Source organism: Homarus americanus, unplaced genomic scaffold (genome assembly GCF_018991925.1).
Source record: "Homarus americanus isolate GMGI-L3 unplaced genomic scaffold, GMGI_Hamer_2.0 scaffold25860, whole genome shotgun sequence".
In the NCBI taxonomy this organism is placed as follows: Eukaryota; Metazoa; Arthropoda; class Malacostraca; order Decapoda; family Nephropidae; genus Homarus; species Homarus americanus.
In genome coordinates, this window is record NW_024724693.1 from 1386515 (window position 1) to 1458603 (window position 72089).

The following is a 72089-nucleotide window of genomic DNA, read 5'->3' on the forward strand; positions in this document are numbered from 1 at the left end:
GCCAGAGTATTAAAGGAATGTAAGGAAGAGCTTAGTATGCCCTTAGCAAAGTTGTTTAACATGTCATTAAAAACGGGTGTAGTACCAGAATCCTGGAGGATAGCGAATGTAATACCGATTTTCAAGAAGGGAGATAGATCACTTTCCTCTAACTACCGTCCAATCAGTCTAACATCAATTGTAGGCAAATTACTAGAATCAATTATTTCAAACTCTATTCGAAATCACCTGGAGAAGCACAAGTTGATCAATGATTCCCAGCATGGCTTCACAAGCGGGCGTTCATGTCTAACTAATCTATTAACATTCTTTTCAGCTGTTTTCGAATCAGGGGACGAGGGGTACAATTATGATGTGGTATATCTCGACTTTAGCAAAGCCTTCGACAGAGTTCCCCATGAAAGGCTAATTAGAAAGGTAGAAGCGCATGGCATCAAAGGTGATATCCTTAAATGGATTAGGGCGTGGTTACAGGACAGGAAACAGCAGTGAGCATAAACGGCACTAAATTGCATTGGAGCAACGTCACTAGTGGAGTTCCCCAGGGCTCAGTACTTGGACCATTATTATTTATTATATACATAAACGACATAGATATCGGCATAGACAGCAACATAAGTAAATTTGCTGATGACACTAAAATAGGACGTGTAATTAAATCTGACGAGGCTCCGCAAAACTACAGGAAGATCTAAACAATTTTGTCGAATGGTCGGAAAAATGGCAGATGAAATTCAACGTCGACAAATGTAAAGTACTCAGTATAGGAGATGTAAACAGGGAAACCAGATACCAGATGAACAACGATGCCATGTGGAAATCCGACTGCGAGAGAGATTTAGGAGTAATGATAAGTAGGAATCTTAAACCAAGTAAACAATGTGTTTTTGCTCGTAACAAGGCTAATAAAGTACTTGGGTTCATACAAAGGAGTGTTAGTTACAAGACTAGCGAGGTCATCTTAAAATTATATCTAGCGCTTGTGAGACCTCACCTGGATTACGCAGTTCAGTTCTGGTCACCGTATTACAGAATGGATATAGAATCCTTGGAAAGAATCCAGAGAAGAATGACAAGACTAATCCCGGGCAATAGGAACCTTGAGTACAGAGACAGGTTAAAGCATCTTAATTTGCACTCCCTCGAGAGACGTAGAGCGAGGGGCGACCTGATAGAGGTGTATAAATGGAAGTCAGGTAAACACTGGTTTGGAAATAGAGTAGTGGATGAATGGAACAAGTTACCAAATATCATCATTAACTCGAATATGCTGAATAGCCTCAAACATAGGTTGGATGCTAATATGAGCAATAGGCGGTTGGGTGTAAATGGGACTGCCCAGTATGGGCCAATAGGCCCGCTGCAGTTTCCTCCATTTTTATGTTCTTATGTTCATTATTGTTTCTCCAGCTATAAATCAAACACACATAATGACCCACATGTTTAGGTTAGGTTAGGTTAGGTTAGGTTAGGTTTGGATAGGTTAGGTTAATTTAGGTGGGTTGGGTTAGGTCAGGTTAAGTCAGGTCAGGTTAGGTTAGGTCAGATCAGGTTAGGTCAGGTTAGGTCAGGTTGTCGAGTGTCCAGGGAATTTTGGCTACACCTGTACACGTCCGTAAGAGGACAGGTGTACAGGTGTGATCATGTGTGTGTGGGCGGGAGTGTCTGGTGTGGATGAGGGGGGTGAGGGGTAGTGTGGATATGTGAGTGGATAATAGATGTGTTGAGAGGGATATATGTGTGTGCGTGTGTGTGTGTGTGTGTGTGTGTGTCACAGTGCCAAGTGAGGTGTGGCACTTTACCTGAACCCATTTTGGCATCCCTGTGTTATATAACGATACACGATAACCCCCCCCACCCCAGTTATGATACCACTGAAGGCTTACTGGCTATCATCCAAGACTGACTTAGCTGCTGGCATGATATCAAGGGCTGTGTTGAGCTGTGGTTATCTTTAGTGAGTAGTGTCCGTCTGCACCTCCTCCTTGATAGCGAGATATCTCTCTCTCTCTCTCTCTCTCTCTCTCTCTCTCTCTCTCCATATATCCTTGGACTCCTCTCCTCGTGTCTGTTATCACGAAGCCAGATCCATTTTGTGGGTTTTGGAAACGTCTTGTTAGTAAGGCTGTTAAAGACTCGGGGTAACTGGTGCTAACGAGCTGTTTTTATCGTGTTAATGAAGTGGTGTGTGTGTGTGTGTGTGTGTGTGTGTGTGTGTGTGTGTGGGAGGGAGTAGTACTCACCACACACCAGGCCACAGACACAGCGACGCTCCCACTATGTACAACACCTAACGCTGTTTCATCGATCACATCAATACATTATAATGGTAGCAGTGCTCTCTCCTTCTCTCTCTCTGTTCATCTCCCGGGGGCCTTACCGCCCCGACGGCTGGTGCTGAAGTGGTGGTGTTGGTCAAGGGTCGTCCAGAGTGTTGTTGAGTAAGGTGGGTGGGTGTGGTGAGGGTGTGTGGTGAGGGTGGTGAATAATAGGGGGGTAGCTGCGTAAGGGAGTGTGTGTGAGAGGCAAGAGCAGCTCTACGTCCCCGGCCCACTCATAGTCACGTGGAGCGTGGCAGAGAGTGGTTGTTCTGCCCGGGCCGCAGATGTACCACCACACACACTCACATTTACCTCTGCACACCACGCGCATGTGCACACGTTGTCCCCTCCACCAACATCAGTACTAATCCAGCCTGCACTTGCCACATCACGCCCGCCCCCAGGGAGGACGCTGACGGAGTAGTAACCAGAGGTGTTAGGAGGAGCAGCAACACCGCCGGGTGTGAGGTGAGAGCAGAGCACGCCGCGACGCCAAGCTGGTCGCCTCAACACGCGGCATCACACACGTGCTCCTTGCCCCGGGAACACTACAGTGAAAGAGCCCGGGAAATGTTGGCTGTTTGAGGTGGTGAGCTCCTCGCTGGGAGGTGTGTGGTGCCGGTGTGGAGTGACCATCTCTCCTGCCACAGATATGTAGTGTGAGGAGTTACACAAGTACTGTGGACCATGTGTTGCGTGAGACACACACACACCCCCTCCTGCTGATGTGTGTTTTACTCTATGGTGAAATTTAAGTGACATTGAACTGAAGTGTAGAGTTAATATCCTTATCTTGTGAACTATGGAAGTGTAGGTGAGTGAGGGAGGTCGCGCCGTGTGTGTGTGACAGGACAGTGAGGATGAAGGTGGCGGTGCAGGTGGCGGTGTTGGTGGTGGTGGGTGTCGCCCTCATCGCTGGAAGCCTCGTCTTCCAACGATATTTCTCCAGCGTCTTCGACAAGATGCTCTCCAACAAGCTCCTCCTTGTGCCGGGCTCCAAGACGCTGGAGTCCTTTAAGAGTCCTCCCGTACCTATCTTCATGCAGTTCTGGCTGTTCAACGTGACCAACAGTGAGGAGGTGTTGGGGGGTGCCGTCCCTGTCCTCCAACAAGTGGGACCTTACACATTCGAGGAGAAGCAACTCAAGTACAACCTTACCTTCCACGACCATGAAGGGTCAGTTACTTACCTGCAAAACAAAAGTTTTTACTTCCGGGAAGACTTGTCGGAGGGTCACAAGGAGAGCGACAAGATCACCACCATTAACGCCATCATGATGAGCATCGGTTCCAAGTTCGAGGGTCTGCCCTCCGCCCTCAAGGGTATAATAGAAATAGTGTTTGTAAGGTTCAGTGTGACGCCCTTCATCACCAAGCCGGTTGGGGAGCTGTTATTCTACGGGTACGACGAGCCCATGTTGAAGCAGCTCGCGCCCATGACCAAAGACCCCGTCCACGCCACAGGAAAGTTTGGTTTCTTTTACCCGAAGAATAATTCCAACGACGGGACGTACACCGTCTACACGGGCGTGAAGGACATGGCGGAGTACCAACACATCGTCAGGTGGAAAGGAGAAGAACATATCGACTTCTGGAAGAGGGACATGTGGGGTGGCAACTCGTGCAACATGATCAACGGCACCACAGGTAACCAGTTCCCGCCACTCGTGAGTAAACACGAACCTCTGAGGCTGTACACGGCCGAGCTGTGTCGTTCCATTTACGCTGTGTTCCAGAAGGAGGTGACACACGGCCACCTCACCCTCTACCGCTACGTGTTGCCCGCCCAACTACTGGCCAACAGCCCCGAAAACAAGTGCTTCTGTACCGACGACTTCACTTGCCGCCCCTCCATGATCAACGTGGCCCCCTGCAGGAAGGGAGCTCCTGTGGTGATGTCGACACCACACTTCTACCAGGGGGAGATCGAGGATGCTCAACAGGTGGTCGGTCTGGACCCACGAGAGGAGGAGCATGAGACTTACCTGGATATAGAACCCACAACAGGTGTCACCTTCCGCGCCGCTAAGAGGATCCAGGTGAACATCCCTCTCCGTCAGTACAGCAACTTGCCCTCCTTTAGGAGTGTACCTGACGTGATCCTGCCGGTGCTGTGGGTAAATGAGAGCGTGGAGGTACCTCTGGCTCGCACTGCCGCCCTCCACCGCACCCTCACCCTACCCTTCACTCTGGTCAACGTGGCCACCTGGGTGCTGGTCACCCTCGGGGTCATACTCATCCTTGTGGCTGTGGTCAAGGTCGTCCTCACACACAGAAAATCACACCCAAAGAAAAGAACAGTTAATGAAAAAGATAAAGATGGCGCAGTGACTGAAAAGTTGAATGATAAGAATTACAGTTGAGTCTTGAGTGTTAACAGTACACCATATGAAGGCCAGTAAGTGTAATGACGCATAGAGGTTGTGTGTCAGCGCCATCTAGCGTGTGAAAAATAATGCCAAGGTGATGGTGTTGAGGGCCTCGACTCCCAGGTCATTTTAACAGTGTAAATGTATTTAAAGTTGAAGGTTGTGACCTGGGTGTCGTGGGCCAGGTCAAGGCAGGGAACATTAACACACAGAAGGAACAGTTAACTAAGCTCTGGTGACATACAGTGACGTAATGACTCGGTAACAACCACTACCAGCGGACTGTGTGATGACACCTGGCCCTGGACTAATGAGTTAACCCACCTGGCCCACAGAGAAAGAGTGTCATAGACGGTGCTTGTGTTAGTGAAGAAGAAAAAAAATATTTCAGCAAACTGTCGCATCTCCGGAGACCTGTATGTGTGTGTAGGTGTGTGTGTGTGTGTGTGTAGGTGTGTGTGTAGGTGTGTGTGTAGTGGTGGTGAGAAGTGTTAAGTCACCATTGTAGACACATGACTCCTGTTATACTAAAAGACAATAAAATGGTCAAATATGAAGGATATCTTTTCTTAACCACTTATTATTATGAAGTTGTTGTGTGTTAAACCTGATCGTGTCGTCTGTACATAAAACATGAATCAACCAAACTTGATCTGAAGCCAAGATAATCTAACCTGCCTTAATCTAACCTAGCCTAACCAAACCCTTTGATGACAAGGTTAAATAAACACCATGAAAGGGTTAAACCATTCTCCTCAAAGGGTTAAACCATCGTCCTCAAAGGGTTAAACCATCCTCCTCAAAGGATTAAAACATCGTCCTCAAAAGGTTAAACCATAGTCCTCAAAGGATTAAAACATCGTCCTCAAAAGGTTAAACCATCGTCCTCAAAGGGTTAAACCATCATCCTCAAAGGGTTAAACCATCGTCCTCAAAGGGTTAAACCATCATCCTCAAAGGGTTAAACCATCGTCCTCAAAGGGTTAAACCATCGTCCTCAAAGGGTTAAACCATCATCCTCAAAGGGTTAAAACATCGTCCTCAAAGGGTTAAACCATCGTCTCGTTAACCATCATCCCTAAGGGTTAAACCATCGTCCTCAAAGGGTTAAACCATCGTCCTCAAAGGTTAAACCATCGTCCTCAAGGGTTAAACCATCATCCTCAAGGGTTAAACCATCGTCCCAAGGGTTAAACCATCGTCCTCAAGGGTTAAACCATCGTCCTCAAAGGTTAAACCATCATCCTCTAAGGGTTAAACCATCGTCCTCAAGGGTTAAACCATCATCCTCAAAGGGTAAACCACCATCCCAAGGGTTTAAACCATCATCCCTCAAGGGTTAAACCATCGTCCTCAAAGGGTTAAACCATCATCCTCAAAGGGTTAACCATCATGTCTAAGGTTAAACCATCGTCCTCAAGGGTTAAGCCATTGTCCACAAAGGGTTAAATCATCGTCCTCAATTTCAGGAATTCTGGTATGTGTGTATTGGATGAGATAACTTAACACACCCACACACCCCACCACCACCACCCCACACCCCCACACCCCCACACCACCACACCACACCCCCCACACCCACACACCCCTCATTGTAACCCCCCACCCCCACACCCCCACCCCCACACCACCCCCACACCCCCACCCCCCACACCCCCCACACCCCCACACACCCCCACACCACCACCACCCCCACACCCCCACCACACCCCCCACACTCTACACACCACCCCACACCCCCCCACCCCCACCACCCCCATTAGCCCCCCACACCCCCCACAATAACAACATCAGAGGTTATTTTACTAATAATAAGTGAAATAATGATGACGTGTCCCGTTTGTTTTCTCTTGGGGGACGACCTTCACGCTGTGTCTCCTCCTTCCTCTCTTCCTCTTCCTCCTCCTTCCTCCTCCTTCCTCTCTTCCTCTTCCTCCTACTCTTCCTCCTTCTCCTCCTCTATCTTACTTGAATTTACAACTTGAGGAATATTTTTTTCCCAGGAGTGACTGAGTAGATATTAATTAGTCGTAAGTTACCTTTTGTTTTTCGTAGGATGAACGTGATATACTGACTCTCTCTCTCTCTCTCTCTCTCTCTCTCTCTCTCTCTCTCTCTCCCTCTCTCTCTCTCATCAGGCACAGGTGTCAGCGCATCATGTGGGAGTGGCAGGTAAAACATCACCTGTAGGAAGTTAATGACGCTTGTTTAACACACCTGTGAGGGAGAGATTACCTTTACCTTCACTCACTGCCCTTCCTTCCTTCTTTCTTTCCTTGCTTCTTTCATTCCATTGCCCATTCACTCTCTCCCATCCTTCATTCATTCACTCCTCCTTCATTCATTCATTCATCCATTCATTCCTTCGCTCACTCACTGTTTCCCTCCTTCCTTTCTTTCTTATTTCCTTCCTTCCTTCCTTCACTCACCCCTTCCTCACTTCTATCCTTCTTTCTCCTATCCTTCTCCTTCTTTCCTTCCTTACTTCCTTCTCTCACTCCAGGTAAATAGAAAGAACGGTACAGATAATGAAACAACGGTACAGATAATGAAACAACGGTACAGATAACGAAACAACGGTACAGATAATGAAACAACGGTACAGATAATGAAACAACGGTACAGATAACGGTACAGGTAAACAGAAAAATAATACCAAAAAAGTAGTGCCTATCATTATAAAACGTGTGTCTCTAGGCTACAGGTAGTTAAGAACGAGAGATAATGATTAATCAGCTCAGGTAATCTCTCACATCACCTGTCCGAGAGAGAGATAAAGGTGACCCGGGTCTCTCATCGAGGTATAAGGTACACGTAACATAAGTAAGTGATCACATAAGGTTATCAAGACTATATATAAACGATTGAATTCCTTTGGGTGTTTAATAATGCCGAGGAATGTATTAAGAACATCAATATCAGCGTAAATAAGGACTCCAGAAGGTCTTGTTGATGTTATGATGTAGTACTGAGCTTCAAGAAATTTCAGATGTTGTTGGTTGTTAATGTGTTATTAGTCTTTTATAATCAGTGAGTAGATTTGATTATAGGTTAATTATAGATTTTGATTATCTGGTTGTTGTCGGGCAGGTACAGTAGTCGGGTAGGTTAGGCTAGTTAAGTGAGGCTGTTTTGTCAGGTGCTGAGCGTTGACCTAAGGGAGCAATGTGCACTACTGTAGTTTATATCTCTCTTGAATAAACGAAAAATAAATACCTAATCTAACCCAACCTAACCTACAGACTGGGACAGAAAAGGAAATAATTAAGTTTAGAATCTTTGCTCTCAGGGTTATGAGGTGAGGTGTGTTGGTCGTCACGGGGCAATTAACTGTGGCAGGTGAGGTGTGTTGGTCGTCACGAGGTAATTAACTGTGGCAGGTGAGGTGTGTTATGTTCTGTACCTTGATTAACACACTTCAGGTATGTTAATCAAGGCTCTGGTGTACAACAGGTGACCCCGCCGCCCCCCAGGGATGATAACAGTAAGAATCGTTAACACTGGACTACACTCAGGTAGTTATCAGAGTTGAGCAATACAGTATGTAAAACTGTATTCCTCACATATTGGGAACATATTGTTCATAATTTACACAAATTACTCCCTAATTAGTGATGGCAATATTAGTCATAAGACGTCAGGTGTTGTTTCATTATATAACACCTGTGCTGATGATAACAGTTCTCTTAATTAACTTCTTGTGAAAGGAGAGGTTCAGGTAAGGGGACAGAAGCCTCCCTTATATGACGTTTCTTTTGTCTTCCCATTTAAAAGGAATTAATTGGATCACCTGAAGATTAGCCCCCCACATTATTTCACCTGAAGATTGATCACCCTTCTATGTATGTATGTTTGTGTCTGTGTATCTGTAGGTGTGTGCGTGTGTGTCGGCATCCTCGCCACGCAAGCGAGCGGACCCGGGTTCGATCCCCAGGCAGGGTGAAACTATAAGCAAGTTTCCTTACGCCATTTGCCTCTGTCTACCCAGCAGTAATTGGGGACCTGGATGTTAATCGATTTGTGGATCATGTTCCGGGGTAATGGTTAGCCAGTGCAGTTGGCGAGTTGTCCGGTCTTCTCGGACTATTCCTTGTCACTGGGTCATGCAGCTCGTTAACTTAGGGTGTGGTTGTTGTGTTCGCAAAAGCTTCTACACCTTAAACACTGGGTCATGCAGCTTGTTAACTTAGGGTGTGGTTGTTGTGTTGGCAACAGCTTCTACACCTTAAACACTGGGTCATGCAGCTCGTTAACTTAGGGTGTGGTTGTTGTGTTGGCGACAGCTTCTACACCTTAAACACTGGGTCATGCAGCTCGTTAACTCAGGGTGTGGTTGTTGTGTTGGTGATAGCTTCTATACTTTAAACACTGGGTCATACAACTCGTTAACTTAGGGTGTGGTTGTTGTGTTGGTGATAGCTTCTATACTTTAAACACTGGGTCATACAACTCGTTAACTTAGGGTGTGGTTGTTGTGTTGGTGACAGCTTTTACACCTTACACACTGGGTCATCCAGCTCGTTAACTTAGGGTGTGGTTGTTATGTTGGCGACAGCTTTTACACCTTAAACACTGGGTCATGCATCTCGTTAACTTAGGGTGTGGATTTATTTGTAATTTGGCGACAGCTTCTTCACCACTTAAACACCGGGTCGTACGGCTCGCTGGCAGGAATTGGTGGTTGTTGTGTTGGCGACAGCTTCTACACCTTAAACACTGGGTCATGCAGCGCGTTAACTCAGGGTGTGGTTGTTGTGTTGGCGACAGCTTCTACACCTTAACACTGGGTCATGCAGCTCGTTAACTCAGGGTGTGTTAGGTTAGGTTCGGGTGTTTAATCTTTAAATTATTCCACTTCCACTTAACTTAACCTAATCTTCAGGTGAGTCACAGCCTGTTACCGTAACTTAGGTCACACACACACACACATCGTCGTCAAAGGTGAAGGTGTTGTTAGTGTACAGTAACGTCCTGTTGTCGTGTGCTTTATGATTTAAGCTTGTGTTAAGCTCCTTGAAACTTGTGCCAGCTTAGTGTGTGTGTGTGTGTGTCAGCTCATCCACGTGTCTACCAAGAAATTTCTTCTCACTAAGGTATGATGGATGATATGGATGTCCCTCTAAAAGCCGATCAAAGACTAAAGTGAGGCAACAGTATAGGTGAGACTATGTCACTCATCCACACATTCACTCATCCACATCCACACATCCACTCATCCATCGTGTTACTTGACTAAGACGATTATCAGAAACATGCGTGTCAGACCATTCAACAAGTTCACGCACACGCACACACGGGCTTAGTAGGGAGCGAGTGTAGTAGACGGTGGTGGTGGTAGTGATGGTAAATATAGCGCAAGAACACCACACACACTACCACCACTACCACCACACTACCACACACTACCACCACACACTACCACCACACTACCACCACACTACCACACACTACCACCACACACATTACCACCCACCACCACACACCACACACCACCCACCACCCACCACACACCCTACCATCTGTACCATCTCCGTTAATACTTATACCACACATTATTAAACACATACACCTGTCTTGTTATTGAGTCTGTGAACTGTACTGTAGGTTGTGTTCACTTCTACTTGTTCAATGTGAAATATATCTTTTACTCTCTGTTCATACTTGTACTTATTTCTGTATTATTAACTGTATCCTTGTCACTATGTATATACTGTTCCTCTTTTCTTGTATCAATAACTGTAATCTACACTCCTGTACTCGTTACTGTAAGCATATAACTATTTCTTAGTTAATGAGAGGTTAGGTAACACGCCCGCCTGTCACCAGCTTGACTCAGATGTATGGTGTGTGTGTGTGTATTGTGTGTGTATGGTGTGTGTGTGTATGGTGTGTGTGTGTGTATTGTGTGTGTATGGTGTGTGTGTGTATGGTGTGTGTGTGTGTATTGTGTGTGTATGGTGTGTATTGTGTGTATGGTGTGTGTGTGTATGGTGTGTGACTTTTATGAGGAGGCTGTGGGAGGATATATGGGTCCATTTGATGAGTGACGATGCTGGGGTACACACACACACACATATGGATACACCCTGTAAATAGACACACACACACACACACACACACACACACACACACACACACACACACACCTCCTCTCTCGGGGCATCAGTGAAGCGCTGTACTGTAGTGTAGTGTCAGGCCGCCGGGACGCACGGGGTGACCCTTGTGACGTCCAACTACCCTCCCCACGTCATCCACACCAAAACGAACATTCTATCTCTGTTTACTGTCAGCGGATACAGTGAAATACAGTACTACTACGACATATAACAACCTGTCGTTGTATACACATCGTCTTTGGGTACAGACTACATATTGTACTAGGCTATTGTACTGTTTATGTCCGTCAACTGTACTGTGAAGGTATACTCTACCTTACCTGCGTTATAACAAGGTCTCTGTGTTAATTAAGGTAAAAAATATATAACCAACATCTTTATATGACATATTTTTAAAGATAATTTTAATATAACTTCAGGATGATAAACTTTCTCCAGAATTTATGTTTTATGATAAATGTTACGAAATATTTACCTGTTTTATCATCTCTTGATATTGTATACTTAATTGTCTTTGTTTTCTTTTGTTTTTTGTAAGTCATTGGGATAATGTTTAACGCCAGGAGCTACAGTAGAGACTTAGGAATATGTGGAACCATCTCTTCTGTCCTCCCTCACCTGACGTCATCATACATCTGGTAGACGTCACACATGAACAAGTTTTTCATTTAAATCAAGTTATTAAAAAACGTAGTGACGCATTTAACATATTTTCTTTCTTTCTTTCTATATTTTTGTCTTTCCTTCCTTCCTTCCTTCCTTCCTTCCTTCCTTCCTTCCTTCCGTCCTTCCTTCCTTTCCTTTCCTTCTTTCTTTATCCCTCAGGTCAACTTTACCATCATAACAAACGAAAGATTTACATTACGGTCAGAACACTGGCACCTGAAGCATGTCACTGGCACCTGAAGCATGTCACTGGCACCTGAAGCATGTCACTGGCACCTGAAACATGTCACTGGCACCTGAAACATGTCATCATAATTCCAGTTAAATACTAGCACCTGAAGCATGTCACTGGCACCTGAAGCATGTCACTGGCACCTGAAGCATGTCACTGGCACCTGAAGCATGTCACTAGCACCTGAAGCATGTCACTAGCACCTGAAGCATGTCACTGGCACCTGAAGCGTGTCACTGGACCCTCGTTATTTATATACAAGCATCATGACCTCTCTGGCACCAGGTTATGACACTTGGCACCCGTCAAGAACGTCAACAAACTGGCAGGGAGCCTCGGTGTAAACATTGTGATTTGGTGGTCTGGTTGATCGCCCCACCTCTTAACCACTCACCTCCCCTGACCCCTCCCCCTACACCCCTCCCCCCTCACCCTACACCTCCCCTCCCCCTCCCTCTTCCTCCTCTCACACCCCCTCCCCCTGTAACTACCAAGAAAACTGCTAGTCATTAATCTACTCAATAAATACGTGAGATATTATACAGTACAGGAATTAAGCCCTTTGGTGTGGCGTCAAGGCCTTTGGTGTAATGAAGAAGTGTGATTTAACCACCTTGAGTACTATGTTTTAACCCTTGGTACTGGTTGCCCTTGGTACTGTTTTAACCCTTGGTACTATTTTTATCCCTTGAGTACTGTGATTTTGCCCTTAGGTACTGTGATTTAACCCCTTAGTACTGTGGTTAACCCCTTAGTACTATGATTTACCCTGAGGTACTGGATTTAACCTTGAGTACTGTGATTTTCCCTTGGTACTATGTTTTACCCTTGAGTTCTGTGATTTAACCAGGACTCAAGGGTTAAACTCGTCGTTCTCGTGATGTTGTCTAGAATGTCTAACACAACCTACATCCAACCAACATCCAGCAACACAACAACATCAACCAACATCCAACCAGCATCCAACCAACACCCAACCAACACCCAACCATATCCAACAACATCAGCAACGCAACCAACATCCAGCAACATCAACCAACGCAACCAACACCCAGCAACACCCAGCAACATCCAGCCAACACCCAACCAACATCAACCAACACCCAGCAACACCCAACATCCAGCAACATCCAACCAACACCCAACAACATCAGCCAACACCCAGCCAACACCCAACCAACATCCAACCAGCATCCAGCCAACACCAACCAACACCCAACCAACACCCAACCAACACCCAACCAACACCCAGCAACATCAACCAACACCCAACCAACGCAGCCAACACCCAACTAACGCAGCCAACGCAACCAACGCAACCAACACCCAGCACCCACCAACGCAGCCAACGCAGCAGCATAGCCAACGCAGCCAACGCAGCCAACGCAACCAACACCCAAGCCAACACAGCCAACGCAACCAACGCAACCAACACCCAACCAACATAACCAACACCCAGCCAACACCCAACCAACATCCAACCAACACCCAACCAACACCCAGCAACACCCAGCATCCAACCAACATCCAACCAACACCCAACCAACACCCAACCAACATCCAACCAACACCACCAACACCCAACCAACACTATGCCTCGCTGTGTGGTGACGTCAGGCGCAGAATGAAGGTCCGGCAAAAACCACACGTCAACCCATGTTCAATGACGTCACTCCCTGCATTGTTTCAACACAGTACGGTCAACAAGGCTCTTGGCGGTCACGAGTACGGTCTAAGACTCTGAACAGGACTCTTGACGGTCATGGTACGTCTAAGACTCTTGACGGTCATGAGTACGTCCCTGGACTCTTGACGGTCATGAGTACGTCCTAAGACTCTTGACGGTCATAGGTACGTCCAAACTTTAGACAAGAACTCTTGACGGTCATGAGTACGTCCTAAGACTCTTGACGGTCATGAGCGTAAGACTCTTGACGGTCATGAGTACGCCCTAAGACTCTGAACAGGACTCTTGACGGTCAGGTACGCCCTAAGACTCTGAATAGGACTCTTGAAGATCCTATAGAGTTGGTATTGGTGAACAGTCCTCGCAGCTGATGAGTAATGATGTATCTGTTTGTCTTGCGATAAAACACTCGAAAAACATCAGTAATTTAACATCAAAATTATATTAAAACTTTTCACTAACTACAAACATTTATTTAACACCATTTAGGAGACAATTATAGAGGTTTATATAATATTTTCAAGTTATTATTTATATGAACTGGATTTAGTCTCACCCCTTTAACACAATAGTTACAACCTCCGTTCATTCCCAACACTAAATCAAGGTTATGTAATAGAGAATATTTATGTCATGTTTACAAAGTTTAACATTCAGGCTCTCAGAATAACGTAGGGTTAGGTTAGGTTAGGTTAGGTTAGGTTAAGTTAGGTTTGGTTAGGTTAGGTGGGTTGGGTTAGGTTAGGTTGAGTTGGGTTAGGTTAGGTTTAGTTGGAGTTAGGTGGGTTTGGTTTAGATTGGTTGGGATGGGTTTGGTTAAAGATCCTAGACAATTATTTACTTTGGTATAAATAATATAAACAGTAATGAAGTATAAGGTGAAGTGGTGAAAGAAGGAGGAGGAAGGGGGGTGGGTGGGGTAGGAGGGGGGTAGAAGGAGGGGAGGAGGGTAGAAGGAGGGGGTGGGGGAGGGGGTAGGAAAGGGAGGGGGTAGAAGGAGGAGGGGGGTAGAAGGAGGGGTAGAAGGAGGAGGGGGGGGTAGAAGGAGGGTGAAGGAGGAGGGGGGTAGAAGGAGGGGGGTGAAGGAGGGAGGAGGGGGGGGTGAAGGAGGGGGTGAGAAGGAGGAGGGTAGAGGAGGGGGTAGAAGGAGGAGGGGTAGAAGGAGGAGGGGGTAGAAGGAGGGGGGGAGAAGGAGATGAAGTGAGAGGTGAGGAAACATGCTGAGGCAAACGTAACATAGGTGATTTTATTTGTAAACATCAACAGAGGATTACACAGACTGGATTACACATTCTCTTCTTTCTTCTCTTCTTTCTTCTCTTCTTTCTTCTCTTCTTTCTTCTTTATTTTCACTTTCTTCTCTTCTTTCTTCTTTATTTTCACTTTCTTCTTCACTTCCTTCTTCTCTTCTTTCTCTTCCCTCTGATCCAATTTTTGCCTTTTCTCCATTGTTCCTTCCTTCGTTGCCTTCTGTATTCCTTCTTTCCTTGTACTCTCTAGTGTTCCTTCCTTTATTAAGTTTCCTTTATTCTTATTCTCTATTTCTTTCTTCTTCTTTGTTCCCTTCTCCTCTTCTTCCTTTCTCTCTTCCTTTATTTGCTTCTTCATCTTCTTTATCGTCTTCTTCATCTTCTTTGTCATCCTCTTCTTCTCCTTCTTCTTCATATTCTTCTTCTTCTTCTTCTTCTTTATCATCTTTTTCTTCAGCGTCTTCTTCTTCATCTTCTTTGTCATCCTCTTCTTCTCCTTCTTCTTATTCTTCTTCTTCTTCTTCAGCATCTTCTTTTTCAGCTTCGTCATCTTCTTCTTCTCCTTCTTTCTCTCACTTTCCTTCATTTTTCCTCCTCCTCTTCCTTCGTGTTTCTTATTATCATCTTTATCTGTTTTGTTTTTTATTTGTCCTTTTCTTTTGTTTTGGTTATCGTCTTGTTTTTCTTTGCTGTTTTCATTAATTATGTCGTTTTTGTGTTTTGTTTCCCCGTGTTTCTCTTTTTTATCCTTTGTTTCTCTAATTCCATTTTCTTTGGCATTTTCCCTCATCTTTCTTTCTCTTACTTTCTTATTATTATTCTTTGTACCTTTGCTATCTTTTTTGTTTATCATATTTCCATCTCTTTCATTCCCCTTATTCTCTTTCTTAAATTCTTTCTCTTTTGATGTTCCTTCTCTTTTCTCTTCTCGTTCTTTCTTCTTATCACTATCTTTATCAACTTTTCTCACCCCTCTACCTACCTGTGTAGTAATTAACGACCTCCGCGTCTCGCCGTAGTCGTCAAAGAACTCGACAGGTATGGGTGCTGAGGCGTCATCAGGGCAGGTGTCATAGTACAGGTATTCTCCCTCCTCGTAGATGTAGCAGGGAGTGTCGGTGAAGTCGGTGTCTGAGTAGAAGTCCTCGGGTAGCTGGGCTGTGTTCACGTCTTCGGGACACTCATCGTACAGAATGTATTCCTCCCCGTCGTCAACTACACAGGAACGGCCGTCGAACTTGGAGGTATCATTATCTTTTTCTTCTTCTCCTTTTCCTTCTTCTTCATCGTCTCCTCCTTCTCCTTCGTCATCAGGATAGAGTTCATCATATTCGTCAAGAGATAGTATGTACTCAGCATCAGTTGGACAGTCAGTCTTGTACTCCCAGTAATCGTCCTCTACAGTATAACAAGGGTCGCTGCCTCCGTCGCCCGCTGAGGTACCGCTGTTGTTGTCGTCGGTGGTAGATGAGTCGTCACTGTTGTTGTCATTTTCGAACTCCTCCAGGGTGGTGTATATGGGGTTACTCACGTCATCAGGACAGTCTTCGTAGTAGTAGTAGTAGTCGTCCAGTTCATCCACACAAGGTCTAGGTCTCCGTGTACCGCCTACTTCTGTACTGTTGTTGTTTATGTCACCACTGTCGACGGCCCCACTGGAGGTAAACAACGATTGGAAGTGGACGTTTGGCTTGTCCAGATTAGGATCGAACTCTATAGTCATCTTCCTCCCTCCTGCAACATAAACAAGCAAACATTAATAATAAAAAATATCATTGCAAGGATGCCAGGATGCAACACTAAATAAGCATCTTGAGAGTTAATATATTCTGGTGTGTGTGTGTGTGTGTGTGTGTGAAGCAATCAGTCTGTAACGCCCCCCCCCCCCCGCCCGGGTGTGTTGTCGTTCCTCAGTACACCTGTAAAACATTACCATATATATAGACTTTCATTTCAGACACTAAACTGGCTATAAACGAGGTCTGTTATCGTTCATCCTTCTTTAGTGTCTTACAGGAAGAGAACTTTAAGAATTACCGGGAAATTACTCTGGAAAATATTACCACACACACACACACACACACACAACAACATCCTGGTTAGTAATATATGACTGTATTTTCTGCCTTTTTCTTAGACTTGGAGAAGAAATGTCAAAGTATCTACTGAACAAGCTGACGTGATAATATGAGAAATGTACAGCTCAAAATATTTATCTGACATTTATCTTTAACTCTGTAAAATTATTATGAAAATATGTGCTTAAAGAAAAACATATAATTTATTCAACACAAACTATATGAAGGGACAACCAGTCACAAAAAATATCGGGACCCCAGGAATCGATGGAACAGAAAATGAGCGATAATCTCTACGAGTTCATGTACTGGTTGTGTTGTGTTGTGTTGTGCTGTGTTGTGCTGTGCTGTGTTGTGTTGTGTTGTGTTGTGTTGTGTTGTGTTGTGTTGTGTTCATATTCTATCGGACACGTGCAGTCTAGATACTTTTTTGGATTGCCTATACATGTCTACCAAACTTCGAGACACTCAGAACCAAAACTAAAGGTGTAACACTCAGGTGAATCGTGTTGGAATGAATAAAAAACAAGAAGTAGACAGCCATAATGTTTACATCTGGATGACAAGATACAAATGAGGGCAGCTGGGGGTGAAGACTGATGATGGATCGTTGAGTTGAAACAGCTGTTACACCCAGTGACGCCAACCAGTGTATAGAGACGATTTACCCTACACCCTCTACCTGACACTGACGCGGGTGTGTACACGAGGGAGTCCACAGGTAAGACAGACCTGTTGTGGAGGTAGAGTCATATACCTGGCTGGGAGTTACTTGACCCAGCCACAACCTTAACACAACACTAAAAGTTAATCTGTGTTGAAGAGTCATAACACCATCACGGGCTGAGTGACCTACCCAGCTGAGAGGTCCTTAGCTAACTTCATACGACCTCAGCACAAATACAAGTTGTGTAATATGATTTATTGGTATCAGCAGCAGCGCCATCAAGGTTGTGTTGTGATTCATTTCATAAACGTATAACAAATTAACCATCAATAGTCCCAGCCACTGGAATTTCTCTCCCCCACGTACACACTGTTTACCCGCCAGCCTAACTCAGACAAACCAACAGCTGACGACTTCACTTAACACACTAGATCATTACCCAGTCTGTATGGCAGCCACAAACACCCAGTTATGTTTATCAACAAGTTGGATATGGCAAGAGTACCTAAGAGATGTTGTTAAGGTGTGTTATGGCCCCGCGTGTTTAACCTTGAACGGCTGGTGATAACAGGAAAGTTGGGTTGGCCCGATAGAGCTTCGGTAGTTACAAAATCGAACTTCGATCAGAAACAGTTGAAAGGTTATGTACTCCCCACCATGACAGCCTCCCACACGGGGTCACTCATGTACCCCCCACCATGACAGCCTCCCACACGGGGTCACTCATGTACCCCCCACCATGACAGCCTCCCACACGGGGTCACTCAAACCTCAACAATGAACCCTAAGCCGAGGTGTACGTCTTACCTTGGGTAGTGAGACAATGTGTATGTTGGATGGTCGACAGGTCCTCTAGGTCACTCCCAGCTCCAGCCATCATCACCCTCACCTCCCACAACCTCTGTCAACACCACCAATATATTCATACATTATATACACACACAAGAAACATACATTGTGTACCCAAGTCTTCCCCCTACCTGTAAAGAATTCATATGTATAAGTTGACCTGTTTCGAAATTTATCACATGTTTAAACGTTAGTGTCAGTGAAGCTTATTTTTCAACCCTTCTTTCATTACTCACTTCTTTCATTTCTTATAAATGACATAATAAATCCCTGGTTAAGTTAGGTTAGGTTGGGTTAGGTTGGGTTGGATTGGATTAGGTTGGGTTGGGTTGGGTTAGGTTAGGTTGGGTTAGGTTAGGTTTGGTTAGGTTAGGTTAGGTTGGGTTGGGTTGGGTTAGGTTAACAGCACAACACTCACCTGTGGAGGGAGGAAGGTGTCGCGGCTGAGGATGATGGCCGCCTCCAGGTGACCAAACAGTGTCTTCTTGCACGCCCACAGCGCCGCCCACTCCTGGTAGTCCGTGTCCACCACCTGCACGCCCACCCACCCCCACGCCTCTGTAATATAAACACACCTGTACCACACCTGACACACCGACACCACACCTGACACACCGACACCACACCTGACACACCGACACCACACCTGACACACCGACACCACACCTGACACACCGACACCACACCTGACACACCTACACTACACCTGACACACCTACACCTGTACCACACCTGACACACCTACACCTGTCTCATTTACAACACTTAACAGTGAGATAAAAAATAAGGATAGTATTTTAAGTCTTTATTATATAAAAAAAATGACTCACCAGTACAGACCCTCAATCACCAGTTCTAAGCATCAATCACCAATTCGAAGCCTCAATCACCAGTTCTAAGCCTCAATCACCAGTTCGAAGTCTAATTCACCAGTTCTAAGCCCCAATCACCAATTCGAAGCCTCATTCAACAGTTCGAAGCCTAATTCACCAGTTCGAAGCCTCACTCACCAGTTCGAAGCCTCATTCACCAGTTCTAAGCATCAATCACCAATTCGAAGCCTCAATCACCAGTTCGAAGTCTAATTCACCAGTTCTAAGCCCCAATCACCAATTCGAAGCCTCAATCACCAATTCGAAGCCTCAATCACCAGTTCGAAGCCTCATTCACCAGTTCGAAGCCTCACTCACCAGTAGGGAGGGCCATGGCCATATGAGCCCCGCCGTGGTCGATGCTGTGGGTCGGGGCTGTGAAGGTGACAGTGTTGTGAATCCCGGCCGCGTTTAGACCCCATATCTGCTTCCTGGATAGATGGATAGATAAGTGGATAGATTAGTGGATAGATGGATAGATTAGTGGATAGATGGATAGATTAGTGGATTGATGGATAGATTAGTGGATAGAAGTGGATAAATGGGTATATTAGTGGATTGATGGATAGATTAGTGGATTAATGGTTAGATTAGTGGATTGATGGATAGGAAAAGGGGTATATAGAAAGATGAATAGATGGGTAGAGAGAGAAGGATAGTTGGAGACGAGGGTAGAGATGGATCGAGTGAGAGATATAAGATAGATGGATTGATGGATACGTGTGTGTGCGTGTGTGTGTGTCTGATGTCACTATCGCTACACCGTCACCACGACCCACATAGTGATAATAGCACGACCAAAAGTTCAATATACGACCCTGGCCTAAATCCCCCCCTTCCCTCCCTTCCCTCTCCCCCTCACCCTTCCTCGGCCTCTCCTCTCCTACCATCCGCTCCCTACCTCCCCCCCCCTCTCCTCTCTCACTCGTATCCCACCACACTACTGTACAACATTATATCTGTCAGGGTACATAGAGAAAACAGAAACAGGTAAAAGGAATAATTAATTGTATACGTGGAAACAGGAGGGAGCGGTTTGTCCATCCTGGTAAACGTGACGGGGTAGAGGTGAAGGTCACGTTGAGTGTTCACAGTCGTCAACAAAGCGGGGACGGAGAAGTTGATGGCGCTGTCACAACACATCCTCTCAACATAAAAACTAGTGGGTCAAGTGGCTATCTATTGCTCTACACTGTATTAAGCATCTTCAAATCTACGTATAGTATGTGAATTTTATCTCTGAATTAATTAGTTTGTGTGGTAGAGGCGAACAGCTGGGTCTATAGCCTAGTACAAGTGATCGCGGGCACGTTCGTGCCCTTGTGAGAGTTTGAACGCTCGTGACAGCTTACAGCGAATGATGGTGCGCCAAGTCCGTAGACTTGCATCGTTTTCCATCGTAAATAAAATTGTTAACTAATGCCTTCGTAAAGAAACCATCGGCATGGGACCAAGTTTGTTCCACTCTACGAATATTTGGGGATTTTTCCACCAAGTTTGATGAAAAACAATTGCGCCTTTTCGGCTGCCCAGAACAGACACACGCCTGGTCCTATAGTATACTGTATTAGATATTTTGGCTGCGAAGGAATGTACAGTAGTGTTGTTTTGTGTGTGAGGAGCGAGGATGGAGGTGTTCTATATTTTGAGGACTGACATTGGGATTTGCAACGAGATTGGATGCTATTTTCAGAATCTAATCTCACCTAAACCATTTTTTTTAGCATCAAATTTAGAACATAATCCATATTTGGTTCATAACAATGGCCTGAAACTGAAACAACTTAGGAAGTACAAATAAACTCGATCAGTTGGTATGAAAAAATAATTATAATTGGTGACCTGAAGACTTGCCACTTCAGCTTATTTGACCCCAAAGCTATCAGGATGAAGGTTAGGTTAGGTTAGCGTAGGTTAAGTTAGGTTAGCGTAGGTTAAGTTAGGTTTAGGTAACATTAGATTAGGTTAGCGTAGGTTAGGTTAGGTTAGCGTAGGTTAAGTTAGGTTAAGGTAGCATTAGATTAGGTTAGCGTAGGTTAGGTTAGGTTAGCGGTATGGTAAAATAAACTAGGGGGATGAATCTTCAGTTGATCTTAAAAAAATATAAAATAACGTGTCTCCAGGGTACAGTATCGGTGATGTGTGTCAGTATCTGTGCCTGGCTCTAGTGAGGGAGGGTGACCTTGTGCCTGCTGGAGAGTTTGGCACTATTACAGGGTGACCTAACACATCTTGGCACCAACACCTTAGCTTCTGTCACCTGTAGAGTCAGTGAACTTTTATTGGTAAATCTTGTACCTTGAGGTTTATTTTAGCTAAAGGAGACTTGAAATAATATATAAATAAATGAATAATTAAAAAAAAATTATATAGTGTCAAGTTAAGGTTGAAATAAGCAGAGGTTAGGTTAGGTTAGTTATATATATACATACATCATACACACACACACACACACACACACACACACACACACTCGTATATACACTTACATGAACCTATATCCGCTTACTGACATACATACACAAGCACATTATTACACAAACACCCACATGAACTTAGATAACACATACAGCTAAATACCAACTACGACAAGTGGGTTACCAAACTACGACAATTTCTCTCACCTGAAGTCAACAGAGGAGATACCGTCACCTGGGCCTTGTGTGAAGGTGAGGGAGTAACAGCTAGCAGCAGTGTTGGTCATCTGAACCACATACCACACCCCAGCGAACTGTGTGGTGGTGGTAGTAACCTTTAGTACACGATGGTAGTAGTGTGGTAGTGTGGTGGTGGTGTGTGGTGGTAATGGTGTGTGGTGGCGATGGTGTGGTAGTAGTGTGATGGTGGTGGTGTGTGGTAGTGATAATGTAGTGGTGGTAGTGAGTGGTGGTGTGTGCTGTGTGTGGTAGTGTGTGGTGTAGCGGTGGTGTTGTGGTAGTGTTGTGGTAGTATCACGTCACCTCAGAGCCTCCGAGATGACGCCTTAAATCACCATCATCAAAGGGTTAAATCATCGTCATCAAAGGGTTAAATCATCGTCGTCAAAGGGTTAAATCAACGTCATCAAAGGGTTAAATCATCGTCGTCAAAGGGTTAAATCATCGTCATCAAAGGGTTAAATCATCGTCATCAAAGGGTTAAATCAACGTCATCAAAGGGTTAAATCATCGTCATTAAAGGGTTAAATCATCGTCATCAAAGGGTTAAATCATCGTCATCAAAGGGTTAAATCATCGTCATCAAAGGATTAAATCATCATCATCAAGGAGTTAAATCATCGTCATCAAAGGGTTAAATCATCGTCATCAAAGGGTTAAATCATCGTCATCAAAGGGTTAAATCATCGTCATCAAAGGGTTAAATCATCGTCATCAAAGGGTTAAATCATCGTCATCAAAGGGTTAATCATCGTCATCACAAACATAGCAGGAATCACTAACTCTCCTGTACTTTTCAAAATGAGAGAAAAAAAAAACAACCATTTACCTGATCTGGTCTGAAGTTACTGACGACAGGGAAAGCGCGACATTGGCCGACCTTGAACTTGAAGGTGGTGGAACTGGGGGCCTGGAGGAGGAGGAGTAGGAGAAGGAACGGCATCACCTTACCTCCTGCACACCACAACCACAGCCTCCTTCCCATCCTGCTAACAGACCACATATATATGGTTCTTTTCATTACATACAAATCCAGTTCTTTTTGTCTTTCCTTTTCATATAGCGTAATCAATCTTCATTATTTTTGTGAATTTCGGATTTAAACACAACACTGAGATTATTTTTTTATCGTTGGTTTCTAAGGTCAGATGAGTTATGTATAATTTACCATCAAAACTTAATTATCCCCAAAAAATTTATAACGGAACAGAAATTCTCTTCAGTGGGATTAAATTTTTCATTATTACAGGGAATTACAGTCACGGTGTATTGAAGACGTCTGCTTTGTATTTTATAAACGATAGGAAAACCTCAGTGAGAATTTTCCCTCAGTGACCAGCAGGGCAGCGAGTGTGTGTGTGTGCGCTTCTGTTGTGGGTGGTGACTGGCTCGCTGACCCACACAGACCATGATGACCTCTGTACATGTTATTTCCGTTCATATAACACACAACACGGATATATGAGCTGCCTACATCCGGATACTCATTGCCTGACACTGACCACTCTATTGTTTCTCCTTGTGTGTTGTTTACATAAGCGCATTTCTAGACCATAAAGGTGAAAGTTGGTGTCAGTTTACATGAATAATTAAACCTATTACCTAGAACCCGACACACAACGTAAGGTATCAACAGAGGTACAGGTGATCGACCGTCGTGTACCTGGAGTCGAATAAACGGCCTTATTACTCGACGTGTTGCTGTTTCAGACTTATCAAGAGTTTCACGAGTGCTGGCTGACGCGGTGTTTACGGTTTGTATAACTCGAGGCTCTAAGCTTAGCTGCCTCTCTGGTCGACGTAAAGAAGTGGTTATGTTTTGCTTTCACTTGCCTTCACAACAGGTACTACAGGGTAAGCATAAAGTCTTTCCCTGATTATGAAAAATCATATCTCGAAGACCATTCTAGATAGAAACATGAATGTTGTAGCATTGTGTAGACGAATTCATAGATTTTTTTTCATGCATATTTTACAGACAGTTCTTGAACCCAACCTTTCCAAACCGATGGGTTGGGAGAGATGGTCCAACACCATGGCCGCCTCATCCACCAGACATTACCCCTCATGATTTATTTTTATGTGGGTAAACGAAGGACAAAGTGTACAGTTCACCAGTTCCTGATCTTGAAACTCTGAAGGCAAGGAGGCAATAGCGACGGTGACTGAAGAGATGCTGCAGAAAACATGGCGTGAAATCGAGTATCGCTTAGATGTGCTCCAGGCAACAAACGGAGCACACAGGTTGAAGTTCACGAGTAACGGAAAAAAACTTCTTGAGATAAGGTATAAGCTGCAAAAAACTGTATGTTTGTACCTAGCATATGTTGTGTGTAATAAATGTTTGTAATCAGGGAAAGACTTTATGCTCACCCTGTATAGTGTAGGTGGAGAGACGTGGGGAAAATGACTTCTGGTGTACCTCCCCCCTCCACCCCCTCCTCCTCCCCCCAACCCCCTACCCACCCTCTCCTCCTCCTGCTGTTAGTAACCCCCCCTCTCCCCCACCAACATCCCCTAACAGGTCGCTCGTCAGTGCTCCTACAAACCTGTTTTAATTCCTCAATTCTTTTTCTGGTATTCTCCCTGACGGTGGCGCGGGAGGCAGTGCTCCTAGCCATCTATGTCTCACTATCTGCTGCTTAACAGACGAGTCACAGGTGATAAAATTATCTTATCTTTGTCTTTTTCTGCCATAAATTAAAAACTTAACCAACATTTCCTCTTTATCTTGAAACTTGGGGATGAATTTACTTATTTTTTATATCATTCTCTCTTACCGATGTATCAGCTTGTCCCCTTGCATCATCGTCTGTATTTTCCGTGAAGGAGTTATTTCTCAACACTTCCCGGACTGTGTTGTAACCTATAGCCTTGTCTCGTCCACCCTTACCACTGTCTACCACCCTTACCACTGTCTACCACCCTTACCATCTACCATTTCTTATCATTTAATCAGAAGATAAATTTACCGAAGGAGTGTGTGGTGAACCCAAGGACGTGGTGCTGGACTGGTCGGCGTCACTGGGGCCCACAGAACCTCATCGCTATCTTAGTAACCCCTTATAACAACTATCCCATTGGTGACCTCGGGAACACACGGTAATATAAGACGTTCAGTATGTTGATGCAGTTCTCAGTGAGTTATGTAAAGAATCCTAGGCTTTATTTATCGCGGTGTTAATTTCTCTAAGTTCTTTGTTGTCTCTTTTTAAAATTAAAGATACTTGATATTGATTACCCCTGGGTAGCTAAATTACTTAAATCTACAACAAAAATACATCCACAAGTATTTAAAACAACATGGAATTAAATTTACACCAGAGTCGTAAAAAATAGTTCCATTCAACCAAAAACAGCCTATGGTATTGTTTACTATTTATAGGCCTACTTATCTGATTAGTTTTTCTATTGACAAGACCTCAGTGGCCAAGGCAACTGAGGTTAAAAAAAATCAATGTGAGATTAAATTATATAAAGAGTTGGTCACGTGATTCTCTTAACTACAGTGAAGTCCAGTGAGCTGAAATATTTAGAGAGTTACCCTTTATCCCCAGCTGTTTCCTCCTTGATACTCTCTTCCCTCCACGTCTGTTTTTATTTCCAAGTATTTCCTATTAAATAAAATATTCCTCTGCTTTGGGGTTTAATTATAGCATTAATAAAATAAACAAAGACGTATCTGAGTTCTTGCCGCAGTATGGTGGATGACGTCACGCCGCCGCCATCCTAGCCAACATATTGATAAACACGCGGTTTGTTTATCTCGTCACCACCACCCACCTGACCCACCACCACCCACCTGACCCACCCCACCCACCGCCACCCACCTGACCCACCACCACCCACCTGACCCACCACCTGACCCACCACCACCCACCTGACCCACCACCACCCACCTGACCACCCCCCACCACCGGACCCACCGCCACCCACCTGACCCACCCACCCACCTGACCCACCACCACCCACCTGACCCACCACCACCCACCTGACCCACCGCCACCCACCTGACCCACCACCACCCACCTGGACCCACCACACCACCGACCCACACCACCCCTGACCCACCCCCACCCACCTGACCCACCCCCACCCACCGCCACCCACCTGACCCACCGCCACCCACCTGACCCACCCCCACCCACCTGACCCACCCACACCCACCGCCACCCACCACACCACCACCCACCGCCACCCACCTGACCCACCGCCACCCACCTGACCCACCACCACCCACCTGACCTCTGCTTCCTCGCATGTCACGTGATCTAGGGGGGTGCCCAAGGTTACATACAGTCCTCTATTACCTAACTAAAAATAATGAATCTGTGAAATAATGAACAAAAACAGTTTTTCAATATCTACAACGACCTCGGACTTACCAAATGTTTACTGTACATACCAAAGGAAATTGTACGCTGATAGTATTGATAATATTAATAATAATAAAGTCAGTTTTATTGAGATATTTATTATATTGTAATATGAGTCTTCAATTGAAATTTATCTGCACCACAACAGGAATATTTTCAGCACGGAAGATGACTGCCAAGTACAGTACACGCTGGTGGTACCCTGCCTCAAGTGTCACTCAGTGTAGGAGCGTCCCTTCTCGAGGCCACCCTAGTAACACTCCAACAAGATCATACGGCCCTCGAACACCACCACAGTGGCCTACCACTCTTACTGAGCCACGTCACATGAGAAGAAATTAACACTCGAGTGTTTCTCTTGTGTTACGTATGTGAATGTACTGTACACCTGCCATGAACGTTACCTTCCAGTTCCATATATATATATATGTGTGTGTGTGTGTGTGTGAGAGTGTGTGTAAGAGTGTGTGTAAGAGTGTGTGTGTGTGTGTAGCTCCTATAATGCTCCAGCACGTTCTAACTAACCTCTATAGTATATCAACGTTGTTTATGAATAAAAATTAAAGCTAATCGTGAACGCTAGGTGATAGATAATTTAACTTATTGTGCAGTTCGTATCAAACTACCACAAGTTTATTCCTTACATCAATTTACAAAATGGTGTAAATTAAGTCTGAGTATCTCACAATGTTGACATAACGAGAACCAAACAAACAAACAAGATACTTCTGGTGTGTAACATAGACAACCAGCCAGGTGTGTAAACAAACAGTGTTGAGGGATAACCGCGACCAATATGTTATGACGGGAAGAGTAGCCAAGAGCCTCTCCTGTTTATGTGGGGCGTAAACAAGGGGTGGGGACACCTGCATCACCACATACACTACAGTGGCTGCTAACTTAACCTAACCTAACCTAACAACCTTACCTCTGTATATGACAACCGTATTTACTGGTTACACATCAATCAGTCTTCACGTTGCATAAACAATGAAAAAAAAAATCAGTTGTCATTATGTATATTTACTGTAGTGGCTTCCTTATTCACTCTACAGTACCATCACTATGTATATTTACTGTAGTGGCTTCCTTATTCACACTACAGTACCATCACTATGTATATTTACTGTAGTGGCTTCCTTATTCACACTACAGTACCATCACTATGTATATTTACTGTAGTGGCTTCCTTATTCACACTACATCACTATGTATATTTACTGTAGTGGCTTCCTTATTCACACTACAGTACCATCACTATGTATATTTACTGTAGTGGCTTCCTTATTCACACTACAGTACCATCACTATGTATATTTACTGTAGTGGCTTCCTTATTCACTCTACAGTACCATCACTATGTATATTTACTGTAGTGGCTTCCTTATTCACACTACAGTACCATCACTATGTATATTTACTGTAGTGGCTTCCTTATTCACTCTACAGTACCATCACTATGTATATTTACTGTAGTGGGTTCCTTATTCACTCTACAGTACCATCACTATGTATATTTACTGTAGTGGCTTCCTTATTCACTCTACAGTACCATCACTATGTATATTTACTGTAGTGGCTTCCTTATTCACTCTACAGTACCATCACTATGTATATTTACTGTAGTGGCTTCCTTATTCACACTACAGTACCATCACTATGTATATTTACTGTAGTGGCTTCCTTATTCACACTACAGTACCATCACTATGTATATTTACTGTAGTGGCTTCCTTATTCACACTACAGTACCATCACTATGTATATTTACTGTAGGCTTCCTTATTCACTACAGTACCATCACTATGTATATTTACTGTAGTGGCTTCCTTATTCACACTACAGTACCATCACTATGTATATTTACTGTAGTGGCTTCCTTATTCACACTACAGTACCATCACTATGTATATTTACTGTAGTGGCTTCCTTATTCACACTACAATACCATCACTATGTATATTTACTGTAGTGGCTTCCTTATTCACACTACAATACCATCACTATGTATATTTACTGTAGTGGCTTCCTTATTCACTCTACAGTACCATCACTATGTATATTTACTGTAGTGGCTTCCTTATTCACACTACAATACCATCACTATGTATATTTACTGTAGTGGCTTCCTTATTCACACTACAGTACCATCACTATGTATATTTACTGTAGTGGCTTCCTTATTCACTCTACAGTACCATCACCGGACTGTGTATATAAACAGATTAATAAAATACCAATAAATTTTCAATCATTTTATATGACTCTAAATACAGTTCAGGTACAAATCAACAACAATATACAAAATATAAGTGTTATAAGTTAACAACATCAATACAAACAGCAATTCATACAGTACTATACAGTTAAGTATCATTACTAGTGTGGCTGATGGTGTGGCAGGGAATTTCTCTTAGTGTCAGATTCACTCGGAATTACTAAGTTGAAATAAAACTAGTCGTAAGGCTGTAAGTGTCAGGGATAGTGAGAGCTGACAATGACTAAATAAAATATTCAGTGGCTTCCAAGATCTGAAATAGTTAACTCAAAATCTTAAATGAAAAACAGTAGATGATATGGCTTTTAGTGTATCAACAACATATCATCTTCACCAAAGACCTCCCATCAACAATGACTGAAGTAAGTCATTTAAGAGTCCTAGTGTAAAAGATAATCAGTCCAATACTGAGAAGAGCTACGTGAAAACATTAAATAAACCTGGAGAATTAATGACCTCAGTAAATATTAGATTATTACCACACGAGTGTAAGAGACCTGAGTACACTGGAGATGTTTCCTAGGTTACAGGCTGATAGCATTACCATGAACAAACTTGATGTTTCGGAATAGTTAACACAGCAAATTTATATGAAGTATTTTGATCAACGTCGAGATAAATAACTTACTCGTTATATTTTCTGTCCAAGTCGAGGATATGACCAAAAACACGAGTCATATGTGAGAGTTTCTATTTGTCGTGCGAGACCACTTTTTCCGTCACTCTCTGCACTTACTGAGTAAACTTACACAACTCTAACCTACAATATCATATTCTTTTAGAGGTTTCTCTTTCTCCTCATCAAACCTCACACAAAATTGGAAGAGGAGGAAGGTTATAGATGGATGAGTAAAACAGAAACAATAATAATAAAATTACCAACACCCCAGAAAGATTGACGTGGGTAATCTGACACTCAAAAATACCGGGGGACATTTTTAAACCAATAGAGAAAAGATTCTGACCTTAACTCCAATTAATTACATCTTAAAAGACAAAAATAATGCTAAACCAATACCTAGAGAGGTGTCAAACTCATGACCCGCTGGCCAAATGTGACCCTTTGAATGGTCAGGTGTGGTCCGCGGGATGACGGTAAAATTTATCAGCCCGAGAAATTTGATAGAAATAAATATGAAGGAAAAAAATGCTGATATAATTGAGGCAGTAAATTCCGAAATGATCTTTACATCATTGTGGCAATAATTGAATATATATTAAGCTCTTAAGTTTCAAAACACAAATGGAATTCTATAATAAATTGTAGCCGCAAATAATGCATATACAGTACATGCCTTTTGCTATCCTATTATTTGCGTTAATCATGTTTATTAAGTAAAATAATTTGACATACGGTACTTAAGATCAGACAAACCCAAATGAGTTATTCCTGGTAGGCCAGGTAAGGCAATGTGTGAAGCTGTAAACTTCAATCCTGCAAATATGTGATATAGCACTTGTGTTGGCCCTGAAGAGGGTAACTAAAATAAGAATTGGCCCTCGAAAGGTTTTGAGTTTGACACTGCTGACCTAGACAGACATGAGTGAATATATTACAAAAGTGGAACAGACAGACCGAGAGAGTCAAGTAGGACAGACAGACAGAGAGAGCCCCAGTACCCAAGAGTTGAGATTACTGTAGCTAATCTAACAGCCAGTACAACACCTTAATAATTTGATGACAATGGTTTAACCCTTTGAGGATAAGAGTTTCAACCATTATCATCGTAGGGTTAAGTGATAGATGACCAGTTGGCTCTCTGGAGTGATAGAGCACACACACAACAGAGTACACATTACACCTGAGAGACATATAATCGGAGACATATAATCGCTCTGTTGCCTTGAGAGTAAAAGATAATGTGATTACGACAGCTAAAGACTTCAACAAATAAAGAGTCCACCGTGTGTGTGTGTGTGCATCAAAACAAAGGAAAACACACAACTTCTTTCCCCAGTTATCAACTTTAATTTTCACTCTGTGCATGAAGACCATTGAGAGGATGACCAATAATACAGTATAATATCTGAAACATGATTAGAAATGAATTAATACAGTCAAACAAAGTGTCAGGTCAGAGAATCTTATACAATACTTACTTATTATACTAAATTTACCTCAGCTTACAAATGACTGTCTATAATATTGATTCCTTGAATTGAATTGAAACAGTTTATTTAGCCAGAAAAATACAGATACAGAGTGGATAATAATAACAATATTAACATGACTGAGCCAGTTGAGAACCTGAGCTCTCTTTGAGGCACCTGATATAAACTATACATTTATCTCAAGGAAGTATTATGTAACATTTGGTATCATCTGGAATAGTACAATAGCATGGTGGTAATAAGTACATCTCATAGTGTTACCACGGTTATCACTTCAATATTTATTTTATTTATTTATTATTTTTATTTTTTATTTATTTATTTATTTATTTTTATATATACATACATATACACATACATATACATATATACATATATATACATATACTGTATATACATAAACACACACATACATACACATATAAATTACAGTGGAATTGAAAAACATAAGTATAATGGGGGCAACCTGGGTTGTACAGTAATAAGGTTGAACAAGAGGACAGAGCTTTCAGGATTATGTCTAATTGGCAATTACGTTTATTGCAATGGTAATTACTTATTTATTTACAATACATGATAATTTCCGATAAAACAGTTTTGATGGTACAATAAAAGCAGGTACTGTAAATATAGTAAGTGTTACAAGAAATATTAACCCTTCGACAATAGATATTTTTTAAGAGATGATTTAAAGGAAGGGAGCGTAGTCTTTGCTGGGATGGGTGGGGGTAAGTTGTTCCACACCATGATATTTTATGGAGGTCTGGGACTGATATGTTTCTCAAAAATATCACATTAGGAGTCACAACAATGAACTATTTTTGGCCCACATTAAGTTTTATATATTCTTTTGTTTATATAATATTATCTACATTATGTTGAACCCTTTCACTGTATCCTGCAAGATATAAACAGAGATATACTGTACTGTACACTGGTTTTTACATCATTTTCCTTTTTTTTTTACTAATGTGTAATTACAATAGCACATATGAGCTTTCATCCCAGGTTATAATTTTTTTTAAGCGCTTTAATGTTCTGTATAAGACGTCCACAAATACTCTTTAGAATATTAAGTCTCGGATCTACTGCTGAAAAACTCACAAACACATCATCAAAATATTAACACATAAATGAATATCAGACTAGAGAGAACAGATAGTGGAATCCATGTTGAATAAATCTTACATTTTTTACTAACTTATATATGAAGTGCACAGAACCATAGTAGGACGAGTGCTGTAAATGAAAAACATATAAAAATGTAGTTAAACTTTACAAACTTTCAAATTACCATAACTTTGGAACTAATGATTAAAGTGATTCAAGTGTCAGATTGTTTCATTGTTATTGAAGATTTAATTGATAATTGTGAAAGATATCATACATGTTGTTTGGGGGCATACTGGTGCTTGTCCTACTGTGTTCCTCATATGTACTGTATTAGTCCAATGCTGTTCATTATCACCACCAGTCACACACATATTAGTCATCACTGTGTTTAGTATCATCAACTGAGTCATGTACATTGCCTTAAAGACCTTCAAATGTAAAGAAAGTGTTGAACAGTCGTGGCAAAACTGAGTCGAGGGAATCAGTCTCCAAACTTACTGTACTTACCCTGACTGTAATGTGGTGCGGTTGTGTTATCTCATTAGGGGTCGATGCTGCTTCAGTTTATGAGGGAGTGAACTTTTGACCCCAACTGTACATGTCCTTATAATGACAAATAATAATTAATGAATGCTGAGAGTGGTCAGAGATGCAGGAGGAATAACATGTGAGTGACCATAGACAAATATTAGTGAAGCACAAGAGACAGTACCCCACACACACACACACTACAATATCACAGAATGCTATGCCTTATTGTTGTATCTGATGACAGTTCTAAACCAAGGAAAAATGTGTAAATTCAATGTCACAGATAGTCAGATACATCAGTAAACAGACATTTATTTTATTGAATTGATACATCATAGTTTAACATGCAAGTAGTGATAAAATACAATGTAATATATATGGGAAAATATAATCCTCATTCATATTTTTATATTCGGTCTAAGAGTTAAGGCTTGTTATTTGAAGTAAGTCCTCTAGTTTGGCAGATCCATCTTCTTTACTCTGAAAAAAATACAAATAAATAAACAGGATGAATATAATGTCAGCTTAGCCTTAACTGTAGCCTCCCAGACCCTCTTCTTTATGAGGGTAAAGGTTGTCACAAGATCATCAACTAAATTTCAAATTAGTTTCAGTCAAGATTGTCGGGGAACCTTGGGTGTTGGAGCCTGAAGACTTGTTTGGCCATAAAGTACTCCCAGGCCAGGCATCAGGCTACAGGGCAATGTGGGCTCTGGCCAGGTAAACAGCTGCTGGCTTGTGTACCAACCTGGCAGTTTTACAGAACAGGTCTGAAGGACTGAAAATGTGAAGGATGCCATTATGGCTTAATGATTCATGAGATGAATTGGAATGTTGAGATAATTCCTGAATACAATGCCTCCCCGAACATGTAGGCAGCCACCGTGCAACTGGATAGTACTTCTAAAAGGCTCCTGGCATGACTGCTGTGCTAGAGTGTCAGTGCATACTGTGAGTGAACCAAGTCAATAAACCAACAACACTGGAAGTCATGTGACCACAATGAAGTCAACAAACTTATTAAACAATAATACAATCTTCGGTGATAATATGAGGCAAATGTATGTACAGTACAGTACTTTATTATTTAATAAAGTATTATGTTAAGTAAATATAAAATGTCATTTATAATATCTCCAAACAAAGGTATACAATATATGTCTATTAAATATATCACACAGGCACATTGTACATTTAGCTAAGCAAGACAATGACCCTAAACTAATAAAAGGTAAAACATATTAATTATTACAGAATCTTCAACAAGCAAGAGGTTACAGTTCCTACCTGTTTAATCTCCAACATGGCAGTCTTGAAGGCCAGGAAGTCTGTGAAGGTGATGAGCAGATCAAACACTTCCCCGTCTAGAGCATGAGAGGCTGATAACTCCTGCAGGAAAGCCGCCATCTTGAATCCACTCTCGCGGGCGGATAATTCTCTCTCTATGTGGCCCTCGATCAAGCTAGTCTACGGGAGATGTGTCTTTGTGAGATGATATTTACAACTGTGTTAACAGATAGAATTTCTTCCTGAATCTAAATTCTCATATTCCACAAAGTCCTTCAATAATCATTACACTATATAATTTTTTGCTACATCTGATCTAAATTTTATAACCTAACCTAACATGATGACAATTATAACCAAAATATATTATCCTTATCTTTCTTTAGCAATAACATCAGCTTCTTTTTCAAACTCAATATCATGAAAAACTTAATCCCACATCTCCCTCACTTGAAAGGTGTACAGTACTTCAGTGTCATCTCCAACAACCCTAATAAGCTTTAATATCTACAGTAAATACTTGCACCTGTAGTACTTCATGGTTTACCTTAACTCTATGAGGACAAGTGGGTTAAACCATTACCTTTAGAGAGTTAAACTATAGATCAAAAAAAGATTATATCATCAGTATCCTTAAAGGGTTAACGTGTGTTGTTGTTTATTTGTCAAGAGAATGTAGTGAGGTGGTAACAGATGTTGAATGTTGTGTATGATGACAAGATGAAGTGAAGGTTCTTACTAACATTCTTAAAGCAAGGTCTTCCTCCTTCAGACATTGTATGGAGGACCACACTGACCAATAACAACAAGGTGCTACTATAGTGTGCGGTCTACAAAGAAATATTTATTCTCACCTAACCTAACCTAACCTTTCCTAAAAATACTAAATCACTTAGAAAATTTTGATAGTATACATTCTAAAGTACAGGAGGTCCCCGACTTATGAACGCCCACCGATACGAGCGGGGAAATTTACAGTATTTTATTTACCTGATGACTTATTTTTTTACTTTCATTTACTGTATTTTGTCATCCTATTTCTTCTTTTGTCTTAAATTAAGTGATTTTAGATGTATATAAGGACTTAGGTTATGATATAGTGGGGTTTTAAACATTGTTCTGTAAGTACAGTACAGTAGCACATAGCATGTGTTCTGACTTACTTACAAATCCAACTTAAGAACGTCCTCAGGAACGGAACCCGAAGACCCCCACATTGTAAAGGTTGTCGATTGCAGTCTGTCGTGTAAATATGTTGTAGACCGCACGCTATAGTAGCACCAGCAATAGACAGCACTTCTGTGATGCTGTCTTATCTAAATTTTACAATCCCTAGAAGATTAACCCTCCCAGCTCAGGTCATCTTAACATTAACTACCCCACTATTAACCTAACCTTACCCAACTTAACCTAACCTATTCCCTCCAGGTGTTCATCACCACCATCATCACAATGTTTTAACGTCGGGGTGGATTACTAATGGGGCTGTAACCCCAGACCCACTAGAAAAATAGGCCCACAAAAATATAAGTCCTTTCTCTAATATAGGTCTCTTAGACTAGCACAAAATAGCCAGTCCGGTCACCATAGGAGATAAAAAAATCCTGGCGGGCGAGTTGAAATATTAGAGAGGTTTTCCGGCTGTCGATCATTATTTTAGATCTAGTTACTGTTTATATTTTGTGCCGCTGACGTTCAAATTTACCGCAAATATTCATACATATACTGTATAATATACATTCATGCATACTTACATACTGTACGTATTAGCATATATACTCTAGCCTATACCAATAGCCTGAGCTAGGCCCTCTGGATTTAATTAACCCCAGGCCCACGAGACCCTTAATCTAGCCGTTTACGGCCATTTTCCAACAGGTGAAATAACCCGAGGGTTAATCTTCACGTCATCCAAATCCTAATATGAGGAACTTTAGTTAAATCACTTTCTTATAACATAAATAATTAAGCGTAGGTCCAGAGGAAAACATCATTAAGTCCCTAAGTATAACGTACATATTGTTTAAAGATATCCATGTACTCCAACTTGTTCTCATCTTCATCATCAAACACCTGACAGTGCTGCTCCAGGAAGTTCTCTCTCAGGGCAGCAAACTCATCACCTGTAAGAGTTAATCATAAGACTCCTGTACCAGCTCAAGATTCACTTTGTATACAACACTTGGAGATTTGAACAAGTTAGTGAGGATATTGCTCCTTATTGTTAGGTCTTTCCTGCAAATTATAGACAATATGAATGTAAAAATTCTATTCAAATAATGAAGCCTGAATTCCATTTTATGGTCAATGGGAAGAGACAAACAACCTGCAAGTATAGTGGAGGATTACCCATTAGGCACCTAAGGTCTTCTTCTAATAAGTGACAGGGTATCTTTTACTATTTTTAAAACTTTGGGTAATGCCAAAATACATGCAAACCTGTCGTTTTGTTTTTTATGTATTACACTACAAAACTGTACTTTAAAAACGAGGAGGAGGGACTCCAGAGGGCCTTAACCCTTCACTGCCTGCAAGATTATCATGGCAGAAGACCTCTAACAGTCTGACTTGTCCTAGGGTGCTCTCTGAAGCAGGAACACTGTCTTGTAGGGTTACTTTACATTTCTGTGTAAACAACTGCTCACTTAATTAAGCCAGGGTCTATGAAACAAACTCCAACACCAGTTACTTCACATGAGGCAAACACTGGAGCTGTACAGTCCAGTACTCACACCTCTCTTTAACTTATTAACTTCTTCATATGTTTATTGTAACAAAGAAACTCATCACGGAAGGAGAGAGAGTTTCCATAATACAATACTTTGTTTTATGGAGATGCAACAAGTAAGCTAATGCAGGGAGAGAGGAAGTTCCCTGTGATGAGATGATGTCGTAATTAAAGAAAAATGTAGAAAATTACATTGTATTAAGTATAAAGTTATGTAGTTAAATATGATGATATCTTAAGAGTAAAAGTGTAACTATTGTTAAATGAAGCAGAAAAAGAAGATATGGTACACTCAGAACCCTTCAATTTCCCTTTCATTAATTTAGGAGATGTCAAATTACTCAGCAACTTTGTGACATCAAGACCCAAATGTCCAGATAACACTAAAGATGTCAAATTTTCCCCACGTGTCCGACAAGTTGAAATCTGATGTCATGTGTGGAAGATCACCGCCTGGGGTAGAGCCCAAGAGGAATACTTTATCTGAGTGTCCTTGTGCAGGTGAGAGTCAAGCAAGGGAACACATTATCATCTGACACAGTACAGTACTAAACTTGGTATAACACCCGACATAACATTTATCTTTTGTTGACCTGTGAATAAATTAAACCCCTGGATTGGGCTTTTTGTACTCATTGAATACCTGTAACCTACTTCCATTACAGTATCTCAACTAAATCATATTCAATGCCACTTTGAATAATTTAGACATTTGGGTATTTTAACAAGGACAGACCCCAACATTATCATAGTAGAGGGAGTCAAGTGTAATTAAAAGTAAGTGGACGTTAAATGTCACTGTGTGTTGAGGGAGAAAGAAGCGAAGGAATAATTACGGAAATATACGTCAATAACAGATAATAACCAAATGATGATAACTGTGCTACTGTAGTGTGAGGTCTACCAAGAGTTGGGTTGGGTTGGGTTGGGTTAGGTTAGGTTAGGTTAGGTTAGGTTAGGTTATATTACATTAGGTTTAGTTAGGTTAGGGAGTTACCTTGGTAGACCACACACTATAGTAACACCAATATAACTTACTAAGAATTATATTTTCTATATGACCAATAAGACAGTCCAGCTGGAGGGTGTCCTGGGTGCTGTCTGATGCCAACACCTCCTCCTCCACGTCTGCCATCTCCCACCACTCCCCTTCTGAAAATAATCACCTTTACTGATACCATGGACATAACAATTCATATTTAAAGTAGTAAACTAAAAAAAAAGACATTAACCAAGCATGGAGGCCACATGTTTTTCCTTTCTCATGGAGTTATCTCATGGACTTAAAATCATTATGCTCAAGTTGTCACAGCATTTATAAGCTGAATTCATCGTACTTTCACCCAAAGATACTTACCTAGGATAGATTTATATTATATCCCCGTATGATCCTTAACCCCTGACGACCATCACCAATACCTCATACCATGTCTTCAACAGCCTTAACAACACACATCTCCCACTCAATACTTAATTAAGTCTCTCTACACACTTAATGGAACTCAGAGTACTTATCATCGCCTTGTTAAAGTTTATTGAGTAATTATTAAGCAGCGACACAGTAAGACGCTGGTTGAGTCCCCCCAGCCAGGTATGTCATGCTCATTAAACTACAATTATGTGAATTCTTGGATTTATTTGGGATTTATCTGGATAATAGTCTATTATTTATTTATTTATTATTAATTTACCTAAATTTTGATTATTTTATAGTGATTTGGTTTGTTTCTAAGTGAATTAAATATTAATAAATTTTTTTAAGCAGTTACCCCAGTTATTTACCTCAATAGCTTTAGGCTCGTCTTACTCGTCGGTTGTTTGACGCCATGATGTACAGATGATTGACTCACTTTCCCTTCAACCCTTGACTGGAATTTATTTTATCAGCTTCACCACTTGTCAGTTTATTACCCAAACACTTTCAAATACTCATTATATAAACGCATTAAACCTGTTAATAATTGTTTTAGTCGTTTAACAGGTATGCAAACATGCAATAGGAAAATTTAGGGCGTTTTTCATTACACTAATGTCATAATTCTGGCTTATTGGCTGTAATGTTATTAAATTTTCATAATATGAGTTGTAACATTTCTTAACTATTTATAGATTTTGTCTAGTGTATGGACCTTACACAACCCTCTTACAGATATTGGTTATTAAAACACATAATTACATACAAGCAATAAAAAAGTATTACCACTACTTATATAAAATTAATAATAAAACCAAATAACACATTACGTTTTACTTTCAGCTAAATAATATCCTTAATAGAGATAAATAATAGGGAAATAATAAGGGTTTTAAATCTGGCGGGGTGGGGAGGGGTGCGCACTGTGACCGTCAGGGAGAGTCATCCTCCTCTACTCGTGTGGCCCTGAGCCCTAGCCAAGGTACCGTCCTCCTACACCACTTAATAACCTTTTAATCCACCTATTACTCACTAGGTTTAAACTCTAATCTGTGTATTATATTGGGGAGTGATAGAGGTTAAGATATAGTGGGTTATTGAAGGTTAATATGTGTGGTTTATGAGGTATTTATGAGGATAGTTATGGTGGTTGTTGGCCCCCATGTGGTGTAGTTCATCCCTCGTGGTTATTGTTGATGTTTTAATGGCTTATTTTTTTTCATAGTTAACACAGGTATGGCAGTTGTGTTGGTCATTAGGTTAGGTTTAGTCATATAGAAGACCATCTAGTAACTCACAGTACAGTCTGCCCACCAAGCATGTACATTAGGCTGCCTTTATCTATGTCCTGTGGCTTTATTTATCTAACCTTGCCTTTGTGTTCTTGGTATAGTTTATATTGAATAAAAAAGGTATTATTGCCTTTACACATCGTTCATTCCTACCACTAATCTATTATCATATTCGAATAAGATGTCTAATTATAAGATAATTCGGAGTATATTTGGCCTGATCAAATTCAAGTTTTATTTTGGGTCATATTTTGAAATTCAAGTTCAGTTCTGACCATGGAAGTCTGTGAAGGGTGTCACTTAAAGTACATGGAGCTGTTTGTGAGTTGTTGGGAAAAAAAACGAAGAAACTGTAGCATTTTTTCGATGGCATGGTGTTCTTCAAACCTCCGTAAAGTGCACTAAGAGCAAGACTGAATGTGAATATTGCAAAGACCAACATATGTGGCGTTGGGTAAGAATCCCAGAATGCAACGACGAACAAGAACCAGGCCAATAAGGTAAGAAATAGGTGAGAGTCAGTTAGGTTAGGTCAGGTCAGGTCAGGTTTATGTTTTTCTAGTTTTTTTGTATTTTGTAATCGCTTAGCCATTATTTTTTTTTCGGAAATCGTCCAACGAAAAAAAAACTGCTAATTTCCGTCTATGCCGATATCTATGTCGTTTATGGATATAATAAATAATAATGGTCCAAGTACTGAGCCTCGATTATGCGGTTCAGTTCTGGTGCCCTTATTATAGAATGGATATCAATTCACTGGAGTCGGTGCGGCGAAGAATGACGAAAAAGATTCCGGGAATTAGAAACCTTCCATATCAAGATAGATTAAAGAAACTAAACTTGCATTCCCTAGAGGGACGATGAGTGTGGGGAGATATGATAGAAGTATTTAAGTGGGTGAAAGTAACCAATGAAGGCGATATAGATAAAGTTCTTATAATATCCGAGCAGGATAGGACTCGGAGCAACGGATTCAAGTTGGATAAGTTTAGGTTTAGGAGGGAGATAGGAAGGAACTGGTTCACAAATAGGGTGGTGGACGAGTGGAACAAGCTTAGCAACTTTGTAGTAAGTGCTGGAACTCTGGAAAGTTTCAAAAGGAGGCTAGATAGATTCATGGATGATAGAGAGTGGTAGTAACTCTCGACAGGAGCTGCCATGCACAGGCCAACCAGCCTATTGCAGACTCCTTATTTTCTTTTGTTCTTAAATTCACACCTAGGTGGCCCTTGGGCCGGCCATCCTCTTTACACGATGGGCAACCATTATACTATTATTATTATATTTTGTATAACAACTATGCAGTGGCTGACAGAATAGCCTGATAGGCTATTTTGGGCTACCCGGTATTTTGCTGAACCACGGTGGTCGCTAAACCTCAAGATATGAGGATAGTACTCTGATTCATTGATCCATTAGAAATAATAAGTATTAACAGTGGATTATATTTTGGTCATGAAACAGTACTATACTGTTTGAGACACTCGGCTGTTTGCTGGGCTACAGAAGTTAGTAATCTTACTTCAATAGCATTATGCTTTTTTATTTGTGGCTTTTGGAAGGTTAGACCTTTCCTCTCACAATACTTCTTTTGTGGTCCTGACAAGTTAGTTTATATGTAGAATGAGCCGTTAGACTTGGGAATTTGTTGAAACAGGATTGGTTTTCATTAGGTAGTTATGTTTCACACATTGACATCAGGAAGGAGTTAAGGGAACTGCATGCCTCAAGACCTGTCTCTTGTTTGAGAGTACATTTATAAAAGACTGTGTGTTAGTACTGTGTGTATGAAGAAACAGTGTAGTATATAACTGGTAATGGTTAACTTGCTCACTTCACAACTGAGTGTCATGGTTCATTGTGGTGAAACTATTAACAAGTCTCTTTACACCATTTGTCTCAGTTTACTCAGCAGTACTGTAATTGAGAACCTGGATACAGTATTACTGGACTTGTTGATACTATATGGGATTATACAGTGAGTCATACACTGTAGCTCATTAGTTTAGGGTTTGGTTGTTGTCAGCTTCTACACCTTCAACAAATAGAAGAGCTTGTGTAGCTTGATACCCCAGCTAAACCAACCTGATAGCCCAGCTACATGTGCTCTTATTGGCAGAGTATCCGGCTATGTAAGCTCCTACCTGGTAACACGAGCACTCTAATAATTTCATGCCTCAATGGCCCAGGGCTGGTCGGCCTCAAACACAAGGGACAACCATTACAGTATATATAAATCTGAGTATGCAAGGATAAAAATACTGCACTGCATTAATAATTAAGGATCAAGGAAAGCTGTGTGTGTAGGTACAGCCCCCACCCACCCACCCACCCACCCAAAAAGTATCGTTAGATTATCCGTCGCTACAACTAGAGATGGATGTAGGATTGTGGGAGGGAGTCGTCCTTGTATGACGTACTAGATGCTTTAATATAACAAGGAATTAATTAAGCTATATTAGTGTATGTCTCGTGCTGGGTAGTGAAGGCATATGTAAACAAGCCACTGACATGATTACATTAAATGGAAGTGTTATAACTGACACAGACCTTAAACAGGCATTTCACCATTGTCGTCCTAACAGTTTTATTCATACTGTACCGAGTTTCACAACATGCCTACTCATGTTGTTCACGATGTCAGAGTTGTAAAGAGCGCCTAAGGAAATAGTATGTGATATTAGAGTGGACAACTACAGTAATATACTGTGGATCCTCCATAAACGAGCGGTTCAATTTATGAGATTTCAGTTAATGAGTTACCTCCCGTAAGGACTTCAGTACAATTAATGACAGCCTTACGAGAAACACGTTTTGGTGCGCACCTCAGCTGATCGACTCGGCCGCCAATAATCGGTTCTGTTTACCTTTGTTTCCGGTGGAGTAAACATCGAGGAAGTTGTGCTCTTGAATATTTTTGCATTTTTACATTAAATTCTGAAATGTAATTAACATTGATAATATACAGAGCATTGTTGGTTTAAATAAAATTATCTGGAATTACTTAAATAAATTGTTGTGAATTTAAAATTTAATTGGTGAAATTATCAAGCACGAGTTCAAAAAAAATCACGGAAGGCAATTTCAATTCAAGTGAAACAAGAAATTACTAAGAAATACAAAGAAGGCATTAGAACCAATGCACTCTGTAAAGAATATGGCATGTTGTCATCGACTGTGTCTACAAGCGGCTGTTTAATAATAATAATAATAATAATTAACGGTTTATTTAAAGAGCATGGCTGCCGGAAGGCTGAAAATATACAGTTACATAATTGGGGAATGGGTCTCTTGATGGACCAATAATATACAAGTAACATAAGTGATACAAATATGATATATAATAACTAGGTGGGGAGAAGGTCATACTACAGGGCATTTCAACAGTGACAGTGTTAAAGGTAAGATTGACTGGGAGTGAATACACTGGTTGATTACAAGTTATTGATAATTTTTTACAATGGTTGGGACTGGGCTGTTCTTATAGTGATCAGTTCGTGCTCGTATGGGCTGGATGCGGTTGTGGTGTCGAACAGCAATTCTCGGGTGAGGGATCTTGGGTGGTAGTAGGAGCCGGTGTCGTGGATGGTGCAGAAGCTTCTCTCCAAATTTGCAGATGAGGTCGTGGTGATGGTCAGTGAGAGCCGAGAGGGTCAGTGTGTTGAGCGCTTCTTGATATGTGGAGTAGGAAGGGGAGAGAATAATCTTGCATGCCCTCTTTTGCACTTTTTCTAGGTGTTTACGTTGTGTGGCATTTAGGGAGGAAGACCAGGTAGGGGAGGCATAGGTGTGCTTGGGAAGTATGAATGTTGAGTAAAAACTGAGGAGCTCGGGGGCAGGAACTACGAGGGACTTGAGTCGGCGTAGGAGGTGGAGACGGAAACTGGAGGATTTGACAACTTCACTGACGTGTGGTTTCCAATTTAGTTTGTTGTCTATGGTGACGCCGAGGAGCATAGTGGAATCTACAACCTGGAGTGTGTATACAAAGCCGCCTGGAATTCTACATACAGTACACTCCTCAAATTAAGTGTTAAAATATTTTATTGTTTTTTATTTATTATTGTACTGTATACTGTACAGTATTGTGTTTGTTTATAGTTAATGTTTTCTTAATTCTATGTTTTACCGGTATACAGTACTCTGTACAGTATGGACCTTTTAAATCGTCTTTGGGAATTCTGTAAGTTGGAACCAATTACCCAATATCCCATTGAAATAATAGATTCAGATTACGAGTGACTGGAACCAATTGCGCTCGTTAATGGAAGGTCCACTGTATTTACAAAATATCAGTCTGCACGGGATCTGCCATGTTACTGATATGCAAATTGCATTGTTTAACACCAAAATAAGGTTTCAAATCAAGAGACTGTACCAATTTATGCTTTGTATTGTGTTACTTCGCTTGACAAGTTAGTGAGACTTCGGTAACTCATATATACAGTACATTACTGTATCCTCCTTTTTGTATTGACAGATGCCGCAGTTTTGCAATGGCAAGATTACTAAGCAGACGGCTGAACAGCCTGATGAGTTCGAAACCTCCATCGGGCAGACACTGCTCGACCTGGAGATGAACTCGGAGCTTAAGGCACAGCTTCGGGAGCTCTCCATTACTGGGGCTAAGCAAATTGACGTTAGTGATAAGAAGGTTAGTGTGTCTTAGTTTTTATTGTAATGTCACCTGTAATACTGTGTTAGATTGTTAATGGAGGTTTCTCATAGGAACAGGTTTTCTTAATTGCCTGCTGTCTTTTACAAGCCTAAATCACACTCTAGAAATGCTATGTTTTTCAGAATCGGTAATAAAATTCATTAAGATTTGAACGTTAGATATTATGAACACTTAAGCTGCATTTTAGGAGGTAGTTAGTCATCCACAACCTTGAAATAAATAATAGGTAAGTACAGTACTGTCATATGTAAGCATGATGGAGTAGTGGGTGGGGTAATGCTGAACCATATCTTACCAGTGTATTGTATATAGTTAATGTTTTTACTGTAGTTGTAAATTAAGTGATTGATGCTGTTGTTTTTAGAGCATATCTTCTGAAAATTGATTGTCACTTAGATACAGTATTGAGGGAATTAAGTTTGGTGATGGTGCATGAAATTATATGAGATGAATGAGCTGTAGATGATTCTCTTCCTTACTGGCCCACACACTATGTTCAGGTGTCAAGGGAATATTTCACCCAAAATATCTCTGATTATTTGATAAGACAAAACTGTGAGGTTCAATTTGTCTGGGGATTATAATGATAGCATGTGGGCAGAGGTTTAAGAATAACAGCATCACTCTGTATCGATTGGAGGTTTGAGGAGTATGTGATGTACATTGACTTAATCTTTATTGATATCAAACGAAAAGAGTCAGATCTTCACTGGGGTTTGTTTGACTGATGCTGGGACATTCTCTAGCACTGCCTCCTCCTCCACTTGTGTTAAGAGGACCTGTCTGGTGGAAAACAATACAGTATACAGAAATGGAGAATTCATCCTCACCTCCAATTTTCTGGTGGAGCTGATAGCCAGGTGGTTGGCATCCTCCCTAGACTTACTTGTATAGTTGACTAGTAACTGACTCAAAGATGAAGGATTGGTTTAAAACAAGATGACAGATCCCTGGTCTTGGTGAGAAGTGTCCTCATTGGTTACTGTCAGGCCTCTTGTTGCCAGAGGACAAGTGCTCCACCTCATCTCCCCTATTTTTGGCAGATTTGTATGAAGAGTTGGGGATGAATGGTGTACTCATTACAGGAATTTAATATCCAAGTAAAAAATGGGGGCTGCCTTAATTGTACTGTATTTTATTTATAGTTGGTGTGCTGACTCTTTTCTTGTTGTAATGTTGCTTTGCTCTTGCAGTGCATTGCAATCTTCGTGCCAGTCCCTTTGTTGCGTGCCTTCCAGCGTGTTCAGCAGCGGCTGGTGCGTGAACTGGAAAAGAAGTTCAGTGGCAAGCATGTGGTTGTTATTGCTCAGCGACGTATCCTAGCAAAGCCAACCCGTAAGATGAAGAACCCTCCCAAGCAAAAGAGACCCAGGAGGTACAGTATGCAGTTATGATTTTATGGAAACTTAGACTCACTCTATATTGTTTATTAACCACGTTCATTTTCATTTCTATACTCTTTGTGTTCTTATCAGAGTTTCCTGGACTCCTTGTATAGTACAGTACATGTTATGATATATGACCACTTCCTGCTAATTTTTTACTGTACTTATAACTTTATTTATAACCTTGTGTTAGTTTAAGGTTGTAACCCCAGACTGACCTTTGATATTGACCGCTGGCACTAATCAATGATAAGTGATGTCCCCCAATTACCACCATCGCCCTTATAAAGATAGGTAGCTGGAGAAACAGACTGCACCTTATGACTGAGTGGTGATGAGTCTTAGTACCTCAGTAACCAGCACAACCTCACCTTCCTTTGACCATTATATAATATACCTGCCAGAGTTAGGCTGGGGGGGGGGGGCTCAGGTTTGTCAGCGTCACTCACTATTAGATCACTGTCCTGGGAGCCATTATTTGCTTGAGGGTAAATTTTAAGAGTTCAGGCATTTTTATTTTTCTTCCTGGCCAGATTACCAGTGAAAGTTTAATGTGGTTAGTTTATCTGTCCTTTAACTTTGTGTTTAGTTATGCCTTCGGGAAGTCATTTAACACCTTGCTGCAGCAGACCAGCAGTTGGGACGCTGGAGATAATATTCATTTCTTTAGTGACTGGAAATGTTCTCTTTAACTTCTTTCACAGCAACAGAGGCTCTTTGTTCCTTCTTTATTACAGGTCCCACAGTTTGTTAGTCGGTACAGTTCATAATGACTTCTCTGTTCTCTTAAAGGGTGATGAGTGGATATTCCATAGTCTGATCCTAAATGACTACATGAATAATGAATAAATGGGGTGGATCTGGAAACTTTGGTATTTATACAGTAGGATGAAGCCATAAATTCAGCCTGCAGTTTCCTCCTAATATGACAGATTCACGAGGAGGCTTCTGTTTTCTTGTCAGGTTTGCTTTCAGGTAGGGAGTCAAGGCTCAGTTGGCAGTTTTGCACATTGATCTGAGGGAGAAGCATATACAGGTGCTGCACTAGGAAGAAGGTTTTATGAGGTGTTGTTCTGGTGGACCAAGTTGGTATTCGTTCACTCTTGGTGTTTCCCTTCAGTTACTGTGGCCTCAGAATAGTCATACATGTGGGTACAGTACAGTAGTCACATGTCTGGCAACCTATCCACATGAGAGCCAGTCACATCCCTCAGAAAAGCCAGGGAGTCAGATACCATAGTCCTTCTGTATGCCTCAGTTTGATGGGAATTGTATTTGTATTTTTTTAAAGTATGAGCAAAGAAATGCATTTGTGAAGATACAAGAGTATATAAATAATGAAGTTCTGTGCGACTTATTTTCTCTTCATAAATTTAATTTGGTTTACCATGTTCATTATATTCTTTTATCTTAACTCATTTATTTCTTGCCTCATTATTAGTATACATTTTTCCTCTCCCTCCCAAACACTTACTTACCCTCACAAGCACTTAGCCATCCTCATATGGAACACAAAAGGGAACTTAAGCTATTTAAGAGATTTGATTTGATAAACTGTTATAGAATAAGAGAGCTAACAGTGTTGTAAGACCTATAATGATGACCATTGCCTTCAAGCAAGATATGCCATGATTGGTACTTGATATCCTCTAAGAAGAACTGAACTACAATAAGTTAATCTTAAAAATGTTATCATTGTTGTCTCCTCTAACAGTGTGTTTATTACAGCCGTACCCTGACCTGTGTGCACGATGCCATTCTGGAGGACCTTGTTTTCCCCGCTGAGATCGTAGGAAAGAGGATCAGAGTTAGACTCGATGGCTCCAGACTCATCAAGGTCCATCTTGATAAGGCTCAGCAAACCAACATTGAACACAAGGTAAAGACAAATCTCTTTGGTTTACTGTTTAAGATTGGGATAATGCATTTATATAGCTGGACTCAAGACAGGCTACTTCCATTATATTTCATTCATGCTTTTGTTATTTATCTGTATCCATCCCACTTCTGTATGGGGTGGATCATGGGGTATAGAATCTCTTAAGAAATGATCATAAGACTTGGTGAAAAATGACTATAGTAAGCAACAGTAAATGTTTAAGGCAACAAGTAGAGATATTCTCACATACTTGCATATTATATACTTGGCAGCCAAGGTTGTTAAAGATTTCAAATTGACGTTTTTTCTATAGTTAATCAGACTTTATGTATAGTGTAGCTCTTAACCCTTAAATGGTAGCCATCATCTGTCGAAGTTAGTTGTAATGGCAGCTTGACGGCAGACACCATCCGTTGATGTTTTACGTTCCTTTTATTCCTATTTCATACATATGGGGCAGCGTAGGGAATCCTTATCTGCTGGTTAAGGGTTAGCTCAGCCTTCCTGATTTGGTGTAAAGTACAGATAGACCAGTCGTGTCTTCCTTCAATTTGTTTATTCTTTCCTTCTTAGCCACACAATATTGTTAATGTGCTTATCAAGGAAGACATATTCCCACTTGATTCTGTTTTTTAAACAGGCTGGGCAGATTATGTGGGCCATTTACTGTTATTGTCACAGGCAAGTGACTTGAAAACTACTTGCTCTGGGGGGAGGGGGTCCCCCACTGCTCACACAGCAATCAGTGGGAACTTTTGTATAGATTTTCAGGATCAGCTGTGGCATGGCATCAGGTCAAACACACACACCTCCTCACCCTCCCAACATCTCACTGGTTAATACGTGGGGTCATGCAGCACCTAAAAAATTCCTCGTGTATTTTTCTCTCAAAATATTAATGTTAACGCTGGACAAATGCTGGGCTTAAGGGCCTGAATAATCACTTGTCAGGCCACTAGTCCATGCTGCCGGGCATTGTTAATCTGCACCGCCTGTCTTCAACTGTATATTATATACCTGTTGTCCCATCATGGGTCCAGTGAAACCTAATGTTACTCCTCACTTTGTTTCTGACAAGTTACTTAATATACGTTCAATCAAAAGTTTATTTAGTCCTTACAATCATCATTATTATTATAGGCAAAGGATATTGTAGATAGGCAAATAAATATGTTATGATGACAATTTGAAGATGATTTGTGATTGTATACTCTAAGAAGAACTGAATTAACATCACATCACTCTAGAAAGCATCGTTGGTGTGTCATAATAATACTCGACACTTGTATTCCAGGTTGACACGTTTGCTGCCGTCTACAAGAAACTAACTGGCAAAGAGGTGAACTTTGAGTTCCGTGACACCTATTTGTAAATGTTTAAATAAAGAGAAAAAAAAGATGGATCGGTTTTTCCTTTATCCCCCGCGAGTTATTTGTCGGTTTAGAGTCTCCAAACGTGAGTCCCAGAGTGAGGGTCGGTAGCTTAGTGTGGAGTAGATGATGTGTGCCATTGACAGTTGGGGTTTACAGTAATAGATATACTAATGTGTAACTTTGTTTTATGGTTATACAGCTGAGTTGTTTTCCTTTAAATAGATTCTTCATGTCAGATAACAATGTGTATTTTATTATTGATTTAACAGTATCTTTACTTATTGTGTTTGGGTTTGGTTTGTGTGGCATTGAACACAGTACCTGCAGAACATGTTAACCTATTTATTATGACACTATAGGTAGGAGAGTTGTGTGTGTGTGTGTGTGGAGAGGTTGTGCGTTGGTGAAGTGAAATGTGAGCGGGGAATAGGTTGTGTCGGGAGTTGTTTGGTTCAGGCTTGTACAGATTATTGATTTTAAAGAAACTATCAATGCATTGTTTGTTGACTGAGGTTATCTGAGCTAGATTGATGTTAGGGGATCACACGTGCAGCCTATACTCGGTGTGAATGTCTTAACCCCATTGCTACGGGGATGCCACTTAGTATTTTACTTGGTTAATGTCAGATTGTTCTATTCAGCAGAGGTGACCCCATGAACAAGTGGTTAAGTTGTCGGGGTAAGTAGATTTTGGTGTGTCTTATAGGGGCATTGGTCTCTGCCAGTGAACATGACCAAACTATATTAACCTTTTGTGGGCATGAATTTAAGTATATATATATGTGGAGTTAAAAAAGCTATGGTGTATTTTAAGCTTTAATGATGTTTATTTTGTAATTATGGTATAAATTTGTAGAGGAATCAACACATTCTCAACTGTTGTCATACACTGGCTGAGTCAGTATCACCTAATGTAATAGGATTTGGCAGCCAATGAATGAATTTTTTCTTCTTTTCTTTAATATTTTTGGTAGTGTGTTATAGGTTCAAACATGAAGTACTGTAGGCAGTTTCCTACCTCTTGATTCCTATTTGTCATTTTATGGAAGCAAATGAGAGCCCTTGGTGACTGGGCATACCTGGCAGTGTTCCTGAAGATGAAGTGTGAGCTTAAAAGACTGCTGCTTCAAGATCTTACCAGGACGAGGGCCAAGCAAGTTGATGACCCGTAACAAAATGGTTAGTAGTAGTAGTAGTAATTTAAACCTCTAATTATTCTTGTCATTTCCTTTTTGGTTATTTTACTTCTGCTTTTGTTTTATTTTCAGTCATATTAATTTAACCGTTTACCATTATCTCCAGCACCACATGACCTTGGCTGTTTTGGCACCAAGATAATATTCAGTCATTCATTCATTCTCTTAATTAATGCCAGTTGTATTAATATTTGTCAGACTTTAAGAAATTTTATCTGCATCGATAATTACAGTTAATGTTTTTTATAATTTTTACTCAATCATTAGAAAGATTTTTTAGCAATTAAGATTAAATATATATTAAGATTTTTGTTGAATATTCTGATAGTAAATTTGAGTAGCTAGTAGAGAGAGTCCACAAGCTTGAAATAGTAGACAGTATAGTTAAGGATGGTTATGTATAGTTATGATAGTTTAGATCAAGTGTGAGACAAGGTAACAACTGAGTATTGATGTTACTGTTTGTGTGTTGGTCAGTTAGATGGCTAAGGTGTAGTCATTCTCGTGGTGTTTGTGTCAGTTGGTTGAAGATTAGTTCCCTACCTCATGGATCTTGTTACATTAATCCTTTAAATAAACAATTTGGTAAAAAAACTCAGCTCGCTCTATTTATCTTTGACTTAGAATCATCACTGAAGTTTATGTTGAAGAATTCTTGGATATTTAAATGCAGTATTATTTAGTATTGGTAAAAAGAGTCTCCATTCTGTCTTTGTCGTCTTTCACGGTTTATTTTTGTTTTTCCACGAGAGATAAGAAGCCAGAACTGAAGAGGAGATCAGAGTCGGGTGTGATGTTTCCCAACTTGAGATTCATCTTTACAAGGCACAGCAAACTAACTCAAAAGGTAAATAAACACTAATACTGAAGTACTGTGTAAGATTGAGCCATTCCTCAGGTCAGGTGAATACTATACATACCTCACAAATACCGGTACATGTATATAGTTTCTTAACAGACAAGATATTTCCATGTTTAATAATATGAAGTTGAAGAATTCTGTAGTTGGAAATTTTTTGAGAGTGGAGCATAAATGCCTTCAAGAAATTTTTTATACAGTACAAAGGAAAAAGGGATTTGATATTCTTTGGTTTTTTATTAAAGCAAAGTATTTATTCTTTTAAGATCTTTAATATTCTTTCAAAAAGTAGAAAATTATTAGAGTACATTTTTTCTCCTAAATGCTTCCTCATAAACTTTTTTTTCCGTCGACTTTGGTGACTTATCTTCCTGTATTATACTTTGGCATTTATTATGGATACTCGGTGTATTAATTCCCACCTGTCTGTATATTTACCTGTCCTTTCTACTGTCATCCAAGCTTGTTGAAGGAGTGTGTAGTGGGGACCAATGGGATCTGTGTATTCTTGGTTTATCTGCCTTAATATTCAAGGTGTTTGATGTGTGCATAAGTTAACGGAGTAAACATTACCTTAGTTTAAATGGTTTACTCTCCACCATACCCACCCATTTTATACTGTATAATAGTGTAACCTCGACTGTGTGGAGAGCTAATCCGTTTTATCGAAGGTCTGTTTGATATAAAACTTACACGTAACAAACTACATAGAGATCAAAGTCCGTAATATCGAGGTTCTGTTCGGTGTTAAAAAACATCTAATGGATTATGTAGAGAGAAGTTCGTTATATGAAGGTTGAACCGTACAGTACATTGTCGCTCATACACACACACACACACACACACACACACACACACACACACACACACACACACACACTAGTCTCTCACTTATCCTCATCTGAGACATAATACGGGAGGGGATGATGACCTTTTGATGGAGATCTTGCCCTAGACACTACAAAGAACAATAGAGTCATTAGTTGTACTGTAGATGGTGAAGTTATAACAGTGTAGATGTGTAAGACTTCTGTTAATGATGATCTTTCCTACAAGCAATACTTGGCTGTGATTGGTACTTGTTATCCTCTAAGAAGAACTGAAATACTATAGATGTTTTTTTTTAGATCAGGTCATCGTTGTATTGCTTGACACGTTTGTTTTTTCTATCCTACAGCTGTGCCGTCTCGTGTGCTTGATGCCATATTCGAAGACTTTCATTTCCTTGCTGAGACTATAGGCAAGAGGATCTGTGTTCATCTCAACAAACCTAACATGGAACACAAGGTAAATAGACATGATAATATAAGATTGAACCGGTTTCTATTTTTTCTTCCTCCATTAGAAAATACTTTACAGTAATTAATTTTCACAGAGCTGCATTTCATCAGCAGGAACTTCAAATCTCATGTAGCCAATTAGTTTGAATGATCTTTTTTCACTGTTATGTTAAGTACTTTACAGAAATGTTAAACTTTCTTATTGCAGAAAAAATAATATACAGTACCTGTATTAGAAAAAAGATCTTAAGTGCATGTTTATATTCTTTATTGTGTGTGAAAATGCAGTAGGAAACAGTGATGGCTTATTCATAGAGACTGTTTAAGAAACTGCTTTAAAGATAGAGCTAACATGATGTAGACAGTGTTATGACAATTTGATCTGTTTTAAAACTTATAATGATGACCATTGCCTTCAAGCAAGATATGCCATGATTGGTACTTGATATCCTCTAAGAAGAACTGAACTACAATAAGTTAATCTTAAAAAGTATTATCATTGTTGTCTCCTCTAACAGTGTGTTTATTACAGCCGTACCCTGACCTGTGTGCACGATGCCATTCTGGAGGACCTTGTTTTCCCCGCTGAGATCGTAGGAAAGAGGATCAGGGTTAGACTTGATGGCTCCAGGCTCATCAAGGTCCATCTTGACAAGGCTCAGCAAACCAACATTGAACACAAGGTAAAGAAAAACACTATTTTAAGATTCTTGGCATAAAATTTGAGAATTGCTGCACCTGTGTTCTTGCACCACATCCAGAAAACAAACACTTCTACATTGTCTAGACTCACTGGCCAACCTGCCATTGATTACACCTTAGAGAATAGAGTATGAATCTACAGTTACTCAGCCAGTTGGCCCCCTTGACCAGTGACAAAACATGACTAGTCTTGTCCCCAAATACAATAATGTGAGCTGGATCACTAAAAGTTTTCTCACTGAATAAAAATCGAGTTCATTTGTTGGATTTTCATAACACTTTGATCACTAAACCAAATTCTCATTCTTCAGTTACTTGTTCAACAAGATCTTACTGTGTATATAAAACAATTTTCAACACATTGTCCAGAGGGGAATGTTTATGATGCCTGACCTTTGTATTTTTGTGTTACACCGCTCCTCCATTCTGTCTATTGTTGCCTTACAAAGCACATGGCCACAAGGATACAAGTTTTGAAGAGGGGGTACTCAGTGGTTCTGTTTTATTGCTTGCTTCTCCAGGTTATATCTAGACACTGTTGTTGGACTTAAAACTCAATTCACTAAATCCTCTCGGTACTGCAGCACTGCCAGGATTGAAAGTTTCTGGTCAGTCATGCAGAATTTTCCTATTGAGGAAAATGTTTTGTAAATATAACCCCACAGCTTTGGTGTGGCTGGCCATTAGGAGCACTGCAGGTGGTATCATTGAGGCCGTCTTCCGAGTGTAATGATGTGTTAACACCCACCATGTGTGGAGACAGACTGCACACTGGAAAATTGCCGCACCTGGAAATGTGAGGATTTTCAAAAATGACACGAACTTTTTTCTGCTTCTTGGCGGATTACACTATCAAGGGTTCTGGTATTAAGAGGATTTAGTGTAGTGATCACTTGCTTTGGCCTTTTACCTCTTGAATTTTGTTTGCTTTCTGCTATGATTGTCTGGGCGATAACTCAGGCACTTTCTGATCTAGGAAGGTGAAATTTTGATACAGTTTTGACCGAGTGTTTTGGCATTTATTTATCATTTACCCATTTTATTCATGGTAGAGGGTGATGTAGATTACCTCTCTTCTCTTCTTTTTCCCTATCACTTTTCTTCTTTTCCTCTCACTTCTCTCTCCTTTTTTCCTCTTATCTTTCTCTCCTCTTCTTTTTACCTCTCAAAAAAATAACCCAGGTAAAATTATACTGAGAGGTGGGAAGATAGATGACATCACCAACTTTGATGCCAAGTTAGTGTGACAGGTCTCAACCACATCTTTCACTAGATGAGCTGACCCTGCTTACTTCATCCTTATAATATGCTCCATAGTCTCACTCAGATTATGCTATGGTAGTGTGGCAGTACCTAGCACTTTATCAAGGAGCTTTTAGTCTTCGGGGGGGGGGGTGCGGAAATAGTGTTCGTGTGTGTGCGCTTCTGTTTTTCTGAGTATCTTGCGAAGGCAGTAATTTGAGCAGAGATTTAGATTTTGGTGAAAGTTGATCATAACTTAATAACATTCACTCTCTCTCAGTACAGTATTCAGGAACTGGCAATCAACTTGGTGATCTTTGAATTGAGTGATGTATGTACTGAAGCTAATGGGGGATGTGTTTCTGGAGAAAAAAATGATAGCTAAACGAGGAATAATATCCGTGAAGGCGTGTAATTGGTTATCCAAGTCGTCAACTTGTCGCTCAGCAGTACTCGGAGTGGGCGAGACCGGGCTGTGAACTGGGTTATTATTCAACTCGAAATTTGGGATAGATATACGTATTTTTCTTCATTTTCATTTACACTGTCACATGCAGACACAATCATTTATACAGAATGTGTCAAAAAAATATCATAAGATTAAAAACATACAGGTAATGAATATTTCTTACATGCTGGAAAGTTAGCCCACAGAACTAAATTATTACCAAGTGTCACTGCAGTATTTATTTATTTTTTTATTATTATTATTTGTATATATTCCTCACATTTATTGGTACAAAACACACACGACACAGTTCATCCGGGCAGTCTCCAAGCTGACTCGAGAGACGAGTGCGGCTGCTGCCTGTATGCTGTGACGTCACATGGGGGGAAGGAGAGTGTAGCTGACCACAGTTACAGCCTTAATACATATGTTCACTTTCCATATTACAGTACTGTACTGTATTGATGTGCACTTGGAGTACAGAATCCCCAGTTTTGCCGACAATACTCTCAAATTGTTCCCAATGAATCGAAGACTGACGATTATTAAATAAGAAAGGGTGTTAAAAATTTTAGACCACAAACCGGAAAATCACTAAGTGAACGATTGTTGAAGAAGGGATGTCTGTACAGTACTGTGTATAAACAGTATTTTTAGTGAATATCTTTTATTTGTCCATTCTCTCCCATCACTCGCTACACTACAGTAAGTTTCTTCCTTGTGTTGCACCTTTAATATCTGTTGAAAAGGCATCGGTAACCGTCTCCCGATCATTACACGGTACAGCGAGAGAATAGAATACCTTCCCGGGGTTTTGATGAATCCGTCGTAGACCGGTTGAGACATTCGACACGCCTGTGGTGCTCATAAACAGCTGGCAGGCCTGTGTTGAGTTGACAGGTTTCATTATACTGTACAGTACTTAGATCAAATCTGGGAAAATATTCAGTCTCTGTAATTAGGAAGCTATAACACTACTCTTTTAATCTCTTCAACTATATTTTACTGCTGACGTTAAACTTTAGTGAAGTTTTTTTTTTTGCGAGTCCAAGACTAACTAACCCAACCGTCCATCCTATGATGCCAAATATTTCAACTTTGTGTCTGACAAATTAAGGTCAAATATTCCATCTCAACCAGGACTTTATTTAGTTTTACGGAATACTTATTCTCCAGTTATTTAAAGTTATTAAAGAGATAATGCAACAATGTTTTATGTACAATAATATGATGATGACTTACTTTAAAAATGATTTCTGATTGTGGACTCTAAGAAGACCTGAATTCATTATACATTGCATGGAAAAGTACTGATGATAAATTAGAATTAATACTTGGTAATTGTTTTGCAGATTGACAAGTTTACTGCCGTCTACAAGAAATTAACTGGCAAAGAGACGAATTTTGTTTTCCCTGATACTTATTTAATAATGTTAAGATAAAAGATAAAAAATGTGGAGTAGTTTTCCTTTATTCCTGAATTATGGTTAAGGCATTGTACTGCTGTCACTTGAAATATGAATAAATATGACTTAAGATTGACACTTTGTTAGGGACAGTGAGGATACAGCACACACTATACTAAACCTTCAATGCTTCTGGTACTGCACTTGACAGTCTTCACTTGCCCAAATATAAAGTTAGGTGCTTGTTTATAACTGGGTGAACAAAGGACTTTTAGACAGGTGGTGAAAACTAACCACTTAGCCACAGCATCTTTGAATAAGAAGTTATGATTGAACTCAGCTTTACTAGTCTGGATTAATGAAACTCTTTTTTCATTTTTACAACTGTATTTTTTGAGGTAAAACTTAACAATTCTGTAATATTTCATGTTTTATCCAAATTAATCAGATATACATTTGTTGGATCATACCGACACCTATGGTAGTAGTCCATTTATACTGTATCCACAAAAAAAACTGGAAATACAGGAACAATACTGCATTACTATGAATTGGAACATGTCAGTTCAGTGTTTATGATTATCATAGGTGATTTTCACGGGCTCTCTCAGTCTGCTGCAGAGGATGATGAACACCTGACCCAGTCCATTGTTAACTGATGTTCCATATACTTGAGTTGCTGTCAACATAGCAGGTGGTGGTGGTGGAAGGCTAACTCAAGTGCATGAGCATAAATGCTTTGCTGATAAACTGAAGGAGTTGCTGCTTCACACACACTACACCTTTGTTATGGGGGGTGCAGTGCACTATACAGTAAATAGATTCACTCGCATAAGTGTTATGTTTTTATATAAGTGACAAGTTTGTACAGTTTCATAAAATACCAGTAAATGTTTACAGCAAATAGCCAGAAGTGGGTATGTACAGTACAGGGTGGTGCTTAAGTTGCTTTATTGAGAACCAACATTCAAGTTGGAAGTTCTCAGTAAAGCAACTTATACTCCACCCTGCATTGTGCCCCGGGAAACACCAGAAAGAGTGGACTGCCTTGTCCCATTACTCCATCTTAGTGATGAGTGTGATACTAGTCTAGCGTAGACGACGACATGATGGGTAACTAGAGGCTGTTGATAAACGGGTAGTAAACTGTATTTGTACTGTCGGTGTCTCGTGCCATTTAGGGTCTAACTTTTTTCATAGATTCTGTGCTAAAGATAATTAAACTTGTAATTAATGGTTCAAAAGTATCTTATATACACCAGAGGGCAAAGGTGCTCATGGTATTTCTCTGTGTTCCCGTGAATAAAAAATTTCTGGAACAGGTTAACCAATACAGTATTGATGAAACCATAGACAGGGAAGCTGCATGTACTAAACAGAAAGTACTGTTGATTAATAGGTTATTATATAAGTATTAAACTATGTTGGTCAAAAGACATTCTTCAGCTGTAAGTTAAAGATGTTATTGAAACTTAGTGGGTAGGTTGGGTGGGTGTTACTGCCCCCCTTACCCTAAGCTTATACAAATTCATTATTACACATTATTGATTACTCTAACTGGATATTTGAGGATACTCCATATTTTTATTCATACAGTTAGATGGGCATACACTTGCTTCCTGGTTAAAAGGTGTATTTGGGGCACTCCATTACCACCCTGTATACTATACTACAACTTGTATGGCTTCAGAGCCACTTGGCAGGATTTGTCGGCTCAGCTGTATCATAATTGAATTTTTTTAAAGCCTCTCAAATAGAATCTACTCTTGATTTATATTCCTTCCCTACTATGATACTTTACAAATGTATCTGATACTTTTGGCAGGTATCTAGATTCAATTTTATCTACTGTACTCAATATCATCTTTCCTTCTTTGTGGTCAACCCTTTTAGGACAAGTTAATAATGGATAGCAAGAGGTATGTTCCTCTCATTGTAAGAGATGACGTTTTTCAGTGAATATAAAGCGGTTATGAGCCGTTAGTTCGTGTATCTTACTCAGCCATAGTAGTTGCCTTGTGAGATGGTTATGGAACTGTTTCTGTTTCATGAAGGACGGCCTCAAGGTGTTTGTTCAGGGGGTGAGGTTTTGGTTGTGTTATACTGTACTAGACCTGTAAGTGTTGATTCTAGTTTGTAATGGAAACTTCATTTTCATTTTTCCCTTTTCGTTTATACACATTTTGTTGGGATCTTTGTGGGGAACCTTTGTGCGAGTCAGATGATACGGTCTTCATTGAGGTCCAGGATTTTTTTTTTAAGGTTTTTGGTAGTTGATCGAAAATTAAACTCTTGTCAACATTGGTTATTACCACCAGTGCTCAGTGTCATGTTAGGTGTTTCACAATAAGGTGAGTGTTTCTAGGTTTGGAACTCTTTGTTGCACATTTTCGTGGTCATTTCATATATCTGAGTCCTTTGTTTCTCCATGGAGCATATTATTATGAGGGTTTTTCACCAGTGACTCAAAAAAATAGCTCGGTGTATTGTTTTCCCATTTTTTCTTGGCTAGACATTCTGTTTTTCATGTCCTTATTCACCCATCTTTTAGTGTAGATTACTTACAGTAGGTCTCTTTTGGATGCCTGGCTCTGACCTGTACAGAACTGGCTCAGATGCCTTATTTAATGGTCTTCTTTAGAGATCAATGAATGAGCTACTGCTACCCATTGTCCTGGGTCTTTCTTCTGGATATCAGTGGATCAATTTTTCCTGGTTCATACAAGATAACACCACAGAGGTGTATGGTTCAGGGGAGTTGCTGGTGAGCGTTATCTCTGTACCCAGCTCGTTCACTCTGTACAGTTGGGGTAAACTTCTGAGGGGTGCATCTGCCTAGTTTGGAGACTGTTACCCTCACCCATCACTGTTTTTGCTGGTATTCTCTAATAACTGCTGCCTGGTGGATGGAATATAGCTAGAAAGGAGAGAGTGGTCCTGAAATTTTGCTTTCCAGCTGAGCCTGTACTGTAGGTATGTGGCTTGAATAATCCCCCATCCTCTAAAAACTAAATTTGAATAGATTAGGCTTGGAATTTTACAAGATTGTGGCTTGTAGCTGGTGAATTATGTAGTGATTACAAGGGCAGGAGCTCTGTTAGACCTCCTGTCCTTACAGAACAACTGTGCATCTAATTTCTCTCTTGTGAGATTGATGTGTGAGAGGGAGAGAGAGGTCACCATAAGACAAGTTTCCCATAGCTCTGAGGTAATGTTTGATGAACTAACTCCATACTAAGCGTGTACACCACAGTATAATAATTTAATTTGTTGGGCTATTATTATTTTCATGGTTGTCATTTCTAAAAACTTTTCATCTTGGTATTGCATAGAAAACTGAAATGACATGTTCTTATAATTTTAATCTTGGTTTTGATAGGTTTCTGGATATATAGAATATAAATGAGTTTGTGATACAGTAACCATTCTTGCCAAATATATCCAAAGGTACAAAAACACATCAAGTTTGTAATCATTGTTTTTTCCAATATAAACGTAGCATACGGTAAATTTTGAATTACTTATGCTGTGTTTAGAAATGCCTTGAGATTAACTTTTACCGGGCAATATAACCATACGAGTAAATAACGACCGAATACCCATGTGACAATTATACAATACGAACACTGAATACAAGTCTCTGGAATACTGTATGTTAAATTCATGTTCAATGCATCATAAAACATCAGTTGTTTTACAATGTGTGGTGGTGCTCCAGGCCCACCATAAGCATCCTCTAGATAAGGTACTGTACTGTGGTCCGAGTACATATATGTGACAAACACCACTACCTTTCTCAACTATATCTTGGCATTTTATTTCCTATGTGCTTTAGTGCAGCGGTAGTGACTTAGTAAGTATCTGACTTCTGATACAAAACTTGATTTACAAGAACGTGAAGTTTGGGTGAAGATAAGAAATTGTATCCTCATATTACTGTCACCAATGCCATTATCATAGTGGGAGATATACTGCACTATGCAGCCTTAATAAATTTGTTGGAAAATATCTAGACAATCTCATGAAAGAAGAGATTTTAAAAGAGACTGGTAAATTAAAGTAAGGCTACTGTACTGTATATGAAAAATTACGGTGGATGTAGAACAGTCAATTGAATGAGAAGAGGTCGTGAGGGAGAGAGATGTAAATGGTGTATGATGGTCAAAGAAAAACGTGGGAGAAATAATTTAAACTATATCAGTGATGAAAGGAAACTACCAACATGAGGTGCGGGCCGTGAGGGAGGGAGACTCACATAAAAGAGATGTTGATGAATGCTAGAGAGATGATGATGGCTGTATGAAGGCAACAGAGAAGGTCATATCGAAGATGAAAAGTTAAGAGAGGAGATGTGGTGATTCATAAGTCCTTGTATGCAATATGTGAGAGTGAGAGTGGAATAATGATAAGTCTCCAAGGCCAGGATTGAATGGACTCGGTGACCGTAATACAGTATTATGTAAAGTAGGAAGTAGAACATATTGTAAAATATATTTAGGAATAATTCTGCTGGGTGTGGATGATCAGGTATTGAGTAGGATGGTCCTGTAAAGAAGATAATAAAAAAGGGATAATAAATTCGTCAGTATAGGTTAGGTTTGTGTTGATCAATTATCTTGAGCGAGGAGGAGTTCAAACATGTAACAAGCACGCGAGTAGACAAACACTGAGTTGATAGTCTTAGAAAAAACCAGTTATTGACAGTGACAGATCCACGCCGCTGAGGAGTATGTTTGCGTATGTGAAGTGGAGTGGGTCTGGCAGGAGTGGGGAACTTCCGGGTTGAGATTAATATTCGTATGTTAGACTAAACACAAACAACTACAGTAACTCAAGGGTGTATAATGTTACTGTGGCTGTTTAATGTCTCTGGTAAAGCGTAGTGAGAGAAGTGCTAATACTGGATAATTTGACCACAAGACAGGGTCACCAAACGTCCTAGGCACGATCTATAAATCCCTAAAATATGGAGTCGAAATATTTATTATAGGATAGACGTATTCAACCATAGCTACGGGCACACACGACCCAGGCAGGCGAACGGGCACTACTTTCATATTCTCGTCGTGATCTGTGAGACAACACTACTACCAGACAATCAATCACAAGTTGAATTAGAATTAAGCGAATATTTTGCTAAAACAATTCCTTACAAATATTTTACTTGACAGACTACAGATAAAAGAAATTGTACTCCCCAAGGGCTTATAAGGATCGTCACCACAGAACAATCCCAGCCAGGGTAGCCGATAGTCTCCACTCTCAATGAATAAGTTAAGGTTATCCTCCAGGTTAGTTCAGTATCCTTAATGTAATATATTTTATTCTGGCGACGGGTGACACTGCCCGTCATCTCCCGCCAGACGTAAAGTGTACAGTACAGGTGATGTGTAACTACCGGCAGTAGGGTGAATTGCTGCCAACATCATCAACAAGCTATTGATTCTGTCTCCAAATGGGCAGAACTATGAGTTTTGTTTCTCTTAAGAAAACACTCGTTCTAGATTCCAATGAATACGATCTTGTTAAGAAATTGTTCCGGACCTCAGTGTGTAAGGTTAACTCGCTTTGTATCCGAAACAAGAGTTTTAGAATTTACTTACTGTTTATTTTACTCTTCAGTGAGGGAATACAGCTACAACATCTTAGTTTAAAAGCAATGCATATATTGAAACTTCCTACATTTGTAAAGCAGATCGGTAGACTGTCCACTATATTTCTACCGTGTTAGACCAACCCCTTCACTACAGGACGCCACTTTTAAGATATATACTTGGCTAACACCAGACGATTTATTCAGGACAGAAACCCCCACGTATCCAAGGAGTTAAACACTTCATGACTTTAGCTTCGTGTAAGTACAGGAGTATCTCGTTTATCATCAGCCTTGAATTTGTATGTAGAAAGTGAAATTCTTCCTCTTGAATTCCTTAGAGTCCCACTAAAGTATTCTTCTGTGATCAGCAGACAATCGACGTCGCTGACATACAAATGTATTATGAATTTAAAGTGGATACTCTACTTTGTACTAACTATTATATACATCAACTCTCCACTTGGCACGTAGATCAGAAATATTTCAGTAAAGAATCATGCTGGTATTTTAGACCTACATTATTCATAACAGGAAACTCCCTATAATCAAGTACTGTCACATCTGTACCCCAAACACCTCTCCCAAGCTTTCTCCTGTTGCCCATCACACCTCAGCTTGTCACCCAGTTATATACACATGGAGAGGAGACAGCTGGTGGTGTAGGCTCACCAGCTGCTCATCTCTCTTCACACATTGAGAAATATGCTTGCAGTGTTCTGGTTAATGCTTCTATATATACAGCCAATATAACTAACAATGAAGAGAGCGTTGATTCTAATTTACGATTGTTCCCAAGATACACCTCATCAACACTGTAATATTTTAAGGTAAACTTGTGGGAGATTATTGAGTATATATCGACATTACATTCACTAATGATTAGTATCCAATGTTGGCTTTACCATCACTATGTTGTGTTGGGTGCCGGCCACTAGTGTGATGCTTCAGTAGCCTTCACCATCTCCATCGTACCGTTTCATCTAAAAAGTTTTCCTTACGCAAGATTTTCATCCGATGATCAATTTCTTCATTTTCACTCAAAAAACACACGTTTTGGTCATTGATATCGATTCGTGATAATAAACTTGAAATAATTAAACCATCAACGTAATACGATAACAACTAGGCTATGGTGGAGCCTCTTTGATCAGGTTATAAATTAATGTCACACTAATAATAGTAGTAATTTAGTATAACACACGAGAGTATTATGCCACACTTACACCCTCTTGATTGTGTCCCATTAAATGTTAAATATATACCTGAATACAGTATACCAAATACACTGTTACGTCGACGTTACCTCAACATCCGCAAGCTTGGAAACGAAGAGCCTTTTCTGACACTCGTCTTAGCAATATACGAATTCTGCTTCGTCAAAAATGTATAAACCTTCACAAAGAAATTTACCATTTTAGACGAAATCTTAAATAAACTCACAAACCATGTCATAGGAACAAATTGAAGGTATATCTTAACTAAAGAAGATGGTAGGTAGGTTGGTCGAGATGAAAAATATGGTTGGGCGTGAGAGAGAAGTTGGAGACGATCCAGAAATATTCAGTACTTCCTGGGATGTATTTTTAAACAAAGATGGAGGAATAAATATGTTGAGTTATATGAGGGAGTTCTGACAGACAGATGGCAGGTGCCGTGAGGAGTGATGGGGTGTAAAAATGTTCAGTTTAGAAGAGTGTATTTGGATTGGCAGTGTAGCCGACTCTCGCGTACTCTACTGAGGGAGTTAGCAAGTAATGGATAAGAGCTATATATGGAAGACGATGTAGACTACGAAGAATATATAGAAAAGAGAGTATAGGAGAGGTAATTACGACTGACGAAAACCGTAATAATCGAGAAAAAATGAGTAATTAGATGTTATGGGTAATTTGGAACAACGAAATAGAATAAAAACAGGATGAAAGAAAGTACATGAAGGAAGTACTAAAGAGTAAAGAAAGATTAGAAAGTGGAAGGATAGAGTGAGAGAAAGTGGATGGTGGAGGCGTGAGTGAGTGGATGGTTGAATGTGTGTCGTGCACGGGAAAGGAATGCCAAGAGGCGGGTGACCTTACTGTACTACTGCCGGGCCGGGACTGTAGCGGGAAGCAGCTTACTGAACACAAACAAAAGAGGTACCATACTGCAGTAAATCAATGGGTGTTTATTCCTGCATACAAGACCGCTAAAGCACTACTCAGTAAGATCTCTAGTACCATTCATTGTCTCAGGCAGTTGTGTAAACGGATTTGACGCCACAATAGATCAATTGATGTTCATGTTTGTGTACAAGACAGCTAGAACAGGTGATTCATTCAATAACATTCTCATGCAAGTTCACACTAATTCATGATAGACAGCGCAGGTATGTGGTGTACAGTGCAGGTATTTAATGTACATAGACAGTACAGGTATAGAGACTATGATACACAGCAAATCGATTCAAAATCAACAAGGATAAATAATTTAATCGAAACAACTCACCATATGTTTTTTTTTTCAAGTACTGTATGTAGAGTCCATAGTGTGTACATATGGATGGTCTTGTCAGTGAGTTGTATCTAGTTCACGTTTCTTGGAGTAGGTGAATGAAGACGAGTGTGGCAGAGTTTATAAAGTCCTGAGTCGATACAGCGTCGGGCTCACTGCCAAGGATTCACCGGGGAGATTTTAATCGAAGTTCAGGTGATTTATCGTTAAAAACCTTCTGTAAAAGCACTGTTGTTAACCAAATCAGATATTATTGTTTAAATACGTTCTTCAACTCACGCAGATATTCTTGTAACCTAAGTTGTTAATTTAGCAAAGTATTTTTAATAGAATAATTATGTTAATTATGTTCTCTTCCTTAAATATGATATTATCCGGTGAGATATATTGAATAATTGTTCTTCAAAGAATGTATCATTGAAGATCTTGTATGCTCACCCAGGTGCCTCACTCTATGTAAACAACAGCTCAATTTCTCTTCTCACACGAGCTATTCTGTAATTACTGCATGTTGGTGCCAGTAGCACTCGAGGTAAACATATAATATTTCCTTGGGTTTGCTCATTACCTGCTGGTGACATCTCCCTCCATCTTTGTCAGTATTTTCCGTGTGTGGTGAGAGGGTTGGGGCGGAAGAATCAATAAGAGGGGCGGAGTCAGGGTACGCGAGGAGGGGCGGGGGGGAAGGGGTGGTGGTGGCGCCGATCATCAGCAGGTACTCTGGGTCCGTCTGGCGGGCTCCTGCCGCCACCCTCCTCTGTACCCACCACCATACTGTACTCCGTCACGTTACTCACAACACCGTTACCGTCTCGTCAACATTCATTCGAGATTTAAAGTTTTCCTTTCTCTTTTTTCTTCTTCTTGAGGTCATCCGTCCTCCCACAGCTGACGAGCTATTTCCAGTAAACGCGCTGCCAAATGTTCGATATCTTGAAAAAAATGTGTCAAGAGTATTTCAGGCTCGGCGACTTCATCCATAAATTAACATAGCATATGTGATTCTTTTTTCGGTTTTTCTTACGGATCGAATCCCGTCGTTGAAGAACCTCGCGCTCCGCTGCTTTTACACGACCATTTCTGGCAAAGGAAGTTTTGTACTCTGCTCTTGGCCAAGATTCATCCCTGACCTGCCCCCCCCCTTCCCGCCCTGAGCATCTCAGATACTGTGGTGGTAGCAGTTCAATGGTGGGGGGCCAGGGAATAGGTGGGGGAGAGAGAAGGGGAAGAGAGAGGAGGAAGATAGAGGGGGGAAAGGGGGCCGGGAGGGAAAAGAAGGGGGGAGGGTACGTTCGCCGGGAACCCTTCATGCACTCAAGAGTAGCGGCTTTATTCCCTGTTTTCCTTTTTATTTTCCTCTTCAGCGTTCCTCAGTGTCCCCGGTGAGGTACACAGACCCACCACAGCTCACCTACTTAACAAATGTAAACACGTAAATACTACTTCCTTATTACTAACACCTGTTAACAGATACAGTAACAGTCGGTGGATCGCTCTGTATAAACAAGACCAGAGTCCGGCACCGTCCCTTGTAGATACATCAAACACTAAGGTAAAGTTTGGCATATATGTAACCAAACCAAAACACATCTAATTAAACTCTCTAACTATAGCTCGGAATTAACGTACTCTAACCACTCCTATACAAACCAACCTGAACCTAACCTATTTTAATCTCGACATTAATATACTGTACATACGTAATAAGTCACTGAGATTGATAATGACCTTGATGCGGGTCACAAATCCTGGAGGAGGAAGATTACAACATTCATATACGCGGAAAATTTGTTTCTAAAGCAACGAAACATGAAACAGTATCTGACCTTTGTGTTATCTCGTATGTATACAGTTCTTGGTATAGTTTTGTGTCGTAGTATGATCAATTTCGGTGTTCTACTTGCCACAGTCAGTAATATATATATCAGTTGAGCTAGGTTGTTATAACTTCATATACCGTATACTTTGGTGATGACAGACGCACAAGTTTCAGTGAGGACAGACAGATCGGTTTATATACCTTGCCAAGCTTCGCTGTTTGATCTTGGTGGTACTTTTCCAATTCCGGGCAGATTGAATGAGGGGCGTGTCTGCCTTTGTCGTCTCCTGTCCTGGCCATCGACTACTGTTCCTTCATGTGTGTGTATGTATGTATGTATGTATGTATGTATGTATGTATGTATGTATGTATTGCCTGTGCCTGTAGCTGTAAGTCTATGTGTTGCCTCTCGCTATTTGTGTTTCCTTCGTCCATCTTGGCAAGGAAAGCCAAGCGACAGACGGAGATAAGAGACGGCTGCCATACATACTTGCTAAACGCGTTACATCACCTACAATGTCCACCCTGCAGCGTTCATTTCCCATATCAGCATAGTTTTAAAAGGTACCTTGTGTTATAACCCGAAATGTGACCTCACTTGTATAAATTAGTGATGTGATGAGCCTTAATAGACTCTTGACCTAACTATTAGAGTTTGGGTTCCTAATGGTCATCAATTTTAATTAACTTTATTATTATCATATACCAATCCTAATAATTAGTATATGTTGGGGCCCGTTAGGACTGGGGCCCATTTAAACCTGCAATCAATATTTCAACGTAGGGACCACCAAGGCTTGTGGGTTGTTAGTGTGACGAGGGACCTTGGGAGCTGTGGTCCCTTCCAAGGCAGGAAAGGTTGCCCTCTCACTGGCTCAAAGGATTTACCCAAAGATATTTTCGTCCGGTAAGCTTCCTGTCCTCACCTTAACCTAATCAAGTGTGTGTAGTCAAACCTTACTTCATCCAATGTAACTTAAACTAAGCTAACCTAACTTAACCTAATCTATGGTACTTAAACTAACCAACTTTAAGCTAATGTAATATATTCTAATAAATATTAAACATATAAGCTAAATAAACCTAACATTTAATTTAATGTAACTTAAGTTAATCTAATGCAAGCTAAGTTAACCTAACCCAAGTTCAAATTAACTAAGATAATTTAAACCTAACCTAAACTAAAACGCGTGGGGTGGAAAGTTGAACGTAACCTCACCTTCCTTCATTATGTATTCCTCTCACACCCCTACACTCACTAATGAACACCTCGGAGCTAAAGTATATTCCAGCGGCAACTCCGACGTCGTTCTCAATATTAAATCGACGATGAAACAATGTCAGGACGCTATTTTAACGTGAAATTGAAACAACAGTTGACTAGGCTACTGGAACGGGTGTGTGTGTGTGTGTGTGTGTGTGTGTGTGTGTGTGTGTGTGTGTGTGTGTGTGTGTGTGTGTTAGCTGAAAGTAATAGGGTACATGTAAAAAAAATACTCTGTAAAGCGACTAATCCAACATTTAATCTATTTGAACATTGGGTAATTTTCATTTGGTAGCCTAAATGAACAGCAATTGCATGCCCACACACACACACACACACACACACACAAAAGACATTCATTCACTTCATTCTTCCTGCTATGAAACATTTATTACAGCAGAAAGACTGAATGAATGACAGTAATTGATGAGCGCCTTTTGTGTGTGAGTGTTCCGGTCACGCTGTCATTATGGCGGCAGAAGACGAGTTAACACATACTGTACAACAACTGTATTTCTCTTAATATTTCATAGTCAATGTCCAAAGTTCTTACTAGTCTATTACAGGCACTGGAATACCTTAGTTGTTGAAGCGTAGTAATATACGATGACATCAGCAACATTAAATGAAAACTAATGATAATAATGAACAGTAAAGATAAATGATATGTAATTTTCACTTCAAATAACTTCCTTTGTTACCGCGTTGGTGTCAGCTGTCAGCCTCACACCTCTCACAGCACCAGTCACACATCTGAAATTTTACTTATTGCGCAATAACTTCTGCTGGAATTTAAACCATATTTTTTTCTGAATTTGAAGGGTGTTCATTTTTATCTATTTGTTTTTGTTACGCAGAATTTCATACAGTTTTTCTATTGGGCAGTAAACTATCTAGAGCCACAGTTGAAAAAATTATCAATGCCCCGTCGCCAAAATCCAGTACAGATTAATTATTGATGACCACCAGCACACACGGGTGGCTGACACTCGGCTTGGGACGTTGTATAGACAAGCTGGGAAACGGGAACAGATTAAACTGAATCTCTTTATTAGTAATGCGTAAAGGTCTTTGCTAGTCCATGAACAAGCAAGTTACATTCTGACGTGAGGGTTATCTAAAACAAGTACATGGGATACAGAGTCAGGGATTATTAAACTCTGTGGTTGTAACCTTCTGCAGCCTTGGGAGTGATGTGTCAAGTGAACAATGTCATACTTGTGTTATGCTTCGTCTGCCTACTGGGGGCTGACATAGGCCCTTTGTGACGTCAGCTGTCTTTCTTAGACTAGGTCAGAAACTCCAGACCGAAAGCTATCGTATCAAAGACATTCGAAACGAGTTAAAACGTTCAGAACCAACATTAAGTGAACTAAAACGTAACAAAGACCTGATTTACATTATTCGCATTAATAGTTAAAGTCAGCAAAACAGTGAGGCGTCAATGATGCTTTTAGCGCGCTTTACCTTAGTTGAAATCTACAATCAAGTAGTTGTCAGACCTTTAACACAATTGACAAGAGAGATCAACGAGGAACTGTTGTGTTTGTTAAATATTTTATCTGTTTAAGAATATCACTGTGAGACCCTGAGATTATTTCAAGTCGGTGCTCGGTAAGTGATCCACGGTACAGAGGAGTATAAATGGAAGTCAGGGCTAAACAAAGGGGACATTACAAAGGTACTCAAACTATCCAACCAGGAGCGAACTCGTAACAATGGTTTTAAATTAGACAAATTTAGATTTAGGCGCGAAATAGGTAAACACTGGTTTGGAAACAGAGTAGTGGATGAATGGAACAAGTTACCAAATATCATCATTAACTTGAATACGCTGAATAGCTTCAAACACAGGTTGGATGCTTATAAGAGCAATAGGGGTTGGGTGTATACGGGACTGCCCAGTATGGGCCAATAGGTCAGCTGCAGTTTCCTCCATTCTTGTGTTCTTGTGTAGTGTATGTACTAACCTGGACTGCATGCTGCAAGACCTTATAGTTATTAATTAAAACGCAGTCGTACAGTATAACTTCAGCAAGAGATTGTGTGGAGTGAACAGCCCACCACACCCTATGAGGCTCGCCATTAACGTTAAGGTAATGATGTAAACCAGTAGGTGCTTCATGTCTTGTGGGTGACTGTGAACTGATTGCCGCCCCCTACTGCATCAACACTTAACCCCTTGAGTACGACGACATAACCCCTTGAGTACGACGACATAACCCCTTGAGTACGACGACATAACCACTTGAGTACGACGACATAACCCCTTGAGTACGACGACATAACCCCTTGAGTACGACGACATAACCCCTTGAGTACGACGACATAACCCCTTGGTACGACGACGACTTGGGTACGCTTGACGCGCAAGCCCTTGAGTACGACGACGACGACATAACCACTTGAGTACCGACATTGAGTACGACGAGTACGATAACCCCTTGAGTACGAGCACTTTGAGACGACATACGACGACGCATAACCGCGGACATAACCGCGGGTACGACGACGCAACCTTAGGTACGGCGCAACCCTTGACGCACGACGACGCCCTTGAGTACGACGACGCAACGCGCCAGTAACGACATAACCGCGGAGTTTAACCGAGTGACGACGACAACCCACTTGGTGCGACGACGCAACCCCTAACCGCGACGACATAACCATGAGTGCGACGACGCAACCCTAACCCTTGAGTACCGACTTGAGTACGACGACATAACCGCAGGTACGACGACGCAACATACGACGACATAACCGCGACGTACGACGACGACATAACCCCTTGAGTACGACGACATAACCACTTGAGTACGACGACACATAACCACTTGAACCGACACCAACCCGCCAGGTACGACGACGCCAACCCCTTGAGTACGACGTATAACCGCTTGAATTACGACGACATAACCGCGGGTACGACGACGCAACCCCTTGAGTACGACGACGCAACCCCTTAGTACGACGACATAACCCTTGAGTACGACGACATAACCGCGGTACGTACGACGACGACAACCCCTTGAGTACGACGACATAACGCATAACCCCTTGAGTACGACGACATAACCCTTGAGTACGACGACATAACCACTTGAGTACGACGACATAACCGCGGTACGACGACATAACCACTTAAGGTACGACGACGCATGGCCAACCCCAGAGTACGACGACATAACCACTTGGGTACGACGACGCAACCACTTGAGGTACGACGACGCAACCACTTGGGTACGACGGCACGCCAACCCTTGGGTACGACGGCATAACCCGCCCAGGTACGACGACGCAACCCCGCAGGTACGGTACGACGACATAACCACTTGGTACAACCACAACCACTTACGACGACGCAACCCCTTGGGTACGACGACCAACCCCTTGACGACGCAACCGAGTACGACGACATAACCCCTTGAGTACGACGACGCCAACCGCGAGGTATAACGACGACGACATAGCCGCGAGTACGACGACATAACCACTTGGGTACGACGACACGCAACCGCGGTACGACGACGCAACCCCTTGAGTACGACGACATAACCGCACGACGACGCGACAACCCCTTGAGTACGACGACGCTTAACCGCGAGTACGACGACGCATGAACCCTTGAACCGCATAACCCCTTCCAGTACGTACGACGACATAACCCCTTGAGTACGACGACATGACATAACCCTTGAGTACGACGACATAACCACTTGAGTGCGACGACATAACCCTTAGTACGACCCTTGAGTACGACGACATAACCGACATAACCACTTGCGACGACATACGACGACGACATAACCGCGCTTGAGTACGACGACATTGGTACGACGACCTTGGTACACGACGCAACGCCCGACGACATAACCCCGCCAGGTACGACGACGCAACCCACTTGGTACGACGACGCAACCCGGGTACGACGACATAACCCCCTTGAGTACGACGACACCCGCTTGAGTACGACGGCATCCACTTGAGTACGACGACATAACCACTTGAGTACGACGACGCATAACCCCTTGAGTACGACGACGCAACATAACCCTTGAGTACGACGACATAACCCCTTGAGTACGACGACATAACCGCGAATACGACGACACTTAACCGCGAGAGTACGACGACGCCGACCACTTGAGTACGACGACATAACCCACTTGGTGACGACGACATAACCGCCAGGTACGACGACGCAACGCCGGGTACGACGACGCAACCCCTTGAGTACGACGACATAACCACTTGAATACGACGACGTAACGACGACGACATAACCCCTTGAGTACGACGACATAACTGAGTACGACGACATAACCCCTTGAGTACAGCGACGCAACGCCCAGGTACGACGACGCATAACCGCCCAGGTGCTTACGTGTACGACGACATAACCCCGAGACATACGACGACATAACCCCTTACGACGACGCGCTTATGAGTACGACGACATAACCCCTTGAATAGCCGCGCAGGTACGACGACGACGCAACCCCTTGAGTACGACGACATACGAGCGACATAACCCATGCGACGACACTTAACCCTTGAGTACGACGACATAGCCTACGACGAGTACGACGCCACATACGACGACCCCCCTTGAGTACGAGTACGACGACGCAACCCCTTGTGTACGACGACATAACCCTTGGCGACGACGAACCCCTTGACCCACTTGAATACGACGACATAACCCTTGGTACGACGACGCAACCCCGACAACATAACCGCAGAGTACGACGACATAACCCCACGACGAACCCCTTGAGTAACGACATAACCCTTTGAATACGACGACGCACGACACATAACCCTTGAGTACGACGACATAACCCCTTGAGTACGACGACGCTTGGTACGACGACGCATAACCCCTTGGGACGACATAACCCTTGAGTGCGACGACGCAACCCCTTGCGCCCTTAACCACGACGACATTGAGTACGACGACATAACCCCTACGATGACATAATCCTTGAGTACGACGACATAACCCCCTTGAGTACGACGACATAACCCCCTTGGTACGACGACATAACCACAGCAGGTACGACGACGACGACTAACGACGCCACTTGAGTACGACGACATAACCCAGGTACGACGACATAACCACTTGAGTACGACGACATAACCCCTTGAGTACGACGACATAACCACTTGGGTACGACGACATAACCCCTTGAGTACGACGACATAACGACGCTTGAGTGCGACAACGTAACCATGAGTACGACGACGCAACCGCGGGTACGACAACATAACCGCCAGGTACGACGACATAACCGCGAGGTACGACAACGCAACCCGGAGTACGACGACGCCGCAACCACTTGAGTACGACAAGCATAACCCGCTTAGTACGACGACATAACCACTTGCGACAACATAACCCCTTGAGTACGACGACGCAAACCACTTGAGTACGACGACATAACCATTGAGTACGACGACATAACCACTTGAGTACGACGACATAACCGAAACCCCTTGAGTACGACGACATAACCACTTGAGTACGACGACATAACCACTTGAGTACGACAACATAACCCCTTGAGTACGACG

At 41.2% G+C, this 72089-nt stretch overlaps 4 protein-coding genes and 2 long non-coding RNA genes across 6 annotated transcripts; 4 read left to right on the top strand and 2 right to left on the bottom strand.

Moving 5' to 3' along the window:
* Positions 1–2541: 2541 nt before the first annotated feature.
* Positions 2542–5247, top strand: LOC121864491 (lysosome membrane protein 2-like). The gene has a single exon (XM_042363528.1). The coding sequence runs from the start codon at positions 3182–3184 to the stop codon at positions 4682–4684; it is 1503 nt and encodes a 500-aa protein (XP_042219462.1). The 5' UTR covers positions 2542–3181; the 3' UTR covers positions 4685–5247.
* An 8176-nt stretch (positions 5248–13423) lies between these two features.
* Positions 13424–23140, bottom strand: LOC121864526. Its single transcript, XM_042363598.1, has 7 exons — positions 22594–23140; positions 21732–21838; positions 19426–19538; positions 18654–18793; positions 18194–18287; positions 15332–16375; positions 13424–13539 (listed from the first exon to the last, which is right to left on the bottom strand). Exons 1-7 carry the CDS (start codon positions 22783–22785, stop codon positions 13424–13426), a joined length of 1806 nt encoding a protein of 601 aa, XP_042219532.1. The 5' UTR covers positions 22786–23140.
* A 1525-nt stretch (positions 23141–24665) lies between these two features.
* On the top strand, positions 24666–33830 carry LOC121864493. The gene is made up of 2 exons (XR_006088592.1): positions 24666–24866; positions 33429–33830. It is a non-coding gene; the product is annotated as an uncharacterized LOC121864493 (long non-coding RNA).
* On the bottom strand, positions 32467–37792 carry LOC121864492 (ADP-ribosylation factor-like protein 2-binding protein). The gene is made up of 5 exons (XM_042363529.1): positions 37547–37792; positions 37228–37341; positions 35478–35584; positions 33462–33641; positions 32467–32654 (listed from the first exon to the last, which is right to left on the bottom strand). Exons 2-5 carry the CDS (start codon positions 37322–37324, stop codon positions 32592–32594), a joined length of 447 nt encoding a protein of 148 aa, XP_042219463.1. The 5' UTR covers positions 37325–37341; positions 37547–37792; the 3' UTR covers positions 32467–32591.
* A 709-nt stretch (positions 37793–38501) lies between these two features.
* On the top strand, positions 38502–48237 carry LOC121864494 (40S ribosomal protein S7-like). Its single transcript, XM_042363530.1, has 5 exons — positions 38502–38585; positions 43376–43549; positions 44767–44948; positions 46687–46837; positions 48132–48237. The coding sequence occupies exons 2-5, from the start codon at positions 43376–43378 to the stop codon at positions 48207–48209; spliced, it is 585 nt and encodes a 194-aa protein (XP_042219464.1). The 5' UTR covers positions 38502–38585; the 3' UTR covers positions 48210–48237.
* A 3373-nt stretch (positions 48238–51610) lies between these two features.
* Positions 51611–55392, top strand: LOC121864495. The gene is made up of 2 exons (XR_006088593.1): positions 51611–52228; positions 55290–55392. It is a non-coding gene; the product is annotated as an uncharacterized LOC121864495 (long non-coding RNA).
* Positions 55393–72089: the final 16697 nt, after the last annotated feature.

Bases quoted from the DNA above. Each gene is read 5' to 3' on its own strand.
- LOC121864491 (XM_042363528.1), top strand. From the start codon at position 3,182: ATGAAGGTGGCGGTGCAGGTGGCGGTGTTGGTGGTGGTGGGTGTCGCC.
- LOC121864494 (XM_042363530.1), top strand. From the start codon at position 43,376: ATGCCGCAGTTTTGCAATGGCAAGATTACTAAGCAGACGGCTGAACAG. The intron at 44,949-46,686 runs GTACAGTATGCA...TGTTTATTACAG, and splicing joins AAGCAAAAGAGACCCAGGAG to CCGTACCCTGACCTGTGTGC. The intron at 46,838-48,131 runs GTAAAGACAAAT...CTTGTATTCCAG, and splicing joins AAACCAACATTGAACACAAG to GTTGACACGTTTGCTGCCGT.
- LOC121864526 (XM_042363598.1), bottom strand. From the start codon at position 22,785: ATGAAAAGAACCATATATATGTGGTCTGTTAGCAGGATGGGAAGGAGG. The intron at 18,288-18,653 runs GTGAGTGTTGTG...TGGTGTTGACAG, and splicing joins ACACCTTCCTCCCTCCACAG to AGGTTGTGGGAGGTGAGGGT. The intron at 16,376-18,193 runs GTAAGACGTACA...TTTATGTTGCAG, and splicing joins ACATTGTCTCACTACCCAAG to GAGGGAGGAAGATGACTATA.
- LOC121864492 (XM_042363529.1), bottom strand. From the start codon at position 37,324: ATGGCAGACGTGGAGGAGGAGGTGTTGGCATCAGACAGCACCCAGGAC. The intron at 33,642-35,477 runs GTACGTTATACT...CATCTCCCGTAG, and splicing joins TGGATATCTTTAAACAATAT to ACTAGCTTGATCGAGGGCCA. The intron at 32,655-33,461 runs GTAGGAACTGTA...TATTTTTTTCAG, and splicing joins CCATGTTGGAGATTAAACAG to AGTAAAGAAGATGGATCTGC.